At 38.0% G+C, this 71,754-nt stretch overlaps 4 protein-coding genes across 10 annotated transcripts in view; 3 read left to right on the plus strand and 1 right to left on the minus strand.

Moving 5' to 3' along the window:
• Positions 1–11,735: 11,735 nt before the first annotated feature.
• Positions 11,736–18,959, plus strand: si:ch211-262h13.5 (uncharacterized protein LOC571127 homolog). Its single transcript, XM_042483945.1, has 7 exons — positions 11,736–12,040; positions 13,137–13,247; positions 13,795–13,882; positions 15,223–15,389; positions 15,885–15,992; positions 16,883–16,969; positions 18,227–18,959. The coding sequence occupies exons 1-7, from the start codon at positions 11,807–11,809 to the stop codon at positions 18,752–18,754; spliced, it is 1,323 nt and encodes a 440-aa protein (XP_042339879.1). The 5' UTR covers positions 11,736–11,806; the 3' UTR covers positions 18,755–18,959.
• A 2,668-nt stretch (positions 18,960–21,627) lies between these two features.
• On the plus strand, positions 21,628–43,858 carry LOC121964193 (G-protein-signaling modulator 2-like). Of its 4 annotated transcripts, none has more exons than XM_042514407.1 (15): positions 21,628–21,708; positions 29,822–30,043; positions 30,435–30,570; positions 30,953–31,092; positions 33,026–33,149; positions 33,441–33,556; positions 34,481–34,636; positions 36,178–36,286; positions 36,567–36,732; positions 37,461–37,558; positions 38,611–38,826; positions 40,237–40,399; positions 41,885–42,070; positions 42,153–42,268; positions 42,794–43,858. In XM_042514407.1, the coding sequence occupies exons 1-15, from the start codon at positions 21,701–21,703 to the stop codon at positions 42,959–42,961; spliced, it is 2,124 nt and encodes a 707-aa protein (XP_042370341.1). In that variant the 5' UTR covers positions 21,628–21,700; the 3' UTR covers positions 42,962–43,858. The 4 variants fall into 4 exon arrangements, with proteins under 4 accessions (XP_042370341.1, XP_042370355.1, XP_042370363.1 ...); XM_042514421.1 differs by having other exon boundaries at positions 38,629–38,826; XM_042514429.1 differs by having other exon boundaries at positions 38,641–38,826.
• Positions 43,859–43,952: 94 nt separating this feature from the next.
• mcoln3b (mucolipin TRP cation channel 3b) lies at positions 43,953–58,530 on the minus strand. Of its 4 annotated transcripts, XM_042514446.1 has the most exons (14): positions 58,137–58,263; positions 56,589–56,812; positions 56,336–56,503; positions 55,807–55,960; positions 55,643–55,718; positions 55,441–55,537; positions 53,653–53,752; positions 53,362–53,474; positions 46,788–46,937; positions 46,524–46,625; positions 46,311–46,433; positions 45,370–45,576; positions 45,075–45,205; positions 43,953–44,263 (listed from the first exon to the last, which is right to left on the minus strand). In XM_042514446.1, the coding sequence occupies exons 1-14, from the start codon at positions 58,246–58,248 to the stop codon at positions 44,224–44,226; spliced, it is 1,797 nt and encodes a 598-aa protein (XP_042370380.1). In that variant the 5' UTR covers positions 58,249–58,263; the 3' UTR covers positions 43,953–44,223. The 4 variants fall into 4 exon arrangements, with proteins under 4 accessions (XP_042370380.1, XP_042370385.1, XP_042370373.1 ...); XM_042514451.1 differs by lacking the exon at positions 58,137–58,263 and adding an exon at positions 58,322–58,530 and having other exon boundaries at positions 46,311–46,625; XM_042514439.1 differs by having other exon boundaries at positions 46,311–46,625.
• A 1,443-nt stretch (positions 58,531–59,973) lies between these two features.
• The window catches only part of dnai3 (dynein axonemal intermediate chain 3), a 20,866-nt gene continuing 9,085 nt past the window's right edge, over positions 59,974–71,754 (plus strand). Inside the window, exons 1-12 of the mRNA XM_042512250.1 lie at positions 59,974–60,034; positions 60,150–60,188; positions 64,101–64,285; positions 64,783–64,887; positions 65,697–65,825; positions 65,926–66,125; positions 66,412–66,528; positions 66,848–67,044; positions 68,309–68,424; positions 69,147–69,236; positions 70,182–70,268; positions 71,704–71,754. The exon at positions 71,704–71,754 is cut by the window's right edge and continues 69 nt beyond it. Of these exons, the coding sequence (XP_042368184.1) occupies positions 59,974–60,034; positions 60,150–60,188; positions 64,101–64,285; positions 64,783–64,887; positions 65,697–65,825; positions 65,926–66,125; positions 66,412–66,528; positions 66,848–67,044; positions 68,309–68,424; positions 69,147–69,236; positions 70,182–70,268; positions 71,704–71,754 (1,377 nt within the window). The remainder of the gene's footprint in view (positions 60,035–60,149; positions 60,189–64,100; positions 64,286–64,782; positions 64,888–65,696; positions 65,826–65,925; positions 66,126–66,411; positions 66,529–66,847; positions 67,045–68,308; positions 68,425–69,146; positions 69,237–70,181; positions 70,269–71,703) is intronic.

The following is a 71,754-nucleotide window of genomic DNA, read 5'->3' on the forward strand; positions in this document are numbered from 1 at the left end:
CCGGACTAGAATCATGTTACATGGTCGAGCTGATTAGGATTACAGGACCCTGTTTGCCCGCAGGACCGTCCTTTCCTCTCTTTTCCTCCTGACCAACACCCTACTCGCCTCTGCTTGCTTTCCACAGTCACGTATTCCTTTTTAATACCACAAACCGCTTTCCATTTCAGGGTTGATAAAGCTGCAGAACTCACTGGAGCCACTGAAGTGTGTATGTGACTGAATGTGTGTGTGTGTGTGTGTGTGTGTGTGTGTGTGTGTGTGTGTGTGTGTGGGTGTGTACGTGTGCGTGTGTGTGTGTGTGTGTGTGTGGAGTGTTTTTCTTATCCATAAATGCTTAATATCATTGGCAGAGGGCACAACTCTTCATTTCCTCTCCTACAACAGTTCAGTTTTGAAACATCTATGATTAAAGTGTTGAAATGACTATATCATTGTGTCTCTTGGATGCTGCTCATGTGCATCCTGACTTGGGACAATCACTTTAGTAATATCATGGCAGGTGTGCACATGCATCATAAAATGGATTTCATGTTTGGCTCTGAAATGCTACGTGCAACTCTTACACCTAAATGTAAATGTGTTCTATATTTGGACTGTGTGTGTGTGTGTGTGTGTGTGTGTGTGTGTGTGCGCGAGCTTGAGCATTTTGATGGAAGTCGTCGCATATTTATATCAGCCCCATTTTGACAAGGTTTTAATATTCCACAGTTCATGCCATGCATTTATAACACTGTCAGGCTGGGGGTCTTATCCATTCAAGTGAAGGAAATCAGACAGGTAGAAAACTGGAGAGAGAGGGGAATGACATGTAACACACACATGCACACGCGTAATTTCACTCAAACAATCGCATGCATGCACAAACACAATCAGTCACGCACACATGCGCTGACACACTTTCGTCGTTCCAGTCATTCTCTTGCTGGCATTTCCTGGGGTTGCTCTCTCTGCATGAGCTTTTCACACTTCCTCTCTCTCTGGTTGTATGCAACACTGATCTGATGGGCAGAGAGAGAGAGAGAGAGGAAGAGAGAGAGAGCAATCAGGCAGATAGTTGGTCAGAGGCAGCCAAGCAAAGAGTGGTAGTCAGAAAGAGACAGACTGTGTGGGAGCAGTGCTGGGACCTGAATTTTTATTTTACCCTAACCAGCTGTTTTCATTCAGACATCAAGCCAGGATCAGTCCAGCTAACATGAAGGAAAGGTGGAGTTCTTGAACCCTGGTGACATGTTACAGTAGATGTTTTTTTTAACCCTCAAAACTGGGTGTCTGGAATAAAATTTATGATTTTAGAAGCTACTTACAACACCAGCTGAAAATAAATTTTTTGCTGACCTCAAATGGTTAAACTTCCCACCTTGTTGCAGTGATGTAGAGGTGCACTCTAGTGTGTGTCATTACCCTGTGACATCACCATAGGGTGTAGACCCAAAGGAAATCACGTCCAAATGAAAACGCAGTTTATCCAAACAAAGAGAAAGAACACCCAGCCAGTTCTCATTCTGAACTCATAAAAGAGCGTCACTTTGTCAGTGCTTTTGGTGTAAGAGCGTGATGCCAAAAGTCACCTCTCAAATGCGCGTTAAATGCTGTTGGATGGCCTGTCGGCCTGAGAACGCAGCTGACAGAACCACTGATGGTGTTATTATGCGCCGGCAGATGGAACCTGTTGCATGAGCATGAAATGCGAATTGCAACAATATGTAAAGAGCACAAGGGCGCTTTTGGGGTTGGTGGGAGGGGAGGAGGATGGGTCACACAAACCGGGACTTTGATGCAGGAGTCCGGTGTTTGCCTCCCTTGTGACAAAAGTTTTTTTTCTCCACGTACCCATGTGCCCCCTTTCAATAATCCTAACCATTCATGCCAGAAAGTGGGTTTATTGACATCCCAGCATTGACTGCCATGTGCTGTTGTTGCCTAAACATCAACACCTGCAGCGTCATCCCACCATGTGCTTGTGTTGACATCACAGTAGCTGTAACATGGTAGCGGCATCCCGGAACGTAAAGAGAAGATATAGAACGATACCTTAAATGTAATATTTAGAAGTGGCAGTCCACTGATGAAGCTGCAATATGTGATGACTTGGGATGAAAAACTTGTTAAAACACCAGCACTGGCAGCAGCCTGTTGCTGCACCTCTTAACTAACAGCAGCTTCTGGAAAAAAAACAAAACACCAAATGTCACAACATGCCATTTTTAAATGACACGTGATTTGATCAGAGCGGATATTGAGTCAGCTCTTATTATCTCGGGTATTGCACATATTGACACACAGACCAGAAGCCTGCAGTGCAACAGAATCCCATCTGGCCTCATTAGACCATTATTGTAGTATAGTTTTTTGTAGCGGTTATACTGTGATAACACCCACCCCTTAACTCCCATCACCACAACCTCAAATACACACCTGTCCTAGAGCCACATACCCCCATAAGAACCCCCACACTCACTAACAGAGTCTATACACACACATGTACATGCATTCACACATATTTGAGGGCAAAAGACTGGGTTTGTGTGCAAGTGACACCTTGTATGGCACTTTGTATGGTAACCTTGCTGGCCATCAGTGTATGCATGTGTGTGTGAATGTGCTATGAGTGGTTGGAAGACTAGCAAGGCGCCATACAAATGCAAGTCTATTTTCCATTTAAACGCTCTCTGTCCAGAGTCATTTACCAGGTCACAGTGTTATTTTATGTTTGCATTGTTATGCATCTGGATATCTTATAATATGTATCTATGTATGTTGCTTTTTTATTTTCTATTTTAGGTGAATCTGCTTTATAGGATTATGAGCTAATACTTTATTGAGTGATGACGGAGTTGTTTTTAAAATATTGCTCATGGCATTTATATAAAGAAAATGATCACGTGTTTCGTATGCTGGACACATTTCTTCTAATCAATCAGTAATCTGTCAATCAATCAGTCAATTGAGCAATCATTTACTTGACTCATGAAATCATTCAAGATATATGACTCCACTGAAATGTAATCCTAATGACAGTCAGCAGAGTCTTGAGACAGTTTGAAATTGTAAATCATATCCGGTACACATTAAGTTTAGTTGTTTAAGGTCAGATCTTCATTTTGAACATGCCAAATAAATTGGGAGAATAAAAATAAAATATAAGCTAGAAAAAACAGCAACAGAATGGCCATCTTTCATGTATTTCATTTCTGAAAAGAAGAGGAAGTGAATACTTACCCTTCCCCCTTTTGAAACTTTATTTTTTTAAAATGATAACAATTAAAGGTACATGTAAAGGTACTGATTCACATTAGTACATATGTGAATTGGTCACTGTATATATGTGCTTCCTTGTCATTTTTTTCATTCTATTTTCCATGGATCTATTATAAATTTTATTTTCTCTCATGTATTTTTTTTTAAGTGGGTGCTATCAACATGTCATGTGACCTTTGTCACATGATCTCTTGATTAGTTCAAACTGACACACCTGTTTCAAAGCATTTTAAACCCTGATGAAGACTGTCTAAACGTGTTGGTTTATCCATGTGAGTACAATGGGTTTTTAATAATAAACGGAGTAACTGATGCCTTTTTGGACTGGCAGCCCATACCATGGGCCTCTACACTGAGTAAGCTTTGACTGTCATTGCTTTTAATCCTTATATTCCTGATTATTTACTGAAGGTGGTTGACTGTCGACTCGTGTTAACTTTGTATCACTGTTTGTTGCTGACTTTTAAGCCCCTCCTCTGATTTTTCCACAAAAAATGGAAATGTAAAATGTATCACTTCTAGTTAGTTGTTCAATCACTGTTGTGTCATATTAATCAGACATAAGGAACAGCAAAATTGGCATTTTAAAAAAGAAAATATCACAGAATATTACAACAACAGGCTGCTGCACAGCAGTAGGCTGCTGCGAGACGCGCAAACAGAATGACAACAGAAGAAAAGATTCAATATTTGATGGGCATTAAAGGGAGGGAAAAAATGCTAAGTGATTTTCAAAGACTGGGCTGAGACTAAGGTGGATAGCAGTAAGATTAAAAGATTACTCCAGAGAAAGTGAAAGCGAAAGATAATTGAAATGGCGTGCTGCCAAGGACATTCCGAGTCTGTGGAATATGAGACAGTCTGAGAAATACAACCAAGGCTATCAGATCAGCCGCTTGTTGACCAAAAAGACACAGGTACAGTATATCTACTCAACAATCTCAAACATTGCACTTCAGGTTCAGATTTAAACTGACAGGAAGTATTTTTTTAAAAAGAGATACTAAAATGTCCTGAGAGAATTTAAACGTGTGAAAGCTTGTTAAAACGAAACAAAGACTGCAGACGTTCAGACGTTGGAGCAGATGGACTAAAAAAGGGAAGAGAGGTGTAAAGTCTAGAAATATGAAAGTTAAAAATGGTTAGTCATCATGAAGCTAAACACGGGTGGCGAGCACGCACATACACACACATAGCACACACACATGCACACATTCTCACACATACCCAGACATACACACACTCAGACTGAGACATCCAGAGCATCCTCTGTGTGCCAGGCTCTTCCTCCAGGGTGAGTTAGTGGTGCTTTTAAGTGCCGACATCAAAGAGGCCTGTATGGGTGTATAAATAGGCTTTAGGGCTGAAAAAGTTTTAGTTGTCATGAGTTTGATACCCAGTCGGTTAGACAAGGTCATGCATTGACTCAGTGACTTCTCCCTAACCCCTCTCTCTCTTACACACTTTTAAAAATACACCAGGACACACATACAGACAAGGAAAGCAGACAAGCACCTGCACACAGGATTTCAGACCGGAATCAACACATGCAGCCAACACATTTGAGCACATCGCACAGTATGCACAACTGAAGTCTTGCAATTAGAGGTGAAGATGTTTTCCAAATAACCACAATATTACAGCCAAATACTAATTATTTTTTGTCAGCATTAGTGGCAGTGACATCCAGCAGGGCAGTAGGTAGCAGGTGACCAGTCGTGATTCATCTTAGAGTTGGCCGAGGAGGTAAAGTGAGGAGTGGGCAATGCATCACGAGGGCCAGACTTTGGAGTACCACACATGGTACTTCAATCACATTCAGTGATTGAGCCAGTCTCTCACACTGTGCGTCATCATCCCAGCTCTGGGTTTCTATAATATACCCTGACTTGACTATGTCCCCCTGTATTTTCTGTCAAACTGATGCAGCTGTGCTTTCACCGTCATTTACTGTAAAGGCTGCACAACACATTTGTGTCTAGTGATGTGTTTAAATCTCTTTGGTTAAGTCACTTGTTTCAATCACTCTTATTTGCATTACAGAAAAGTCTGTAAATGGCAAGCAAAAACATCAAAGCTGCATCAATTAATATGTTTTATTTCAGCAGGGAATCAAAGGGATACATGTGTGAAAAATGACAGAGGATAATCACCCAGTTTTATAGCCTCTTTTAGCTCGTTGTTTGGGTTTTACAGCAAAATAATTTAATGGTTGAGCTCACTGCTCCCAGAGACTCAATTTTCTTGTTCTCTGCAAACAAGTTCTGATAACACCACCTAAAAGTCAGACAACTAAAGACAGTCGAGCATCTATAATGATTACATCCATATCAAATGATTCTGCAGCTCACAATTTACAATGCCAGTGTTTAGTGCCAGTGCAGGAAGTATTTTACCCTCTACGTAGTGAGGTGGATTGCACGGGTAGGTTGGAGTGGTGGGTGGTTGAGTAACAAGTCTGATTTTCAATCAGGAGGCTGAAGTTTGTCTCATGTTACATAACTGCAGTTGAAATAACCATGATGGCACAGAAGCAAAAATAGAGAAGTTTGGGGAGAATAATGGTATTCAGTCTTTGACGGATTAGCTGAAAAGGGGTAGAAAATAATAACTTTATACTTCCTCCTACTCCCTTTTGAACATGTAAAATGCAACTTTTTTTGTTGCTTATTTTAATTAATTTATTTAGGTTTTTTTGAGGTTATCATCCATTTTAGTTATTGTCATTTTGTAAAAATAAATATCCATCTTATGTTCAATGAAATGTTTTCCAGAATCGTCCAGTGTTAATGCTTTTTCTGAGGAGTTGATGGAGACCAAAACAGTGAATTAGTATTATTAGAGTATTATTTGACTTGACATTGATGATTTGGCCAGTAAAATGACCCCACCGTGCTACCTGCTACCGTGATGTCAACACAAGCACATGGAGGGATTATAACAACACGGTTATGTTTACAACAGCACATGATGTCAACAAACACACACAGTGCCATGGATAGTAAGGTGTGGAAAAAACATTCTGACGGGAAGTGAACAGTGGACTTCTGCATGAAAGTCCAGGGTGTGTTGGATGCATCAGCTGCCCCTCCTGCCAGTCCTATGGGTGCCCTCACACTCCTTATATTATTTTGTTACCAGCATGTAATGCTTCTCCTGCAGCATTACATGCCGGCTTTTGTTCTGTTTGACCACGTTCCCAAGTGATGCAGCCTGTGCGTGCTTTATGTGGATGCAAAAGGTTGTTGCGATCCTACACCAAAAGCGCTGTAAAAGCATCTGTATTTTACAAGTTCAGAATGAGAACAGCCTGGTAATACACAAGACTGATAGTCTGTGAAAAAAAAGAATCATGTTCCTCTTCCTCCTCTATTGGCATTTGCTAGAATGTACTGCTCACAGAAAAACAGCCAATCAATCAGTGCCAATCTATTATCTGATTCAAAGCCAAGATTCTGTGACTGCATTGCCTGTTTCTCGCCTCAAATGTTTTAGTTGTACTGTTTAGCCTAAACATAAAGAGTTTGTGGCCTAGCCACTATGTTGGATACAGTTAAATAGAGTACCAAGCCCCTGTAAACATTTGAGGTGAGAAATAGGTAACGTAGTCACAGAATTTCATATTTGATCAACCCTACCTAGTTTGCTAGTTTGGACACAGTTTGCAAGCAGATTGACAACTGTGTAAGACTTCTCGGGGCTGATTTGTTGTTTTGTGCTCTAAGGCCTTTAGAAGCAACTCAAGGAGGGAGAGGAATATGATTTTTTCATCTGTCTCATGTACTGCTGTAAGAGTATAGTGACAGTTTGAGCAAATATGACAAAAATCTATTTTTATAAAAGTTACAAACTACAGCTTTAATAAGAATACAGGCATCTCCCACTAACTTCAGACATAAAAACATGAAACTTCTCATATAACAACTAATGTTTCGGTGTGAGTGTCCTGCTCTCATTTACTTCCTGTGGCTGCAGTACAAGCAGCTGAATACATGACGAGGAAATTAAGAGTCTAAAGCTGACTGCTTTATCCAAGTAAAATGACAGGGATTTGTGACCGCTGCTGCCGAGAATGCCAATCAACTGTGAAAGCTTTGTTAACGTGAGCTCATGGCTTGACCAATTACAGTGAAATTTAATGGGTTTAGCATCAGTGTCCATGTTTTGGCCACAACAGTGTAAGAAGCAGCTCCTCCAGGGGAGAAAAAGTTTGAAACCAATTAAATGAGGGAATTATCCCTCTTCCTGCTCCCTCTCCATCCTAATGTCTTCCCTTCTCTGTGCAGACTGTGACCAATAAGATAAGACAGAAATCCCAGCAGCATCTCATGAAAGAGGAAAAAAGAAAAACAGAAACAGTGAACAGCGAGTGAGAGATAAATAGCAAAAGGGAAGACAAAGATAGTGTTTGTGTGTGTGAATAAAAGCATGTGAGATGGTGATAAGGAGGATGATTTGCAAAAGATAAAGGCTGGCTGCCATCCTGTAATTTTATTCTATTCATTCACACTGTAAGAGATGGACAAAGTAGTGATAAAAGACAACATATAAATACTGTGACTGAGAAACCCAGGTAGAATGTGATCAGAAAGCGTAAGAGGAAAAACAGCATTGGGCTTATTTTTTTCTTCTTAAATGTGCAGTGCAGTAAAGAAACCAATTCTTTTCCTTTCCTACTGGCAGGCGATGTGACACAGGAGGAGGTTTCTGCCAGTATTTCCCCCAGAAATGTGTTCTTGGCAAGGTGGAAATGTGTGTGAAGCAGCATTTAGACCGTGCTAAACAGAATTTCTCCATTGAAAACAATACTAATGAACTTCCCTGAAACAGCATTTATACCATGTCGGAGTGAAACTTTCCACTACAAGTAACTCCAATGAAAGCTTTCAAAACAGTATTTAGACCACATCAAACTGAATTTTTCTCTCCTCTTCTCACCCCAGGCCCATCACTCACAGTACGATGTCGAACAGCAGGAGCCTTAGTGGCAGCAGCCCTGTCGTATCAAGGCCCGGGCATCACTACAGCGTAGCATCTCTCGGCAGCGAGCAGAAGGGGAGATTACTCTGTGCTCACATCAAAGGAGGTTTGTCTAACTTGGGTCTGGCGTTGTGCTGGTAGAGCGAGTCCTTGGAGCAGCCTCGCCGTTCTTATCTCTCCCCCACAGACTCTTTCTGCTTTCTGCTGCAACACAACTAGCTGCCGCCGGTAACACTGACGCATGCAATCGTAGCTCTGCACGGTCAAATGTGCACACAGACAAACACTGGTGCACATTTTCTTGCAGGAAAACACACACACACACACATACACAAAGACACACACAGCATTGAGGCAGCTCTTTTTTTCTTCTGATATTAGCAGAATTTGTTCTGCTGAGTGAGTCTCTCTCCCTCCCTCTCTCCTGCAGCCTCTGTTGAGAGCTGAACCTGGTTCAGTGAATATTTGAAATGGGTTAAATGATTATCCCTGGACAGATGCTTTCAAAGGGAACCCACTGCACTTGAATGTTAAGTTAAATATTTTAACCACTCAAGTGTAGATATTTTCAACCGAAAAACACCACAGGAGTGAACGCACCTGGAGTCAATGAAACACATAAACAAACTGCGTTTTCCCTGATAATCATGCCCTTTTTACTAACTGAGTGCCATTGCAGTAGACTGCCGTGCCATCTACTGCCATGTGAGCAGTGCTAATTGCTAATCAGTATTGGGGAGTAACTAGTTGGCTACATGTAACAGAATTTCATTATTAAATTTTAAAATAAATATGATCGTAGTCTTTTACAGTTACTGGGAAAACGTGTGTAATTAAGTTAAAGTTACAAATCAAAATGTTGGTCATTACAAAAGGGTTACATATGGTTTTATTCCTTTCAGATCAGCAAAATCAGTGGGACAAATCTGAGTGCAACACTCATGCTGTGTTCACACTACAAACAACACAGCAAAAGCGTGACCAGCTATGTTAACGTTCAACTGAACATCAACTAAAGTTTGCATTTGGAAACCAAATAATTTATGCATTTGGGCTTATGTCTGAGCCCCATTATAACAACACAATTTGCCACTCCATTGCACCCCTAAGCAGTAGGCTACACAGAAAGCTAATAAAGCATCAGCAAACAAAGCTAAATAAAACAATACCGCAGCTACAAACAAAACAATATGATTGGTTCACATGCATCAACTGCATCACTGCATCATTGGTGCATTGAAAAAGTTGAGGTCAGCTCAACTTTAAATTGGTAGCGCATCACACTCATCAGCAGTGACAGGTTTCAGGTGTAATTTTGCAGCTTCATGTCAGTGACTTCCATTAAAAACGACTTGGTCTTTTCAGCTTTATTGCTCTGTTTAAAATATTTCTGAGTTTTATGCTGGCATTTCCAACACTGTTGCTAATATGAGCTTGCTAATATTCTTTCAATGATAATGCTAACATCCTGATGATTATCAGGTCTACTTTTTACTATGTTAATTGTCTTCGTTTAGCCTGTTATTATGCTAACATATGCTATTTAGCACTAAACACAAAGTAGCCTATATCTGAGTTTGATTGGGATATCATTTAATTTGTAAGTATTTGGTCATAAACCACTGCATTTGGTAAGCTAAATGTTTACTAATTTATTCAATTGTTAGGGATAGAGGATGTTAATAAACATCATCATACAAATGCAAGAAGAAGTAAAAATGGATTTTGTAAGAATACAAATTCACTTGTGGAGTGTCTTGGCAGGTAAAAAAAAAAAAAAAACCCAACAACCCAGAAACATTACATGTAGCAATATGCTAAAAACATCACACAAGTAGAAAAAGACAAAATGCAATGCAGGACATTTTCAGTTACAATTGATCTCAACTCTGGTTTGCATTTGGTAATTGTGTGGGTGGGATAATGCAATATTTGCTCCTCTTCACTGGCAGCAGTTTGTCTTAGTGGTGCACTTATGTGGCACCTCAAAGTCCCCTCAACCTTTTACATAAAACAAGATTTTTTTTTAATTTTTTATTTTTTTGAATGTTGCAATGAAATGAAATCACAGTGTTTAAAAAAATTATGGCTTTTTTTAATAAAGGGATTCTATTGATTTAAGTGTTATTACACATGTAAACCAATAGGTAAAACAATACTTGTGAAAGTTTTTACTAATCATCCTTTTGAGGACACATATCAACCTGCTGGTTGTGCTAGAAGCCAGGGGAAAATCTACAAGGGAATATTTTCTGGGAACCATGACTGTGAGTGCAAAGTTTTGTGCCAGTCTATTTGATAGATGTTAAAATATTTCACTGAATAGGGATCATAAATATCTGTAGCAACAATCCATCTGGTAGATGATGAGATATTTTAGTCTGGATCAAAGTGGACTGACCGACCAACCAACACAGCCATCTCTTGAGGCACACTGCTAACAAGGCTGATAAAAGTTACATTTTGATATCCATCAAGTGTCCACAGACAAGATTTTTGCGATTCATTTAGATTTCTTTTTCACAAAAAAATCTGTACAAAAACTCTGATATCAGATATGTTTTCGACAGATGGCGATATAGAGATGGCGTGTGTTTGTGTATTTGTGTGCTTGTGTTCCACTATGTACTCGACTGCAGTCACAGACATTAATCGATCTTGTTGTGAACAACGGAACCAATCTGACTGCTCTAAAAGTGTGAACCCCACCCATAACACACAGCCAAGCTCGGTAAACGGTTTACAGCTGTGACATAAAAAAACAATGCTGTACATCCAATTTATGGGAAATTCGTCTGAATTACATTTTGTAGATAACACACTGATCTGGAACAGCCAAAATAATTACCATGGCTTATTTACGATATTGAAGTAAATTCAGTCAGATTAGGGATCAATCTGAATCTTTTTCTTTTTGTCTGTAAAATTAAGACAGAAAACAAATATCAGAGTTCTGAGTTTCTAATACATCAGCAAGTCTAATGCTGAAAGTAATTAACTGGATATCAGTGAATTATTACCCCAGTTCTGTGTGGTGGACCAACTGTTTTACCAGATTTCCCTCCAGAACAGCACACCAGACTCACAGTGACCCCTCATGGTGAGATGCTCATATTACAGCCCCAAAATATGACTCAATGTCAAATCATTGATACAACTTGTATCTATATAGAAGTCGTATCAATGATTTTACTACTGCATTAAATTAGGTGTTTTAAATACATTTCTTGCATTCCATCAGATTAAACAGAGCATCCAATGCAAGATCAACCTTAACTTTTATTTTTGTATGTTTATAAACCTCTGTATGTAATGAATGAAAGTTTTGTCATTCCATCTATTTTTCTTTCAGGAGTGAGTGTTCCCCAGGTTATATTACTGGAACATTCATTCACAAGTATCAGCCCTCTGACATGAGATAAACTTTGTCCTTGGCATCATTTCAACATCTCCGTCCTGTTTTGATTCCAAAAGTCACTGCAGAGACCAAACGCAAACACAACAGAACAAACTTCACTTTAAACTCAGCTCTGTCTTTTGGCTCCTGTCTGGACTCTGGGCCACCATGGAGAAATCCATCCGCACATTATTACTGATATTATCTCTGCTGTCCATTCACACTCTGTGTGTGTACGGGGAGGGTTCTGCACTTTCGCCCATCCAACTTGCTCCCGTCCCCTGTAATGACAAAGCAGTGGAGAAGCTGTCTCGTCTGGCCATCACTTACATCAATGAGGATCGCACCGAAGGCTACAAATTTGCACTCAACCGTATTGCAAATGTCCACCTGCATGCTCAGGTCAGTACTGAAACAATTACCCTCTGGGAGAAGAAGCCTGGGGTTGTTGTAATATTTTCTCAGTGGGTGATTTGTTCATGTTTAATAAAGGGTTGGAGAGGTTATTTCTGCTGTTGCTGAAATAGCAAGACATTGCTGTGAAAAGGAGGAAGGCACACACTGAGATATTTAACCAGCCGTAACCAATCTTCACATCTATGGGATCCCATTTTAAAAGATTTGTGTTTTGTTGTTACAAATGACTGTGCACTGACAAACTTTTAATCAGAAATCACTCTCTTACATTGTCACAATGTGCTGACTCTCACTCCAGGGAAATGATAATGAAATTAAACTCTGCTTCTCAAGGACTTATTGTTGTCCCCAGACCCTAGTTTGGGAACCACTGGACTACATCAAAGACGTGAAAAATAGCAGCAATTACATTAGTGTGCAACCACTAAGGAATGAAAACAGCAATAAATATTTGTTGTTTGCACTTTGTTGTGAATGACTGCCATCAGTGCATGTCGTTTATAATAAATGTTACATAAAAATTGATGTACAGGATTTTATGTCATGAGATGAGAAGCCGCCCCCTTTTCACGCCTCATGAAAAAAGGCCTTTAGGACTGAAGTGACTGTTAATAAAAGTCCAGGTCATTTCAGTCCAGGACTGCTGGGACAAACCTTACACAACAGACTTTATGAACTTCATGCTGTCAGCCGCTGAAGGCTATTGTATCCTGGCTTTGGGACAGATCCGGTTTTAAGAGCCTCAGTTCAACTTCATGACCTGAGAAGGCTGGCATTACACCTGCTCAAATTGCTGAGATTTGTTCTCAGTGCTATCACTAAAATCGATATTGTCCAAAGCGTTATAGGGAATTACACAGAGCACCACCTAAATGATCCTTAAAGATGTAACTGAACAAATGAAGGTACTTGAAAGAGGACTTATCATAAATTTGAGCCTCATATGCTCTAAAATGTATGTGATGCTCCATTAAACAAGAATACTGATGCATATAACAGTACTATTAGAAAACCTGAATACACAGCATTACTTGTATATCCACTCTGTTATTCTTACCTGTGTTTATACTGTGCATGTCAGGGCCCAGCAGGCAATGTGTATTACCTGGACCTGGATGTCCTGGAGACCAAGTGTCACATTGGCAGCTCAAAACCATGGAAACGCTGTGACGTCAGACCATTCATGGAAACAGTAGGGGCAAACACACACATGCACGTGACACATTTGAACTTGTTCTATGCTTGTGAGGACTCCCCTACTCTGCAAAAAGGGGCAATTACAGAAACTGACAATATATATTTGAAAACACTCAAGCACCTTTATCTTGAATTTGTGATGTAGATTAGGATACAAGCAAAGGTTTATATATTCTACGTAATATTTTGTTTGTGTGCACAGGGAGATTTTCTGAAGCGTAGCCCCAAATCTTAGCCCTTTCACTGATCTTAACCTAATTCTTAAAGTCATATCTTAAAACCAAAAGTCGTACCCCAGAAACAGTTCACTGAAGCAGGAAGAAGACCAAAGACTTTCCAGAATGTCTTCATTCTGAAGGTCTAAAACTCTGGTCATCACATAGATAGAAATACAAGAACACACACTCGCATGCACATATACACACGCACACGCACACGCACACGCACACACATTTAAAGTCAGCTTGTCTTTTTTACTTATGTCACATGTTGCCAACTTTGATTGTTACAGCTTGGGTTTATTTCTATTTTAATTTTTTCAGCAAATCTCCGGCAACTGTAACACCACCATCCTCCACACACCAGATGGATACTCCTACCTGTACAGCTACGAATGTTATCTTGTCCCAGGTAACATTAACGTTAGGGTTGATGTGGGTGGTCAGATGAAACAAGTATCTGGTACAGATAATATATTTTTTTATTCGTATCAGTATCATCTGAGTTAAATGTGCCAATGTCCATACTCGTGATGAAGGAAAATTCTCATTTGGGTAGCTGTGTTCAATCTCTTATTCTTGTGATCAAAAATGATCTGAAGCTCAATTCTGAAGCTTTTCTGTAAAAAGCTGTCTAACTGACAATACATTTAGCAACTTCTGACTTAAAATCACAACCTCTGCTTAGCCCCATCCATTTGGAGCTGAAGTCATACCCATTTCTGTTTTCTGTTCCAAACTCCACATGTTGCAAGCAGGGCCGCCTTAATGCACCGGCTTACCTGGACTGAAGCCCCAGGGCCTACAGAGGCCTATCATTCCAAGTACAGATACGGATACCGATAATGATACACTTGCTCATCCCTAATTAACATATTGTTAGATTTAATATAAGGCTCCTAAACTTATCAAGATCAATTTTACAATATGGTATCAAAGGGATATTTGATACCAGAAAGAATGGGTTTTGCCATACTGTGTTGCATGACATACTATATGGGTTTGTATCTTATGAAATGAATGTAACATCTCTCTGATTTTGCAGTCACTTGTGCTGGTCTGAATTTCTCCACAATTAAATTTTGTTCGTAGTAACACTAATCTGTATACAAGGCTCATCAGAGGAAGATAAGAAAATCTGAAAACAAATTCATCTGTGTACACATTTTGTCACGAACGGGTATAAATTAAGACATTAATAACAGTTTCCTGGCACACCTTAATAGAAATTAGCCTTATAAATTGTTACACATTTGCATTTCGCACAATGACAAATAAAATTGTGGGGTATGAAATATGAGTGTTACTTTCACCCTAATCTCAAACTCAGATTCAAATTTTATTTTTTAGATCCTGTAAATGTCCTGAACAACTACGCAGTTATTTTGGCTGTTTTGGCCTCTAATTAAACTGCAAATATTTATTCTATTCTGTTCTATTCCAGTAATTCTATTTTGTAGAAATTCAAATCTGTATGTTGGTTTTTTCTCACAACCAATGATGTTTGGCCACTATAAGTTTAAAGACCTTTTTAGGTGTACTAGTGGTGCAAAGGGGCTTTATCCAATCATTAACAAGAGATGTAATGTTTTATTGCAAATTCAGCTTCTACATAATACTTAAAATTACTGCTTTTATTAATGCTCATTTGTCTCTGCCCAACTTTTTCTGCATATAATAAGTTTTTACTTGTTATTTCAGTACAAATGTAACCATTAAATCATTTATATTATCTCTGTCTGGTTCCTGTAGATCCCCCAGAGAAGCTCCAGCAGACCTGTCCAACCTGCCCTGTCCTGCTTCCCATAGACAGCCCACAGGCAGCGACTGCTGCTCAGGTCACTCTGGCGTCCTACAAGAGACAGTCCGCACTGGGTGCACGGCTCGGGGTGAAGAGGATCACCAGAGCTGCAGAGCAGGTACGGCTGGATATACAGTTATTAACTTTGATTGGACAAACAAAGCTCCGCCTGGGGCTGATATCATAACAAAACAATCTGTTGAATGTTACGTTAATTAGGAAATGACACTTGAGAAAATTCTCTGGCTGCGCATGAGCAGACGGCCCAGTGCACCTTTGAGCCTCCGTGTGCCAGATGAGTACCTTTACAGCTCCACAAATACCATAATGATACGAGTGTCTGGCAATGTTGCAAAGGATTACTGAAGGCACTTTTGCTGTCTGGCCAGGCTTTTGTTTGGAGAGCAAATGAGGAACTGAATAGTTTGCTTTGGGACAAAAGCTCTGAATATTGCAAATTAGTTAACCTTTGGGTAGAAAAATATGCTATTAAACCAAGATGATAGCCATGCCATTAAAGCAACCATACCACCTCTCTGTATTTTCCTTTATCTGTTTCTTTGTGTTATTTGCCCTTTTCTCAATTTTTTACCCTATTATTTTTATATTCCAGGTTGTGCCAGTGAAAGCCAGCTTTGTGGAGTACACAGTCCAAGACTGTCCTGAGGGACTGACGGAGAGAGGCAGCTGCCAGCGACTGACAATCGAGTCTGACACAGAGGTACTCAACACAGAGAGACCAGAGTCAACAGATTTAAAATAAGACAATTTCTTATCACAATGAACATACCGTATCTGACAAGGAAAATCAAATTATTTTGACACTTGAAGGTGTTCTGTAGTATTAGTGGCATCTTGTGATGAAGTTGCATAACTGAAACTTCTCCCTTGTGCCAAGTGTGTAGAAAAACTGTGAGAACGTGTAAACACAGATGGTCCTATCTAGAGCCAGTGTTTGATTTGTCCATTCACAGCTACTGTAGAACAACAGGGTAAACTTTGTAGAAGAGGACCTGCTCTGTACGTGGATATAAATGACTCACTCTAAGTTAACAAAAACATAACAAAAATTATTTTCAGGTGATTATAAACTGATGAAAACATAGTTATTATAAATATTATATACAATTATGCCAACAGATGTTTCTAGGTCCTACACACTGCACCCTTAAACAATTGAAAATTCACACAAAAACTTAAGTGACATTATTCCAATCTTGATTTGGATACATGTCTGAAAAAGCTCCATTAATTTAATAAAATTGATTCCAAGCCGAGAATCTGACAATGTTATGACACTAATTAATGATAACGTTCACAAAACTTAAATACACATCAATCAGCCAGAAAGTTTATTATCATCGAAAGCGTTACTTGATGACATGATGGATTAATTTGTACTTTTAAAACTGACACTATAAAAGGCTGCAGTAATTGATTTTTTTTTTATTAAAAAAGAGTGACAGATCCTTTCCTCCTTTTTAAATGTATTTTATTATCCATATGTTTTTTTCTCCCTGCTTTATCCTGCTACTTTTTCTTTTTTTTTTTTTTTTTCGTGATGACCCAATACCTTAGAAATTAATAAAATGTCTTATCTCCTTGTCTCAGACTGCAGGTTTCTGTGTGGGATCTGTGCATGGAGACTTGAATGTTCATCCCGATGTTCAGGTGTCCTGTGAGATGTTCAAAGCACAGGTACAGGAAGCAGTGAAGGACTATTTATCACCAGAATACGAATCAGGTTTATTGCCAAGTTGTTTGACAAAGAATTTGCTTTGGTGTGTTGGTGCATAACAGTCAGAAAAAATGTATATATGTTATCCATAAGTGAATCAGGTCAAACTGTAAATTTTTTTACTGCCAACAAATAAAAAGTTACACCTAATACTATCCAATCAAATGAGGTTCATTAAATTTTGAGCCTGTGAAATTATATTCAGAAATAATTTTCTCACAAATTTAAGTTTGTCAATTTGTATTTGTAAAATGTTTTTTTGTATGTCTGAAAAAAATGTGCACTAAGATAGAAAAAGGTCAGAATTTGTACTTGTTTGCTTGTAGCTAATAACTTCAGTGCAACATACACAGATAGGAAAATGTATATGTCTTTCTTTGAGACTTTGTGAGGCCTCACTGTTGAAAATATTTGTGTAGATATATTAATTACATATACAAAAAATATTTCTACAGCTAAAAAACCTTTTTACACATCCATAAACCTAAATTTCTGAGAAAATCATTTGTGAATATGTTATTACAAGCTCAAAATATTGATGACATTAATTTTATTCCATAAAATATCCATAATAAATATGTCCATAATAAAGATGAAAGGAAGAGAAGGTAAAACATTCAAAATATACCTCCATCTGCTTGCTGCTAAAACATTTCTACAGTTTTCAGAGCTTTCATGTTCTTTCTTAACAAAAAGGAAATAAATCCAGTTTATGGAGATAACAGGATAAAAGAGGTTTAACACTCATAACAGGAAAAAATGTCTACACCCCCAAAAGGACAGAACATTCTTGTACATTAACAGTTGTGAGTCAGTAAAAAAGTAAAGTGCAAAAACTTTAACAAAATATAATGTGAAGTGCCAGTCACTTCACACTGCAGTCGGGAATGTAATAACCCACTGCCCGACCGAGATATGATAAATGTTTCATGCTCTGTTTTGTTTCAGATTTCACCAAAGCAACCTTTAAAATGATAACTTTCTGAGTGAATGCCACTGGCTGTATAATTATTCCGTCATATCTTCTTGTTGTGTTTGTGTGTGTTTAAACTTACTTGTGAGATTCAAAATTGCACGTTTCTGTGCTATAATTATGTTGTCTACTCACTCCTTGTTAGGGCTGAGGTGTGTAATGTAATATTACATGATTTGGAGTCTTTTTGCACTCAGTGAGAGTTTGTAAAATATCAGTTTTGATCTTGTCTCTTCCTTCACAGAACGTGGACATCCTCAGACCAGTGCAGCCCCAAGGTCACGACCTCCCCATAGACCCCGTGATCCCAACCTTTCCTCCTCTCATCGATGACCCCGGAAATGATCCGCTGCCTGTTCCTTCTGACCCCACAGCACCCCCTGCTGTTCAACCAGTGCCATTTGACCCCACGCCCATTCTCCCTGCACCGTTTGACCCTACACCCTTTGACCCTTTGCCTTTTGACCCCCCTGTTGTTGTTAACCCCTCGATTCCTCTCTCCTCATCTTCCAGTGAGTCGGCTGAAGATCTAATAAACCAGCAGCAGTCACCACCAGGTGCCGGACCTTTTGCTTCATCTTCTGAAGAGATAGGAGGCCCCATAGCGCTGAGACCACCCTTTGACTTCCACTACAAGAGGCCTGACCGCAAGAAACGGCAGGCCCTGATGGAGACCTCACCCTCTCACAACCCCATCTTCCTGTCTGATTTCCCCAACGGGTCCTCTCCTTTCCGCTCCTGTCCTGGTCCTTCTCGATACACCACAGTTTAACTGGTGCAGCCAGTGGGGACGTGGGCTGATAAACAGCTCAGCTCACTGTCACTGGAGGCTTGTAATAATTTGTGCTAATTAGAGGACTGCTGTCTCCTCTCATTAGCCCCGAAATCACCTCTCTGCTGCTTCTGTAATACTGCTCCCAGAGTAACCAAAACTTGTAAATGGTTTAAAATACTTGAATAAATCTTGGTTTAAAGAACTTGTATACTTGAGATAACCATTTGACAACACCTATTTTATCATTTTGGTGATTAAAAAAAAAGCTATAATAGTTTGCAGGTGAATGTTTAACATGGATTGACATCGGTTTTCTTGTGCCGTGTTTAGATGTCTTTCACAAACTACTCAACCTTTGAAACCATGAGCAGATTGATTTCTCTCAAAACACAAGGAAAAGGGCAATGAGCAACTTAGCAATAAATGTCCTGCAAATCGCAAGAAATTAGTAAAAGGTGACAAGAAAATGACCTGAAATTTAGTTTAAAAGAAAAGAGGAAACCTCTGCGGGTTTCAAGGGAAAAATGTCCAGAAGACTACATGTACAATTATTTAACCATTCAAAATACGTTGCATGTATACATATATTTTTTTCAAATTTTTAAGGATTTTTCGGGGTCAAACGTAGATTGAGTGAACACAAAGTGTTGTTTGTGAGATTTGGAGAAAACAGTATTACTATGAGAACTGTGAGGGGGTGCAAAGTTGTTGTGAGGGAGCACTAACATATTTCAAAGACATAAAAAAATGTATTTGGGGTTAAAAAGATTATAGTACTGTTACTTTGATTTCTGATCAGCTGACCATTTTAAAAAAATATGTCTGAAAGGGTTGTTTTACTAATGTAAAGATTAGACATTCTTATATGCAGCACTATTTTCAATTTTAATGCTGTATGACAGTTCAGTTATAGGAAATTAATCAGCCAAGAAATCCCAATCTTTAGAAGGTGAGAAAACATTGTGATTATTTTTGTGTAATTATTTAGATCTAACAGCTTTTTTTTTTTTTATAAAAGTCTTTTTCTTATTGTCATAGTTTTGGCCAAAGTTGGTGAGCTATAACACTGTGTTCGAACCACTCGACAGAGACAATAAAGGAAAAGTCAGGGTTCATTAGGATTCTCCAGCACAGAGCTGACACTGTGGCAAATAACATTGACACGAAAGACAAATGCAAACATCTCAGGAAATCTTTAAAAGCTATCAGAAAGAGCACACCAACACAGAGGAGAGAGGCGGTGGAGACGCAATAAGTCATTCTTCATGTGGCTGGAGTGTCACTCAGTCTGATCTTTAATAAACACAGCGTCCATGTGTTTTTCAAAAACTTGGCCTCTATTAAAAAAAAAAAAAACACTCACCAGATATAAGCAGAGCAATGTGCAGCCCAAAGCGATGACAAATGCAGAGAGCTATATATCAAGAGATGAAGGACAAGGAGCAAAGCCCAGAGGTCAAGAAGCAGCAGTCTGTCTTCATTTAGATGTCAGTGGAAACTCCTTTGGGGACAGCAGAGTACACTTTTTTTTTTTTTTTTTTTTTTTTACAAAGGACAGGTGGTTTGAATGATGAATGCAAAAGGCTAAAATAACCAACCTAAAACAAGGTGAGAGGCTGACACACTGCTGATGCTGCCCTGACATCTATTTGGGACCATGCTAACTTTTATACAACCATTGACTGACAAAATTAAGTAGTGGGTTAACTTTCGTTTCATGCAAAGGGACTGACAGTGACTCCCTCCTTTCTCTCTTTTTCCTTTTTTTGTCTCAGCTTTCTGCACTAGAAATCCCCAGTGCTATAGAAGCAGGGAGGTTCAAGGTTCAGGTGTGTGTGACTCTCTAATCCAAACTATCCTGTCGAACTGAGAACAAATCCGTCTTTCTTTCTTTTTTTTTTTTTAATAACTCATTGCAGAATTTCAAACAGCCCCTGCATTTGTGCTTGTTATTGTTTTACTCTTGTCGAACTGACAGGTACAACAAAAAACAAAATAAAAAACAGTAGGCTCTTTTTAGGATAGAATCATTTTTGGTAAAGGTAAGCACGTTATGTGGCTGGCAGATGATAGTAATTTTAATTTTGGGGTCTAACAGTTATGAGATGTGGCATCTTGAAATATGCTTTGTTGCTGGGGGGAATTTATGTGTAGAAAAGCATATCATGGAAAACAAGAAGAACAACAAGACTTTGGAAACATCAGTTGACAAAACAATGTCCCATTCAGACATGGCCCATTCAGTTGCTTTTATTGGGCTTTTGATTGTGTCACAATATCTTCCTTGACAGATTTAGACGTATTTTGACAAAGCCCAGGCTTCAACAGATCCCTAGTAAAATATATTTATAAATTTACTCTGTTGTATGCTATTGAAGATGAGACTTTTTGCTAAAAGTTATAGTTTACATTGGGAATAAAGGCTTTTATTTAGAAATTTTAGAGTACTTGATAAGCCTGTTGTTGCTTTCAGGAGCTTGTCGGAATTACCCGTTTCCACGTTCAACATTACATGTAAATATAGCCTACTTAAATCATTTGTTTAATTTAGGAGGTGTTGTTATGGGTATTTTAGAAGTCGAGTAGCACAGAACCACTTTATGCGACAGGGGGCGGGAGAGACCTTCATTTATAGCTATCACGTCTGGCACTTAATTGTTGCTGAATTAATTTGAGCCACTCGTTGCAGTATAAAACAGGACTTTAATCCATCAGTACAGGCCTTCAAATTTCCTCCGCCCTCTAAACGTCAGACATAACGTTTTTTGTATCCCTAACGGATCTGATTGGTCAATCATTTGGCTTTCAATATGTGTGTCAACATTTCCGATGGCACTTGAATGCAGCAGCCGTGGGATCCTAATTGGAGGCAGATTTTCAGCGCGAGGAGTGGCTTCTTCACAACTTCTGCTTCCCGAGACAGCGGAGTCATCTTCCTCCCAGATGGACGAGTGAGTAGTATAGTAAACAACTGGGCGAAAAGATTAGTTAGGAAGAATTGAAGTTTGTGGAAGTATTCTCTGAAGCTGAAGTCATGTTTGTGGTGTATTTGCGTACTTCAGTTTGAGGTAGGTGAACCGAATACCTGAAAAGTTTGTCTGTCAGTTATGTTGTCGGGCTCCATGCCTAGTAACGGTTATAGTTAGCTAAACGCGTCAAATGTTAGCTTATTTAGCTATTTTCGGACTCCGTTTGGATACAACTTGAGTTTTTATTTAATAGTTAACAGACGACAGTGTCTCTCCACTTCATTTAAGTTACGTTATTTACCGTTCAGACAGCGAGCATGTGATGGCATGTTCATACTAAACTGACTCATTTCTACTATGTAATTTCCCAAGCAGTCATCCCCATGAAGTGAAGATGTGTCATCGTTTGACACAATGGGAAATAACTGACCTGAATTAAACTAACAGTTTCCCATTTTGTCCTTAAGAGCAACACATGACAGGATTTGATAATTTTTAGTACACAAAAATGGTCATTATTTGCAAGTTTAAAATCTGCTTTCAGTGCAGTAACCGAGTAGCTTTATACACTTCATAGATTTAATGTGTATTCTCATCGGCATTGCCTATTTTGAAGCACAGTTAGCTAATTTTAAAGGTAATGAATACAGAGAAGCCTACAGTAAATGTGTTGCGTCTCAGTTCTCATTTAACTCTTCTTGACCTCTTTCCCCCCACACGGTTAGGGTGAGTCTCTAATGAAGCTTTCTTCAAAAGAAAAGATGGTTTTCATTTTAGAGAGCATCACTTAATTAGACAGGGATTGGTTTGGCGTACTCATATTGAAATAGTTATGGTTTATCTCTAGCATATGTGACTAAATCACTGTTACTCAGAGCAAAGAGCCTCAAAAGAGCTGTTACGTACTTGCAATACTTTTCCTTTGTAGTTGTCCACACAAGTAATCATTTGTCTGCTAAAGAAAGTAAAAATTGAAGTGTTTTGTTGTGGGGGGAAAACAAACTTTTATGGTGTGTTGGTCATGGTTCTGTTGATGCAGGGCTGTTTTAGGCCTCTAGAAAATGTGAATTTAGGCATTTAGAAATTGTCTAAATTAATTTGCAAACTGCCTACACCTAATTTCCCAAAGCATTTCAGAGGTATTTGTAATTTAAGTAAACAGGTGATATTAATATTACATTGACATTTATTTAGATTTATATAGATAATATTGAAAGTGAAAATGCAAGTATTTGGTACCTTTTCTTGCAGTTTTACTCTTACATGGCATACATCTCAGTTCCTGAATTTGTCCTTTGGTTATTCTTTATATCAATAAGCTATTGTACACTGGGACAGTAAATTTGTCCAAGTGGTTTACATAACACTTGTTTATCAACATATTTTCAGTGTATTCTGCAGCTTTTTGCTGTGCATTTAACAGGGAATTGCTAAAGGAATGTATCGGTAATTTTCAACAGCATGTGCTGCTGTCCTTTTCTTTACTTTCATAGCTATAACCCACTTTTCAAACTCCACCAGCAAAAATAATGTAAAACATGAAGACAGATCAAAAAGTGAAGTTTTCATTTGTCAAAGAGTTAAAGTAACTGTGAGCATGGTGTGATTGTTGCCTGACCTTGTGCTCACTGCATCAGAAACGGCTGCTCCATGCATGTATTACAGTGGAGTCGGGGCTGCTCCCTTTGGGATTTTTGCACACTACACTGTCTAGTTTACAGAAGATGATGAAATCAACACAAAATCATGCAGTCAGCTGGAGTTCTGTGGGTGAAAACACTTCAGTCAGTGAATGAGGTCATTGGATAATAGGCTCATTCAAACCAACAGGGAGGCAGACAATTCCAGCACAGCTCAGTGCAACGGTATTTGCAGAAAGATCAAAACAAAAAGCTCATAGTGAGCACATGATCACTAAGATGGGAGGTGTGAAGAGTGAATCAAATGTTGCCCGGTCTGTTGAATCTCACAAGTTTTGACATGCTCGTAAGTTTGACACAAATAGGATGAACCCTCCGCATTGGTTCAAAGCTTAGACTGTATACAGGCTATGGTTCAAATGTGTGTGTCTTTGTATTCAGTCCGCTGCACTGTATAGCGTGCTGCTGATGTGCATTTTTGAAATGGATACTTACAGCAAAAAAGATACATGACAAGTTAATATCTCACCCAGTAATAGCTGGATTTATTTGATAAAGCGGCCGCAAAATGATTTATGCATTTTTTTTTACATATTAATCATTAAAGTTGCATTGCATCTTAAAGAAACATGAAAACATGCAAGTTGCTAGTATTGCAATGAACAAAGCTGGAAACTGTGCTGCAACTAATCATTCTTTGCATTATTTAGTACACTATTAGTTATTTTCCAGATTAATTGTTTAATCATTTGGTCAGTTATAGTAACTGTGAGCAAATGATTGATTGTTTAATCATTGGGTCTACAAAATGTCAGATGTTGGTCTACAAAACAGTGCGTTTACCAGAGCATAAGTTTACATTTAAAAGTCTTCAATTCATTATCCTGGGGAAGTAAGAAAAACACTGAATATTAATATTTTAGACACCAAAACTTATTAATTTTAGATTATTTTTGCTCTAAAAGTTAAAAAATTGATTAACAATGATCAGAATTGCTGACAATTAATTTTTACCAATTGCTTAACTGACTGACATTTATTTCTGCTCTAGAATTGAACTGACAGCTTCTACAAAATTGATATCAGCTTTACCATCAGTGACTACTATGTTTTAACTGTAGAGCATTGTTGATTTAAAGTGCTTTCCCATTTGCATCTTTTCAAAATGACTTAGTATGTGTTTTTGTTGAATGAATGACTAAATTAATTAAAAATAAGCTGTTGCGGCTGCAAACACATGACAGTGTGTGTCAGTCAGTGTTTACTCTTGCTTACCAGCTCCAGTTTCAAGATAAGAGGAGGACAGAGATAGTATGACGGCTGAATTCTTGTGTTGTCCAGTGGAAACCATGCATGGCAGCGTTCAGCCTTTCCTAATGACAAGTCCTTTTCAGTTATTGTCCAGATTTTGTGGATACCCGTTTAGCTTGGCAGTTGACAGCAGTTCATCATGTGGTTTTCTCTCAGGCTCTTGTGAGGACTACCAGGCTGATTGTCATGTATGGCATTGTTTTTCTGCACTGTGTACTGGACAGGGAGCATTTACTTCATGTCCGCCACAGGTAGGCTCCATAGTCAGAGTCACATTAACTGTAATGTATCTCTCTTTATGTTGTGAATTTGAGTTGACTGCAAAATGATCTGTCTTCATCGTGTAGGATCTGAAGAAAGTTTGCAAATGCTTGCACTTTTGCCTAGATATTGTGGTAAAAGCCTGAAAGCTTTAACTTTGATAATAGATTTCCCTCATAATATTTGATATGGATTAGAGGTGAAACAATATTCAATGAACGGATTAATCAACAATTGAAAACAATTTTGATCATTTCAATAGTATTTTACAGTATAACTATAAGCAAAAATGCACAAATTCTGTTATTACAGCTACGTAAATGTAGAAGTATGCTCATTTTTTTCTGTGATGCCTAGCTGAATATCTCTGGCTTTTGGTACGCTATTTCCCCCCATTTATACATTTTTTGTCCATCAGTCAATTAATTGAAAAGAATAGTGGCAGATAAGTCAACAACGAAATTATTTTTTTAGCTGTAGCCCTTATATCTTTTTTAAATAACTAATTTTATATATTGCTGGAGAAATGTGTGTGTTGTAATTTTGTCTTTCTCTGAAGGGAGAACAGAGATCAGACATAAGCGGTTTAATGGTCATTTGGTCATTGTTTTCACCTGCCTGTACTTAATTTTATTGGCATATTCACAGATTTGTGTGTCCACATAGATGTGAGGAATAGTATCAGCTGTTTTTCTTGTGGCAGTAACACGATACCTTATTGGCTAACTGATGAAGGATGCTGAGCAGACTCTGGGAGGTCCTTACTAACCACATTGTAAATATTTCATGCCATGACTAAAACAATTGTGAGAATATGCTGATTGCAGGCTCTGTTAGCTTTTGTAGGGTAGAGTTGACATATACTGCGTCACCCCATTGTAATGTGAGGTATTAAAACACACAAGCCTTGTCAGGTCGCTGTGCCACCAGCACGTTTTTCTCTGAACGAATTCCACCCTCTGTGTCAATAACCTGCAGGCTAGTCCGTTACCTCTTACTGAAGACAGTCTGATAACCAGACACTCGCAGGCCTAGCCTCAAGCGCTAACGGCAATATCCTGCAGTTACAATGCAGCAGGAACATGTTGGGTGTGTTGTCAAATTTTGGTGCCCAACCAAAAGCCAAGGACAAACAGCACTAGTTACACAATAAAGGTGTCTATGTGCTCTGAATTGCTCTTATGAAAAGGCATTTAGAAAGCATCATAATCTGATTTTTTGATTTCCACATGCATCAGGGTTTGTTCCAAAAATAACCCTGATTATGTAATGATTTAGCTGGTGTTTGTCAACTGAGCAGCTTTAACAATGAAACTTGAGCAAATTGGTTTAATTAAAAAAAAAACAAAGGGAGAATGCAAGAAAAAACTTAAAAAGACATGGCCCTAAAATTAACAAAAAAAAAATGTTACAAGAAAATGACCTGAAAAGAAGAAACAAACAAACAGAAAGAAAACCATGATAATGACCTAGAAAAGGGACTGAAAAATGTATTTATTTTTATACATTTTATTGTATTTTTCTTTAATATAACTTTATGGACATTTCTCCATTTTGTTCATTATTATTTTCTAATAACCCTTCCCTCTTTTTTTAAAACAGATTTTTAGGAAGAAGTTCTTGCAGCCTGTGGGAAATTTCTTGCCAAGTTGATCATAGCCTTTTTTCCCTATTTTTCAAAAGAAACCAAACCAATTTGCTCACTTGTCAAAGGGTCAAATAGCTTGTGAAAGGCATCTAAATACAGCGCAAGAAAACTGATGTTGAATGAGTTTTCAAAGGGTTAATGTCACATGGCTTTTTCCAGTCCTTGTGCTCGACTTAATGGGAAGGCAACATATTGTGTCTTCCCCTAGAGGGTACATCGATCAGACTTCTTAGTTAATTCAAACAAGTGGATTTTCTTTCCTGGATCGGCTACTGCTAAATTACTTGGAGCTTTAAAGGGATTGGTGGATTTACCCCAAGAAATCATTGAGTATTATAGAAATTAAATAATAAATAACCCATCTCATTAAAGTGTACATTAATCATGCAGCTAAAAAATATTTTTTTGAGAATATCTTCTCATGGAGGCTGCCTGCCGCTAAATGATTATTTCTTTAGAGTGTTGAGCAAATAGCCTTAGAGCTCACTGGAGCCACTTAAAGTGGCTATAATTACCACTGAGGTCTGGCCTAATTGGAAGTGACACACACCATCAGGTGGCTTAGAGATGCAAGTTACAAATGGCTAAGTCATAGAGGAATACGACAATCAGCTCAACTTGGCAACCTGGCTTACCATTCTTTCTTCATTCATTTTTCCTTGGAGACAACCTGGTGTTAATCTGTACTTGCTTAAACAAAAGGTCTCTTACCCCAGCTTCTGACAGTTCAGGTTGATGTGAACGCTGAGCGGATTAAGTCCTTTGTTTTGCTGTTACCACGGGTTAGCAGGGCACTCTGAGGGACAGCAGCAGATCCAAGGGAGCCGTGTCTTCTTTTATTTTTTATGGAACTGGGAAACTGTGGCTGCATGCGTTATGTGTATACAGGTGAAGGAAGAGAAGGTAAAGGGTGTTGTGCTGAAAGTGCTGCATTTGCTCCAGAGAGTGATCAAGAAACGTGAAATGTCTGTCGTGTCAGACTGTCTTCAGTGCATCAGAATGGGGCGAGGCAACAGGTATGTGAGCCCTGGCATGGGTATGTCACATTGCATTGACTCGGGGCAATGAACTGTTCTGATTGATGTTAGTAAACATGTTAATATAGACAAGGAAGCAAATATTTCATAGAAAACCTGTCCAAGGGATATCTTTAAGCACTAAGATCAAACGCTATGTTTTAAGTAGAGCTATAAACCATTTTCCAATTTAAGTTTCTGAAATCTATCAACGCTCACTTTTGAAAGAAGGTCCCCGCTGTCAAACCGAGGTTAAATACTTCTCTCCTTGACCCCAAGGCATGTTTAAGTGGTACTGATGAATGGAGATGAGGAAGCTTCTATGTTTAGTGTGTAAGTTAAGGCTGTACACTGTGATGTGTGAATATGTAGCTGCATTTGGTCAGTCATTTCTCTACCATTAATTATTTGAGAGGATAACAAATAAATGAGTCCTACTGTGGCAAATACAACATATTTTGCCTTATTTTCTGGGAGGGGCAGACTTTAACCTTAAACTTAACCTTTAATTTCCTGAAGTATTTTATAGCAGTTTTTTGGGGGGTCTGGAGACAGACTGGAGGGGGTTGTGCTGACTGTCTGGGAACCCTAATACTGAGTCTCTCAGGGGACCTCAACATTGAAGGGGAGTACTAATGCAACCCTTTAAGAGCTAGAGGCCTAACTCTTACTCGTTCTGAGAGATATCCGTGGTCATGGGCCTGTGATCACTCAAATGAAAGTTCATGCTGTCATTTGTTTTCACAAGATCTGCACTAAAACCAAATTATATCTCAAAAGCCAGGTTAACATTTTAAATCTCTGTATGCTTAAAAGAAAATAAATTGAATTCCATCTGTAAACATAACTGCTTTCGAGGTCTGAATACAGAGAAACAGATTGTTGTCTGGTCCAAATTTAGGATCAGTCAAGAGGAATAAATAACATTCCACTTTTGAAACTCTATCCTAAAACTGTATCCTAGAAACAAAGTAAATGCTCACGGTTCTCTGCACGCGTGCATGTCTGGATTTGTTTGACTATCGTATGATGTCATCCTATGGTTTCACTCTTTTTACTTTTTTTCATTACTAGCAGTTTGATGTTGACGAAAAGGGATGACCTTGTTTCCTAGTAAGGGTGTGGAGGTTGTAAAATGGTTGTCCTCACCGCAGACACATCTGAGTTTACTTTGTGTTCATGGTTAAATGTTAGGCACATATTTTCATTCCTGGGTAATTTTGGAGCTTTTAGGCTCATGGCAGACAGGAAATGCTCTGTCTTATTTTGGATTTATAGTTCTTGTCTTTGGCCTCACAAGGTCTGGATTTCTCCCAGTTTAACATTTGCTGTTTCTCTATTTGTTGTATCTGAATGCTTCCAGAATATAGGCCGGCGTGCTTGTACAGTCACTGTAGTCCCTTTTTATGATTAACACCACTGTACATTTCAGCACACAAAATTCCTGGGTAAAGGGTATGGTTGTTAAAAATTGTTTGTAATTACCTTGATTGTAATTACAAGTCAGTACATTAGTAAGTTGATCGACACATTATTAATTGATAAATGCTCTGATAATTGTATTTTCTTTTAAAGTAATTCATCTGGCAGGAATGACCATTTGCAGCCAAAGTTGTTAGTCAATTATTCAATAAGTAGATCAGAAGAAAAAAAAATCTACAACGGTTTTTATTTTTTGATTAATTGATTTAGTTATTTTTAAAAGAAAAATAATGACAAAAAGCCAAATATTCACCAGTTCAAGCCTCTCAAATGGAAATATTTTCTGCGTTTCTCTGTATTATATCTTTGTAAATTGAACACTTTTGTTTTTTGGACAGTTGGTCAAGAAAAAACAAGACGAAGACGAAACCAAGAAGAAGTCCCCTTTAAGTGGACTAAACGATCAGTCAATTAATCAAGAAAATCTGCAGATAACCAATACTGAATATCATTGTTTTTTATTGCCATTATGAATTCTAGTAAATTTTGAGATTGCAGTCCATTATTGTATTCAAGCTGTTTGACTCAAATATTTAGTAACAAATACAATAAGCCCCTCCTTTGGGTGTTATACTGTAAAGTAGGGGAATGATATAGCTCCCGCAATTCCTTAATTTGCCTCATTTCATGTTTTGATTTTAATGTTTCTTCCTCCCGAACAAATTTTTCTTAAACATTTCAACAATATCATGACTTTTGGAAGAGTCAACTTCTCACAGAGATCCAATTTGCTGCAGGATGGAGTCATCTTGTCTGGACCTGGCTCTGGAAGGTGAGCGGCTCTGTAAGGCTGGTGAATATCGCGCCGGTGTGTCCTTCTTTGAGTCTGCCATCCAGGTTGGAACAGAGGACCTTCAAATCCTCAGCGCCATCTACAGTCAGCTGGGCAATGCCTACTTTCACCTGCAGGAGTATAACAAAGCCCTGGAGTACCATCGGCATGACCTCACTCTTACGAGGTAGAGTTTCACAACTTTAATATGAGTTTGTTTTGAAGCCATATCTCCCTTTTGAACCCTTGTCATATAGATTGGAAAACCTGAAAAATACATGAATCCTGCGGATTTTTAACTTGGCTTAGTGACTGTGCATTCAAGTTTAATGCAGGTCCAACACCAAAAGTTTAAGATTAATATCTAACAATCTTCTGAACAAATACTAAAACTTTTTTTAATCAACAATTTCCTCCTCCATGATTAAATTTCTAGACTCAACTCCACTGTAGTGCTGCTTGCAGCTGTAAATTACTTTCTTTCCTCTTGTGTTTTTGTACTCATACACTCCAGTAATCCACTAATATTCCAGTCTAATTATTTCCTAATGTGTTTTTTGCCTCTTTTGTAATCCCAGAACAATTGGAGATGAACTTGGTGAGGCAAAAGCCAGCGGCAACCTTGGGAACACATTAAAACTTTTAGGACGGTATGATGAAGCAGTGGTTTGTTGCCAAAGACATTTGGATATCACCAGAGCCATGTATGATAAGGTGGGTTGTATTTTAGTGAGATTTTAGAACTACAACAAAAGAGTTGTTTAGGTATTGGTTTTTTCAGTCCTTTTAAACTGACAGTGGATGATTTTTGGTGTTCTGTAATTAAAAAGTTCACTCAATGACTAAAAGGCATGTTTGCTTTGATTAGAATGAATAGATCCAAATTTGTGTTCAATCACACCACATGACTTGCTATGCAGCCACAGAACAGTTTTGGTATGCACGATGACTGCGAAGCGTCGGCGTACCAACATCTAGAATAGTTTGCCAGCCCGCATACGAACGCGCCGGTCTGGTGTCAGTGTATTTTAAGTATATAATTACAGCACTGGTCACTCTGGTTTCCGTCTGTGAAAATCTGGTGTGCATGTTGTAGGTTGGGCAGGCTCGAGCACTGTATAATTTCGGGAACGTTTACCACGCCAAGGGCAAGAGCATCTGCTGGACTGGAGCCGAGCCAGGAGACTTCCCAGACGAGGCCAGGGTAGCCCTAAGTAAAGCTGCACAGTACTATGAGTGAGTTGGTATCGCTAAACATTGAATATTAGTTGTTTTGCATTTATTCTGGAAGCCCTGAGTACTGCCAATAAATCAACAGCAGAGTTACAGGTATGCTCCCCACAATAACCTTGTAAGTTTTTTTTATTTATATATTTTTGCTGTCTCATGCCAATATCTGGCCCAACCCACATGGGATTACAAGATAATAGCTGTTTAACAAAACATGCATCTTCAAGTAAATCATATGCAGAAGCAAAAGAACAGAAAAACTTACATAAGTTTATAAGTACTTTTATTTTGAATACCATAGCTATGTGGAAAAATTCCAAAATAACTGAGCGCTGAGAAGAACTACCCACAGTTTATCCCAATAAAGGCTACTCTCCTCATCTTCCAGGCTTTCCTCAGACCAGTTTAAATGATTTATATGCGAAAAGCCAAGTCCATCTTTCTGAAGTCACATTAAAACATAGATACTTATTTTATAAATATGGATGATGCATAAAGTGTTGTGCTGTTCTGAGTAGAAACAAATCTACTTGTCGTCTTACAGACTGAAATACCATCCACTTTTAACATTAAGTGGAAACATACAAAATCTGAGCTGGGAAAATGAAGACCTTTGCTTTTTAGCATTCTCAGCACCATATTCATATTTTATCAACAGCCCACTGCTCTACCTTGTATCAATGTTACTTTTTGTAAATTTGCCACCCAAATTCCTCGGATATAAACTACTCAAAGGTAGTTGGATGCTGGTGGCTCAGTTGGTAGAGCAGGCAACCCTTGTGCAGAGGTTGTGTCCTCACGGCCGTGGGTTCAAGTCCAGCTTTGGCCCTTTGCTGTCATCCCCTCTCTCTCTCCCCCTCTCACACTATGTCTGTCCTATCAAATAAAGGCAATAAAAAGCCCTAAAAGCTATCTTTTAAAAATAAAAAGCTAGTTGTATGATTTACATGACATTGTATATTTGATATGACATTTGTAACAAAAGAGGTTGCGACACCAGCATCTTTTGCAGTATTGCATTTTGGCTGGAGGCCTTTATCAGAGTCATCCTCACGGTCTTGCAAGAAAGCTGTTCTAAATCCTATAAGTAAAGCTAGAGTTTCAACCTCTTTGATTTATCACCATTATGTGTGGCCTAATAGTTGTAACAAAAATGTTTTTTTCCAAGTCTCGAAAGCACACCGTGGCTGTGTTAAATTTGGCTTTTTGCAGTGTTTACAAGTTGTTGATGAAGTGGTCCTCCCTCTTGTCCATTCAATCAACTGTAGGTAAAATCTCTGTAAGAGAAAACACTGTTAACTGCTACTGACATGTAGCGGTGGTGGTATTATACAAATAATGTCGAGTGTGAAAGTCCAGTCTTAAACTTGGAAATAGCGTTTTGACAATATAATCTTAATTTTCAGCTTTTGAATCCAAGTCTGAAACCTTTTCACATGGCAACACGTGGTGGTATTTTAAAGGTCTACTGTGCAGGATTGTTGGTTACTCTTTGTAAACACGTTTGGCAGCAGGTGAAAGTAAAAGCCTCACCTGAGTTCTGTGGGGGTACACGCCCATAAACATCCTGAACACAGAAAATCCAGGGAGAGGGCAGTCCCTGCAGACAAAAACACCGCCACACACTTGTAGTGGGGCATAAGTGATGATTTAGAGGGATTACTTTTGTAGTAGTCTATGCATTATGTGTAGGAAAATATTGCAAGATTATTTTGTCAAAGTGTACATATAATATTAAGCCCAGTTGATTCATCACAAGGAAACAAAAGGGAAGGATTATTTCTTTTGTTTTGGCTTGCTCGGTGTTGTGGGCTCTTACAAGGTCTAAAAATTATCCTGAAAACACAAACGTTTGTTTAAAATGTGTTTTTCCTTTTTATAAAAACACATTCAAAAAGTGTTTATGTGTACATGTTATGTGTGTTGTTGTTTTTTAAAGAGCAAACTTGTGCGTGGTGAAGGAGTTAGGAGACCGTGCAGCTCAGGGTCGCACCCATGGTAACCTTGGCAACACTTACTACCTGCTGGGTGACTTTGAAAAGGCAGCAGCTGCTCATGAAAAGGTAGGTGAAAAACATGTAGCCCCCTCCGTATCTGCTACACATCACCTGCTTCAAACTGGCCTGGCTCCCTGATTTTTTAAGGCCTTTGATACACAAGTTAGACAACATTAGTTGGTGAAAGCTAATTCATTAAGAAGATGTAGAAGTTCTTATCCACAATTTGGTTTTGTCTGACCCCATGAGTGTGAAGGCTGTATTCGTCTCGATTACTTGTCACATACTCAACAACCTCTAAAATGTTTCCTGTTAATCCTAACCTGAATGCACCCAACTGTTTGTCCCGTTTGGCAGCGGCTGCTCATCGCTAAAGAGTTTGGGGATAAGTCTGCTGAGCGGAGGGCCCACTGTAACCTTGGCAATGCTCACATATTCCTCAGCCAGTTTGAAGTGGCGGCTGGTCATTACAAGTGAGTAAACAAGTGACGCTCAAGGCCTTTCTCACCTTGTGATGGTCCCCGGCAGATAATGCTGTATGTCATCTTTATACCCAGACACGAAAAAAACAAGTGTGCTGGTGTGATTTTTCGTTTTAGAACAGTCATGATCCTCAGATACTTTTTCTTCTCTGTAAGACCTTAAGTGACCGAATCAAGAAGTTGTAATTCCTCTTATAAATACACAACTGTAAATCAATAAGATAAGAAGATGAAACTTAAAAGATGTCCACTGGGAAACTGGTTCATCATGCCCACTGAGAATGAGCTTTTCTTGGCAACACTTTACTTCATGTCCCTCTGTTCAACATCTACAAGTAGTGTATATACAGTTAATAGTTTACAATGCACTTTAATATAGTTGTAACCAGATTTGTATTTATTAATGTATTTATGAGCATGTATAACTCCCCCTGTGGGCATTCATATGTGGAGGCTGCTGTATAAACAGAAAATGAATGGAAATATAGTAAAACACAGTTATAATGATAAAAACAGTGTTATACTATTAGAAGTTATTATTGCTGACAAATACTGTACATTAATAAACACCCAAATGTCATCAAATCACCTTTAGCTACATGATAATGTGTTATAAATCATTTATTTTTACCATGTTTATCTACTTCTATAAATACTAACTGGGTACTTGAAGTGAAATGTTACCATTTTGGTTTCACAAACACAGATGTGTGTACTGATATAGATACATAGTTATTCGTGAGGTGTAGTTGATTACATTCAAAAGTTTTTAATCCCTTACTCCAGCATTTTCTTGACACAGAAGTCCTTGGAAAAGTGCAACAAAGAGAAAGGAAAGTGCAGATAACTATCATTCTCCTGCTCCCACCCTACACATTCCTTGACTGTCTTCTTCCTCCTCTGTTTTACCCTAAGGAGGACTCTGCAGCTGGCCAGGTTTTTGAAGGACAAGGCAGTGGAGGCTCAGGCCTGTTACAGTCTGGGCAACACCTACACACTACTACAAGACTATGAGAGAGCCATTGATTACCACCTCAAACATCTGGTCATTGCTCAGGACCTCAATGACAGGTATCGACCACAAAAGCCATTTGTTATCAGCATTCTGCCAAACTGTCTTTGAAGTGTAATGAGCATGTAAGGTTTCAATGCTGGTGGTCCCTGAACTAATTACCTGCCAAATTTTGATGGTGTTACTGCTAACACCCATGAAGCATCACCGCAAAAACACTGAAAGGCAGACAAATTAACAAGGAAACAGCATTTGGGGTTTTGCAAGTAAGATGCAGCAAAGACGTGCAAATCCACAAGCACGTCAGTATTGCGTAGGCACAAAATAGACTTTCTATTTATGGGTTATACATTTTGGATACAATTTGAAATCTGTTTATAAAACATGGTACTCTTATTGAATTTGAAAAATTAGCTCCTCTATCAACTATGACACTGAAAGGCAGACCAAAACCTGTCAGCCTAAAAACTTGGTAAAAACTTTTTATTCCTCTGTGTCAACAGCCGTGGCCAGTGGATTTTTTTTTTCGTGTTGCCCATCCATCCATCCCGGTCTCGTGTATACAGTATCGTAAGAACACCCTCATGGAATTTCTTCAAATTTGGCACAAACATCCAATTAGATTAAACATTAAACTGATCGGTCACAACGGTCACGTGATACGGTCACTGTGACCACACAAGACATGTTATTGTACTCAGGAATTTGCAGTAGCTAAGACAAAATTTCACACACATTTCTAATAGAATAAAATTATTGAGAGATGACATTTTATATCCAAAAGGTCAGAAGATCTTACTTTCACATCATAAAGTTTTCTGGCCATTATTCAAGGTTATAACTCAGGAGAGGCATTTGGTGATATACTGAACCGGTGACACTACTCTGTGGTGCCTGTCTTGAAACTGTGCTGATTGTATAGATCATCTACCTGTTTTAGAATATTTAGCTTATTTTCAGCAAAATCTATATTTAAAACATGCCAACAGTCACGCACTACATATGAGTTTGAACAGACATGGATGTAAACTGTAACTGAAACCTGAGTGGCTGGCAGAGGCATACAACTGTAAGGCGGTAATTCTAGTTTGCTTCATTTTGCAGATAAAATCAGTGTGTATGGGCTTTTCCTTGACTGTATGTCTGCTAACAAAGTAATACTGTAATTCCTAGTGTGGGAGTATCTCTTTTTTTTTTTTAATAGTCTTAGGGAAAGGAAGGTTTTTCTTGGAGTATAAACTTGCGCAGCCATATTGCCTTTTAAGTTTCTGAAAAGGTAGAAAATGGGATGTAACTGGAAGACAGAGAGAGAGAAGAGAGAGGAGAGAGAGAGAGAGGGAGAGAGTGACTCACACAAACACTCTGCCTATAAGTGTAAGCTTGGGTCCTCTTGTTTGAAATAATAGGAATTTATTACACTCTGTGAAATGTATGTTCTTATAAATAAAGAATTGTTTTGCTGTAACAAAATGTGCTCAAGCTCATGTTAACATCAGGTTTATTTGACTGAACTACACAACAGTTTGATGAATGCCCTTCCCAGTCTTGCGTAATCTCAGCTGAAGTTGCTCAGCCTGTTTCCCTCTGTGTCTCGCTGCAGGGTTGGTGAAGGACGAGCATACTGGAGTCTAGGAAATGCCCACACTGCCCTGGGGAATCATCAGCAAGCCATGTACTTTGCAGAGAAACATCTGGAAATTGCCAAAGAGGTGACTGTTTACTGTCTACCCCCTCCCTCAGAGAGCAGTCAGTGGCTGCCATCAGGCCACACCCCCCTCTACTGTCTGTATGGGGAACAGCAGGGAATAGGAGATCCTTTTGTTTGCAGCATTTTTATGCATGCATCATTTAATATTTTTATGAACATGCAAACTGAAAAGCTCGTATAAAAACTAATCCTGTTTTTTTTTTTTTGTTTTTGTTTTTGGAGTCATGTTATGCTCACATTAAGCCTTGTTTCCATAAACTTTGATGTTGTCAATGTTGCAGACTGGAGACAAAAGCGGTGAGGTGACGGCCAGGATGAACTTGTCGGACCTACGGCTGGTCGTAGGCCTGAAGTCCAACTCCAATATCCACGCCAATATCTTCTGCAACACCAACATGAACAGCTCTGCTCTGTCAGCAAGTTACCCTGGTTACCCCAACCTCCAAGGTAAGATAACATAATCAGTCCCATTTATTAGTCCCACAGTGGGGAAATATGCAATACATTTATGTACCTCTCTACTCCTTAGAAAAGCCTGTCATTTTAAGGACATTTTGACAAATCCATTATGGAACATGTAGAAATATGCCATTATACTTGTGAATCTGAGGAACTGCATTTTAGCAGCATGATTGCTGGCTACATTATCTATATGTTCTTTGTTGACAAACTGTAATTTTAAATGTGAAATTCTCTGCAGTGGGAAATCTGTTTTTAGAATCTCTGGAAAAGGCTGCCTTTTGTTGTGATGTTTCATTTAAGGTACCCTATGTGGTTACTGACTCTAGTAGCGCTATGGAGTAGTTTGTTATCAGTAGGCATGTGCACACAGATGACATGATACACAAACCTACCAATGTTATTCCACTATTCCACTGATGTACAGGTGGCAGTAACATGCCACGAATCACAGCAGTACACCAACAAAGGCAGAGAAGAAGAAGACTGCATGCTATTAAACATAAATGACAACAACAACAATACAGGATTTAAAATGACAACATGTTTGTTAGACCTCAGGGATACACACAATGAGTTTTGGTGACTGAATTTAAACCAGATTTTTGTGTGTTCACAATAAACTCCACGGGGCACTTTTAAATCACTGTTTCCCAGCTGCATAAATATTAAAATACAGCCACACTGTTGAATGTTGTATTTTTTTCTTGTCTCAGGGAGCAAGTCTTCATCAAGGACAAGAAGCAGTGCAGAGAACCTGAGATTGAGTCCAGGTCCTGACAAAAATGAAACTGGGGATTCATCGCTGCAGCAAGTATGTATGAAAACACCTCACAAGGGACTAACACTTACGATGTTAAATATGCAGTTTTGTTTTTTTGCCTTAAATTCAATAGTTGGCCTCATTTCAAAAGATAATGAACAATTGAAATGATTCCACTTTTTAGTTACTTATACTGAGCAATCCCATTTGTATTTGACATAAAAATCTAGCTTGCAACATACAGAAATAAAATCTCTACTCTCCTTTTCAGTTAAAAGCTTTTTTATTTTCTCTCATTTATTAATCTGTTTTTTTTTTATAAATGAGGTAAATGATAGGGTAATATAGTTATATCATTATCATATATCATTTTGTAGGGCCTGAGCACCGCCCAGTGCAAAGTGTCAGGAGGATTGGCTCAGTGGGTAAATCAGGTGGTTAGTGTGTCTAAGGTTGCTGGTTCAAGTCTTATCTGGGACAGGTGACGTTTGACTTTTATGGCATAAATAAAATAAAACATGGGCTGATATATCTGTCTGCTCTGCTGTTATAAGTAGCTTGCAATGAACACTTAAAGCACTTAAACACACAGTTGTCTCCTTGCCTCCTGAATTTTCATATACTGACTACTGAATTTTATCTGCCAAGAACTTAGTTGATTATTGGCCTGACTCATACATCAGTCGAGTTTTCGGCAGACGTCACTGCTGATACTGAGCTAAAGGGAAGTGTCTGGACCTTTAGCTCACTGGGTAAATTAGGTGGTTAGTGTACCTGAGGTTCCTTCAGGATATAAAAGCACACTCAAGTGCCAGATGATGATGATGCCCATTTAAAGTAATGCATATTAAATTTTGGGTGCAGTTGTTTCCTAGCAACTATCTTAATAAATTTAACACTGTTAAAAAACACTGCTGTGGCTCCAGGAACATGTAGGCAATGGTAAACACAAACCTTCATAGACATTTTAAACTTTTAAGCGCTATTGTTGTGTAAAATAATGATACATTCCCCTTTAACCTGTTTACCCAACCTTTAATGTTTAACATGGATAAAATATTAGCTCTCTAACCTGAACCTTTACTTAATTTTTCAATTAAAAGGATCAATCTATATGCAAGTATAATGTACAGGACTGGGAAGAGGATGTGTTCCCCGGATCTTCAAAAAACAACACAATCAAGGCTTCTACAAAACTCTTCCTCTTCCACCGGCTGAAAAGCAGGAAGCAGAAGAACAACAAATCCTCTCCGAAAGACCAGCATGAAAACCGCACCGAGCTCTTGGCCCCTGAGCAGGACGCACCAGTGTCTCCTAAGGTATGTCTAAATACACCAGATTGTCCTACTCACTCTTAACATCTTTACATCTCTGGAACCCACAAGATGGGCAAAGATAAGTCACTCTCAAGAAAAGTGAAACATGTATCCCATGACACAGCCTTGCTCCTAATTTTTTTTCCCCACATACAGTATTAAGACTGTAGGAGAAAATAATTTGGTGTGGGATCATGTTTCTGACAAAACAATATCAGACTCCAGTTCATGTGAAAGAAAAGTTTCAGGAAATTTTACACAAAGGAATGCATTGTATGTTATTGTATGTCCCCAATTAAAGAATAAAGCAGTACGCTAAAATTGACTAATTGTCCTTGGATCACAAAGGGATTAAAAAATGCATGAAAAAAGAAAACTACACTTTAGAGAGATTTCATAAGACAGACAACGAAAAAGGCAGAAAATAAATATTAAGAAAAATGAAAACAAGTTAACTCAAGGACTAGTAAGAAAGAATAGTATGAGAAAATATTATTGACAACAAAAACAATATTAAAGGAAAATGGAGTAGACTAAAAAGTATTAGAAGAAAAAAAACAACTTATTAAAGTATTTTATTGATGTGGATAATGAAAATTCTATTTTATTATCAGTTCTTTGTGAATGGTGGACCTGGCCTAGCAGGAAAAATCCCTGATCCTGGGACCTCTAAAGAAAATCTGGATAAGTTGTTAGAGAGACATCCCATGTGTTTATTTAAATGTTTATTAAAGCAGTTGATGATGAATTGGATATTTTTGGATATTCTTTTGCTTTGTTTTTCATCGTCTGTAAATATTACTTTTTATGTCTGTCTGCTTTTGTATTATAATTTCTCTTATTTCAATTTTTGCATGTTTTGAAATAAATCAAATCAAACATAAAACTTTTGCAAACTCTATAGCTAAGTTCAGCTTTCACTTTGTAAATGTTTGTTTTTATTTTTTGTCCTGATTTAATTTAAAGACTTCACAGAGGGATAAAAGCATTGACGTAGCTAGCAGAGAGTGCAGAAGATATTTGCAGATAAAGCCATGCTTCTGTTTAACCCAACAGTTATTTTAATTCTTGAAATGAACTCTTAAATATTCATGAGATCATTTTATTGTTGGATCTCAAAGATGTGCCCATCACAGTCCCCACAGTACTAAAAAACATTTTCTTTTGGAGAAAATTAATGTTTACCTGTCAGTTCCCAAATCAAATAATCGTTTTAGCCCTAAACTAAAAAATAATTTCTGTAACAGGAGAGTTCTGAAGTAGGAAGTGTGTACGTTGATGCTGTTTACTATTTCTTTCTGCTTTTTGATTGTTTTCATTAAAAGCCCTTCAGCTGTTCTGCTAACCTTAATTATCTGAGGCTCTTTTCTGATGTTGTTAAGTCTATGTGTTTGCTGCTTTTGAACACTGTAGCCAGGATCACGGGACACTATAGGAGAGGATGGCTTTTTCGACCTCCTCTCTCGTTTCCAGGGCAACAGAATGGACGACCAAAGGTGCAGTCTACTGGATGGCCAGAGCCATGTCACCGCTTATTCCTCTCCCTCCTCCACCCCACCTGTAGCTGAAAGGAAATGTGAGTCAGTCCCTTGTGTTCACACCATATATAATAATTCAATTTTCCAAACTAAATGCATAATATGTGAACATTTTTACTTGATAAAGTTTTTTCTTTATTATCTATTTGTTTGTTCTTCATTAATGACAAGTTAATTTGTCATCATGTTCAGTCTGCTGTGGCGACCAGTGAGTTTTACCTATATGGTGTGAACGCAGCTTGTACACAAAAGTGTTCTTGACTTAGTAACTGTTGTGTAATCCTTTGTGGTGTTTGTGTTAAAGCTGTCTGAAAGTAATACACCTTTAATCTGCTTTGAATATCAAATATTGCTGCTCCAAGCCTTGAAAGTTTAGCTGTTTTAGAAGTGGGGTTGTATGAGGTACATAATAGTATTAGCATCAGTCGCATGCCCCAGTTTGAAGAAGCGGGCAGGAGTAACATGGAGAGATTAGCGGCACAATTATAGTATTATAACCACCTACAAAACATCAATAACAGTTTAAGTGTACGCTGTATGTAGAATATTTTTAACGCTTTACTTCGACATCAGACAAATGTCTCCAACAAGGTGCTGAACTTCTTATCTATGATCTCTTTACAATCACCAGATTTCACTGACAAAATTAGCAATTTAACCGTGCAGAGTATGGAACTTGCTGCTCAACCGCTTCCTCAATTGGTTAGTTTGCATTATTTTGTGACTTTGGTGATTTAAGGGTTGGGGGGGTTTGGATCTGATTCACCAAAGTTGCACAATAATACAGTTTAACTGATGGAAGTAGTGGTAGACCAGCAACTCCTGTGTTCTGTGAGGTAAAAATATGTTTTTTTTTTGTCAATGGAGAAAGAAAATTGCTGTCTTGGTAGGTAAAGTTGTGAAAATACTAATATTGATAGACTATTTTAGGTGGCCAAACTGTGATTTGCTGTTGCCCCAATCCACAATAGGTTTTGCTTTGCTTTTGTGGTGGTATTTCTGCCCGCTTCTCCAAACTGGAAGTGTAGGGACCACCATCAACTGTAGTTGATATACTGACTATAAATAAGTACCTCATTCCACCCCATTTCAAAAAATCCAAACCATCCATTCAATGTAAAAGGTTTGTGGTTTCATCCGTCACTGAGCAGAGCAGCTTCTATGTAACTTTTTGCCCATTTTGAAAACTTGTCACTATTGTACTCCTCTAAAATGGTCTCGAATCCAAGCTCATTACAGCCTTCATGCTCCATGACAGATTTAACTAGAATTTTTACAACCTGCTTTCAAGTCAGTGGGGAGTGATTTTGGTAGTTTGGAGTTTTGCTTTAGATTTTCTAAAATAACTGTAATCGAGGAACACCTCATCCTTCTCAAGCTGTTTTGTTCTCCTTTTCTTGTGTTAACCTTTCACAAAATCAGAATGAAGTGCTGAATAGAGAAGTAAAAAGGCACAGCTCACGGTTACCGGCACAGGCTGATGATACGAATCACTCACAGATAATGAGTATCTCTGTTTTTAGCTATTTTGGAGTGCGAAACACCATTGCAGGATCCTGGTCATTTCCTGGAGCTGCTGGCCAGCTCCCAGGCCCGTCGTCTGGACGACCAACGAGTCAGCCTCAGCCATTTTCCTGGCTTACGTCTCAGCACCTCCAACCCGCCTCATACACCCTCCACCTCCAGCACAGACCAAGCCCCCCCACAAGGTAACCAAATACGAGGTACTGCCCATGTACGTCATCTCCCTCAGTATCGTTACTCACATCATGTTCAATACTCTCTTCTCAGCTCCCATATCCAACACAGATACCCCTCACACACCCTCCCTGTACGGTCAGCTCGAGGCAAGTGCTGAGCAGCCTGAGGGGGATGACGTGTTCTTCGACATGCTGGTCAAGTGCCAGGTGAGAGATACACTGTGCTGATTGTATTCTGTCCAAGCGAGAAATAGCAAATAGTGTTTTCCACATTACAGATATAGATTCTACTAACATTTCATTTTACCCCCCTGTGATTCCTTAATACTACCCTATTACATTTCAAAAGAAATCCATAGTTTCATACCACTTTTAGAGAGGAAAATGAACTTTCTTATAGAAGAGTTGATTAATTAAAAAGTGTTATTTATTGGTAAAAACTCCAGATTTTATCTACATTGAATGGTATGCTTCTTGCAACAGATTTTACATTTTTGCATGTTTATGACCTGCTGTGCACCAACTAAATTACTCTCCAGGCTACACTAGCAATTTTAATTTTTTTTTTAATTTATCTTACACACACCAAGTTCACAACAAGATCCTGTTTTCCATATAATTAGTACCACATTACATGGTTCTTTTTTAGGAAACTTAATGAAAAGTACTGGGAAATTGCTTGAAATTTGCTTCAGCTAAAAAAAACAAACAAACTGTCTCTTATTGTTTCAGGGTTCCCGTTTGGAGGACCAGAGGTGTGCTGCTCCAACTTCTAAAACAAAAGGACCAACTGTTCCAGATGAAGATTTCTTCAGTCTCATTCTGCGTTCCCAATCCAACAGAATGGAGGAGCAGCGAGTCCTGCCCCCACCAGGTGTCACTCAATCCAAACCAGACTGACTCCATGAGTGACTAATATTTCACTCAGTAAAAACGATGAAGTAACTAAGCTTCCTTTTTTTTTTTTTTTTTAAAGGTTTTTTTTTTTTTTTTTTTTCTTTGGTAATAAAATACTCTTGATTCCTGCCTTTTTGGATTATCCTGATAATGCTCCTGTCACTCCACCAAGGATACAAGAGACACTTTAAGGAATCAAGATGACAATTCAAAACTGGTCATTGAGACAGTAAAATTGAGCTTTTCAAGACTTATGGACTTGTTTTTAGGAAGCTGAGTTGTTTTTTTGTGCCCCTTGCTGGTTGTTTGATTCAGAGACCTATAACAGTGACCTCTGCTGACTCTGGACTACAAGTACTAACTACCCCACAGTTTGTGTGAGTGGCTTGATGCAAGCCTCCAAACTACACCGTTTAGAAGTACTTAAACCAAACCGTAGGGATTTCTGCTTGAATATGGACAAAAGAGACATTATGTGAATTTATCCCAAGCATTTAAGCAAATTGGAACATTGCAGGGACTGTTCTGCCCACTGGCGATTCTATTAAGTCTTTAAGAGTGGTGCATCTTGGTCTAAACTGATCTCAGACCTCTCCAAGTGAACAAGTGACAAATCCTCTCTTGGGAAATAAAGGTCCACATCCACCACGACTGCTGCAGTGGTGACCAGTGGAGCCATTTATCCTATCTGCTTCCCAACATATTGCTTTTAAAGACTTAAGATTGTCAGTTTTACATTGTTTAAGGTTGTATGGGTGGAGTTATATTTGCCATGAACAGGATGTTTCTTCATTGTAACAAGATTTTACAGGGGATTAACTAGTGTGAAAAAAAATGCTATTTTAGCTTTTGTATTGAAACCTCCTCCTGACAATGGAAAAATAAATCAAACGATTTACATTACAGCTTATTTATTTAACCTTGATTCATCAGTGTACAACATGGGGATCCCTCCAAACAAAATTTTACATTAACAGTACAATTTCAGATTTCATTGTCACAATCTTTTTCATTAACACATCAATATTAAAAAGTGCATGACAAAGTGCTGTTGGCGTAAGCGCATCTCAGAGACCAGAATTCATCATTGTCAAAGACTGCTTCATCTCTAACCCTCTATTCGGTCTTATGCACTGAGCCACATGAAAACAAAAAATAACAAAAGGATTTTGAAGACTCTTCGATGAATATAAGAGTACACGAGTACTATTGTTAGGTTATAGTTGTTACAGTAAAATGTTTGAATATTCCACATTAAAGGCCTGTTATGCCTCTGAGGTCAGCCTCTCCTGAACCTTCCTGAACCTGAAAAGGAAAAAAAATCTCAGTTTAGATTTTATTAGAGATATTATTTCTAGCAAACAGATGAGCAAACAGGATTGCAATGCCTTTGCCTGCAAAAGTAAGACAAAAAGTTAAAATGCAGCCCTAACTGCATCTCCATGTGCCTGTACTATTTGCACATCTTTAAAATAGGTTATATGCATCAAGTGGTGCAAAATCAGCCTCTTTCAATGCAAATGAGCCTCGGTGCAAAAGCAGTCGAATTGACAAAGATCAGCGCGAATAACCACGCACAGTTACAGTGAAATTATTGGTAGCTAAAACAGATTTACAAAGACAGACTGGGATATTAAATCCCACATATGATTTTTCTCTGTCACATTTCAGTTCCTTGCCCTTACGTTTTCAGGAATGCCTCTGCACCTTTGTCTGAAAATTCTGTTTTCTTTCTCTTCTTTTTCTCTCTATGTTCTACGTGGTCTTGGCACTAAGGCAACATTAACGCATTGCAACATGGATAGTTCCAATCAGATGCATATAAAAACAAAACAAATTGCACTCAGTTGCGAAACTTTATGGATGTGTTTTTGCTTTAGTGATTTTGTAGTATTTTTGTAAATCAGACTTTGAGACATTGAAAAGTGTTTTGGCACAATGTGCTCACATCCCCATTTCAATTCATGCTAATAAGGAGCAGCCCCAAATTGTTGATGTTACCACATAAAAAGAAATGGATGCCAGGATGGACAGAAATTATATTATACTCCTATTATACTCCTTCAAGATAAAATGACAAGCTTGCATTGGCCAGCGTGAGCTGCATTTGACCTACCTGTTGATGCAGCAGTTCAAGAAACAGCTGTTGTTCTCGTCAAGTCTGTACACCCCAGAGTTCGGCAGATCTCTGCACACCATCAGGAATTTCTGCAGCTCTGATGTTGGGGTTCCACTCTGCTGTTGCTGCTAAAAGAGCCCAAAAAAAGTGACAGTTAACAGGGCGTAGCATAGTTTGCTATAATAACTGCAAATAAAACATTGCTCTTCTCTGAAAAAACAAACCAAAACCATAAAAATCCTTCAAAATCATACAATATATTACAAATATCTAAAACAGGAGTAACCATCACCTTGATGGTGTCGTAGGTGTCAGTGATGAGTGTGATGAAGAGGCTGAGGATCATGTAGATGAAGAGCGACACAAAGGTGTAGAGGTAGACCCTGCTGAAAATCCACACCAGGCTGCTCTTCTGCTTCATGTTCTTGAATGTGGGAAACATGTCGTCTCCGTTGATCAGGGAGAACAGACACTCTGATACCGTGTTCAAGGTCCGGAACTAAAACAGAAGGTTAAAGAGAGGAAAAGTTATAACTTTTATCTGGCCTTCATGATGAAGTGTTTTTGGAAGTACTCAGAACTTCTACTTAGGTAGAAGTAAAAAAAAAAAAAAAAAGAAAATACCACAATGTAGATGTACTCTGTTAAAACTAAAAATTATTTTTTTTTCCAAAATTTTAGTAAAGTAAAAGTGTTAAAGTACTAGCATGGAAATATACCAAACGTAAAAGTACTCATTGTGCAGAATGGCCTATTCCAGAATGATGTCTATTATATTATTGGATTATAAATATGATGCTTTTTTTTCACCACTTTTGAAAGTTGCAGCTGGTGAAGGGAGCTCATTTTACCTTTATATACTGCCAGGTAGCTTGTTATTCTTCCTACTTCAATTAAGTCTTATCTTAACCTATAAAAATGTGTCAATTTATTTGTCAATTTTATTTTTTATTAAATCTAAATTTGCAAAGCAAGGAGTAACTTCACAAAATAGAGAAGTAGAGTAAAACTTACAATATCGCTGAATAGTATTGGAGTAGAAGTACAAAGTAGCAGAACATATTAACACTCAAAGCACAAGTGCCTCAAAGTTATACTTAAGAACTTGAGGAACTGTAGGCTACTTAGTTAAATCCCACCACTGTTATTAACTACTGGAACTAGCAGAACCTGATAAGAACTGAAACTATTTTCTGGTTTGACTTTTCTTTGTATAATGTAAACACTCCTTACCTTCTCATGATATGGGCCAAGGACGATCCAGCCACAAAAACAGTAACTCAAGTAGATAATTCCAGCACAGCAGATAAAACGGATAACATTTGGGAAAGCTGCCCTCAGTGTCAGGATGAGAATCTGAAAAAAAAAGCCAAAGATATCAACAAAAGATAGTAAAAGATCTGAAATTGTTGACCTAATTGCACTGAATGTGTGATCTGGCCTTACATTATACTTCCTAAAGTAGCCCATGTAGCGGATGACCCCGATCCACACAAACATTGTCCCCGTCCCAAGGAAGATGCTGCAGACATCATAACTTGTGAGGACCTAAAAGAAACAGGATGTTTAAAATGTGACGAATGGATTGACAGAATTATTCCAAGTACATGCATATTGTAAACATATCAACAATTGAAGCTAACATCATTTTTAAAGACATTGCATTAACATGGATGGACCTGTCATACTGTAACAGAAAATCCGTATTACCTTGGTCTGGATCTCGATCTTGAGAATGGAGCCGATGATAGTTAGTGTGTCACTAACAATGATCAGGATGTACCAGCCGCTCACAAACTCCAGCCTGTCTGACCATGGCACTTCTTTACCGCACTGGTTCTTGCAGTAGAGTGTGTACGCCTGTTTAAACAGAAGAAAAATGTGATGAAAATGATAGTTGTACTGACAATCTTAGGTAAATGCCAGTACTTTTTTGTGACCAACCTCTTTTTACTAGGTTTAACATATCAAATAGCAGGGGTGGAAAGTAATTGAGTACATTTATTTAGGTACTCACTACCTGCAATTTAAGGAACTTTTACTTAACTTGAGAATTTTCATTTCATGACACGTTATACTCACAACTTAACCACAATTCAGAGAGAAATGTGGCACTTTTGACTCCAATACATTTATTTGACAGCTGTATTTACTTCAAAGATTTTTTAAAATAGAAATCATATGATGGTACACAGAACTGTGAGCCTAGTAGATACATTTAGAGGTAACATTTGATTTTAGGGAAATTATAATATTATATTTTTAGGGATATACTAAGGATGTTCTGAGTCTTATTCATTTGTGTTTATAAACACTCATTGATGTACAGCAAAAATTCCATGAAGAAATGACCATTTATTTTCTCACCTCACTAGAGCCAGTGCCTTCAGGTCCAAATTCTTGACTTTCTAAAAATAAAATTCCGACCCATCACACGATGGCTTTTTTCGAGGTCAAATAATATGTTTGTTTTTTTTGTTTTTTTTTTTTCAAAATACCATATTGACTTGTTTTTAAATTACAATACTTTAACTTTTTTAAAAGTTTTATTTCTGAAACAGTACATTGACTTTTGGACGACATACCATTTTAGGACCTTATTTGTCATTTTTTGGACGACAACCTATAGTATGACTTTTTTATCATATTTTGGATGATATATTGTACTATGACATTTTGTGCATATTTTGGACGACATACAGTACAATGACACTTTAGGCGCATTTTAGACGATGTACTATACTATCTGTCATATTTTGGAGGAGATACTATGACATTTTAAGCATATTTTGGACAACATACTATACTATAACATTTTCTAGGAGGTTTCTACTCGAACACCCCAGCCCAAGCAGGAGGATGAAGTTTCTACTCGAACACACACCCCAAGGCCAGCCAATGAGGAGAGACGGAGAGTGGAGCGAGTGATGACGCGGCGGACCTCCAGATAAAAGAGGAACAGATCACTGCGTGCTTTTTGCCTTATCTTGCCAGAACTCTGTGTTAGACAGTATATGTAGCCCCTGAAAAAGGGCGTGAGGTAACTGTTGCTTTTGATTTACGCTTTTGACATTTTTATCTTTGAATAAAGCCTGCCTTGAGCAGTTTTAACCTTTTTCCACCATCCTGGTGTGTTCGCTTTTCATCCCTCTGAGAATCTGGTGAGTGGCTAAAAGACAAAACAAGACAAAAAAGAAAGGCCGGACAAAAGCGAACTTTCTGTTTAGCCTCCTCCCTCTTTGACTCCACGACTCATCCGAGTGCATTTGAGCAGTTGGGATGTTGGTTTCTGTGTCCAGTGATCGGGGACAGAGGATGGAGGAGTCGAGCAGGGATATTGGGACAAACCCACAGACTCTTAAAGAGGAGAGCTGCATCTCCTTGACAATGTTTTTGGCTGTTTGTTCAACATTCTATACAACGATTGGTCTTAACATGCTATTTTATGTGGTTTTCAGCTGTTTTTTGGCCATTTGACATTTTTTGATATACTATAGTATTTGGCATTTTTGGTTGTTTTCTCTACATGCTATATTATGGTGTTTTTGGCTGTTTTTGCAAAATCCTATGCTATGGCGTGCCGCGGCACGCTGCCTTGTGTGGTTTGATGTAGTTTTCAGCTGTTTTTTGGATGTGTCATTTTTTGACATTTTTGCCATACTATAAAACGACATTATCTGTTGATTTTTGGACATGCTTTTTATGGGGTTTTTGGCCGTTGTTGCAACATCCTGTGCTATGGCATGTGTCGGCACTCTATTTAATGTTTTCATCTATTTTCATCTGTTTTTTGGCCATGTCATATATGGATATTTTTTGCCAAACTAAATAATGCCATTTTTGGTTGTTTTTTTGACATGCTATATTAAGGTGCTATTGGCCATTTTCACAACATTCTGGCATTTTTGACATTTTTTGCCATACAATAGTATGGCATTTTCCTTGGATTTTTGGACATGCTACTTCGTAGTGATTTTGGGCGTTTTTGCAACATCCTATACTATGGCATGTCTGGGTATGATATTTCATTTGGTCTTAACATTTTTTGGGGCGTCATTTTTTGACATTTTTGTAATGGCCTTGCCTTTTCGGTCATTTCCTCATCATGCCATATCATGGTGTTTATCGCAGTTGTTGCAACAAACTTTGCTATGGCGTGTCTCGGCATGGTATTTTGTTGTGTTCTGAGTTGTTTTCAACTATTTTTGAGACATGTCATTTTTTTGACATTTTTGCCTTACTATAGCCTTGCCTTTTTGGTCATTTTTTCAACATGCTATATCGTGGTGTTTTGGGCCGTTTTTGCAATAAAATATGCTATGGACTGTCTCGGTACACCATTTTTTGCTGTTTTGAAGTGTTTTTAGGTGTTTTTGGGACATGTCATATTTTGACATTTTTGCCTTACTATAGACTTGCCTTTTTGGTCATTTTTTTGACATGCATTATTTTGGTGTTTTTGGCCATTTTTGCAACAAACTATGCTGTGGCGTGTCTCGGCACGCTATTTTATGCTGTTTTGAGGTGTTTTTAGGTGTTTTTGGGACATGTCATATTTTGACATTTTTGCTTTGCTTTTTGATCATTTTTTTTGAGATACATTATTTTTGGTGATTTTTGGTCGTTTTTTGCAACAAACTATGCTGTGGCATGTCTCGGCACGCTATTGCATGCTGTTTTCAAGTGTTTTCAGCTGTTTTGGGGACATGTCATATTTTGACATTTTTGCCTTACTATAGCCTTACCTTTTTGGTCATTTTTTTGACATGCATTATTTTGGTGTTTTTGGCCGTTTTTGCAACAAACTATGCTGTGGCGTGTCTCGGCACGCTATTGTATGCTGTTTTCAAGTGTTTTCAGCTGTTCTGGGCACATGTCATATTTTGACATTTTTGCCTTACAATAGCCTTGCCTTTTTGGTCATTTTTTTGACATGCATTATTTTGGTGTTTTGGGCCGTTTTTGGATCACTCCATGCTATGGCGTGTCTCGGTACGCTATTTTATGCTGTTTTAAGGTGTTTTTAGGTGTTTTGGGGACATGTCATATTTTGACATTTTTGCCTTACTATAGCCTTGCCTTTTTGGTCATTTTTTTTACATGAATTTATCTTGGTGTTTTTCGCCGTTTATGGATCACTCCATGCTATGGCGTGTCTCGGCACGCTATTTTTTGCTGTTTTGAGGTGTTTTTAGGTGTTTTTGGGACATGTCATATTTTGACATTTTTGCCGTACTATAGCCTTGGTTTTTCGGTCATTTATTCAACATGGTATATAATGGTGTTTTTGGCCATTTTTGCAAGAAATTATGCCATGGCGTGTTTTTGCAAGGTATTTTATGCTGTTTTGAATAGTTTTCAGCTGTTTTTGTGACATGTCATTTTTTTGACATTTTTGCCTTACTATAGCCTTGCCTTTTCTGTCATTTTTTCAACATGCTGTATTATGGTGTTTTTTTGCAGTTTTGGAAAAAAAATTATGCTTTGGCGTGTCTTGGCACGCTATTTTGTTGTGTTTTGAAGTGCGTTCAGCTGTTTTTGGGACATGTCATTTTTTGACATTTTTGCCTTACTATAGCCTTGCCTTCTTGGTCATTTTTTCAACATGCATTATTATAGAGTTTTTGGCTGTTTTTGCAACAAACTATGCTATGGTGTGTCTTTGCAAGGTATTTTTTGCTGTTTAGAGTTATTTTAAGGTGTTTTTGGGACATGTCATTTTTTGACATTTTTGCCTGACTATAGCCTTGCTTTTTCGGTCATTTATTCAACATAGTATATAATGGTATTTTTGGCCGTTTTTGCAAGAAATTATGCCATGGCGTGTTTTTGCAAGGTATTTTATGCTGTTTTGAATAGTTTTCAGCTGTTTTTGTGACATGTCATTTTTTGACATTTTTGCCTTATTATAGCCTTGCCTTTTCGGTCATTTTTTCAATATGCTATATTATGGTGTTTTTCGTAGTTTTTGGACAAAAAACTCTGCTATAGCATGTCTTGGCACGCTATTTCGTTGTGTTTTGAAATGTTTTAAGCTGTTTTTGGGACATGTCATTTTTTGACATTTTTGCCTTACGATTGCTTTGCCTTTTGGGTCATTTTTTCAACATGCTATATCGTGGTCTTTTTGACCATTTTTTGAAACATTCTATACTATGGCGTTGTTTCAGCATGCTAATTCATGTGGTTTAATGTGGTTTTGAGCAGTTTTTGGCCATGTAAGTTTTTGACATTTTTGTCATCCTATACTATGGCATTTTCATTGGATTTTTCAACATGTTATTTCAAGGTCTCTTTGGCATTTTTCACAACATTCTATGCTATGTCGCATTTTGACATGCTTATTCATGTAGTTGAATGTGGTTTTCAGCAGTTTTTGGGACATGTCATGACATTTTTGCCATACTATACTACTGGCAGTTTCGATGGATTTTTTAACATGCTATTTCATGCTTTTTTTGACTGTTTTTTGGAACATTTTTTGCTATGGCGTGTTTCAGCAAACTATTTTATGTGGTTTAATGTGGTTTTTTTTTTTTACATTTTTGTCATACTATAGTATGGTATTATTGGTGGATTTTTCAACATGCTATTTGAAGGTGTTTTTGTTTTTTGTTTTTTTTGTTTTTGCCATACTATAGTATAGCTTTTTCGGTGGATCTTTGGAAATGCTGTTTTGTGGTATTTTTGGCCATTATTGCAACATTCTATGCCATGGCATGTCTCAGCATTCTATTTTATGTGGTTTAATGTGGTTTTGTCACATGTCATATTTCAACATTTTTGCAATACTATAGCATGGCATTTTCGATCTTTATTAACATGCTATTATATGTTGTTTTTGATTGTTTTTGCAACAATCTATGCTATGTCCTGTTTCAGCAAGCTTTTTCATGCCATTTTCAGCTGTTTTTTTTTCCTGTCATTTTTTGACATTTTTCGGCATACAGATATGGCAGTTTTGGTTGTCTTTTTGACATGCTACATTATGGTGTTTCTGGTAGTTTTTTCAGCACTCTGCACTGGAGCATGTATTGATATGCTATTTTATGTGGTTTTCAGCTGTTTTTTTGAAATGTCATATTTTGTCATTTTTTCACTATACTATAGCATGGCATTTTCGTCCGTTTTTTTTCGACATGCTATATTATGATATTTATGGAGGACTTTTCAACATTCTATATTATGACATGTCTCGACATGCTATTTTATGTCGTTTTTCAGCAGTTTTTTCGACATGTCATATTTTGACATTTTTCGACTTACTATACTATGACCTTTTAGGGCAAATTTGGGACAACATACTATGGTATGACTTTTTAGGTATATTCTGGACGACATTCTATAGTATGGAGTTGTTGTTATATTTTCGACAACATACTTTACTATGACGTTTAAGGCATATTTTTGAGGAGAAAGTATAGTAGTATAGTAGTAGTAGTATAGAGTTTTTAGGCATATTTTGGTTAACATAATGTACTTTTTAGTATGGCATTTTAGGTATATTTTGGAGGACATACTTAAATGTGACATTAAAGGCACATTTTTACAATATACATTTCTACGTCTTTTTAGGCATATTTTGGACAACATACTTTTGTATGACTTTTTGTCATATAATATACTATAGATGTCAATTTTTTGATCTACCACACCATGACTTTTTTTTAACATACATACATACATACTTTTTTACGTTCTTTGGATGCATTATACTGACTTTTTAAATACTCTACTATGACGTTTTTCCCACATAATATACCATGACTTTTTGACAAAATTTTCTGTGATTTCTTTGGACATTATATTATGAGTTTCTTAAACCTTTTTTTTTTTTCTTTTGTAACACTATACAGCAACTTCTTTGACATACTTAACAATGACTTTTTTGACACACTACAACAGGACATTTTTTTAAACATACTATATTTTGACTTTTTTTGACATACTATGCTGTGCCTTTTTTCGACATAGTATACTATGACTTTTTAATTTTTTTTGTCATACTATGCTAAGACATATTATACTTTGACTTTTTCTGTCATTTTATACTATGACTTTTAATGGACAGGTGACTTGAAGACATACAGCTGATAGCGAAACGTGTAAAAAGTTTCAACTTCCATTATTCAATATTGATTTTGAAAGGGGTACGAAACATTTTTGGCATTGACTTACCTCAAGTTTATGATTACAGTACCATAATGAACAGATCTGCCTTAAGCATACTTTTACAAAAAAAAACTGTTGAAAGGGATAACAAATAAACATGCATTTAACTTACAAGCTGCAGCTGAATCCCATTGATCACTGAGCGTGTGCAGAGGGTGAAGGAGGTGATGCACGTTATAATGATGAGGCAGTCAAACAGCACAGTCAAGTATATGTTTCTGGCAGCTGAGGGAACAGTGAATGGAAATTACTCTTACCTGAAAACAACTTTAAACAGATTTTATGAGCAGCAAAGTCCAAAGCTAAGACAGCAACTTTAATAAATTCCAGGAATCCTGGACATGAGCTTAAAGCATTGCAGATGATTCATTTGAACATACTAAATTCAGCTCAGGAAACTTACATGCTCCAGTTACTTTCCAGTCCCTGCACTCATTGATGTCTACATCGTTTTCCATGTCAACCTTTATCCTGCCGCTGTGAGCTTGGTTGTTAAAGGTGATCTGTTAACCAGAGAGTTGTGTTTAAGAGAGAATAGACAATTCTTGAAAACACCCTTACAGTCAACCATCAAAGATAAATATTCATTTGCCAAGCCCTAAAGACAACATTTAACTTTGTAAATAGGAGGCACGGTGTGCAAACAGCCTTAAGACTGCTCAGATATGTGTCCTTGTTGGTACTATAAACCTTCATTAGTATTAAATAAGATCCACACTAATTCACATTACACATTCACATTAACTACTCACTAATTATTTACACAAATTTGTGCTCAGCCTCCTTAGGAAGGTTAACACCAAAGTGCTAGAAAGGAGGCTCCAACTAATTAGTCTACATGTGCTTTGTGGACTTAAAGAAGGCTTATGAGTGTGTCCCTCGGGGAGTCCTGTAGGGGTTACTGAGGGATGAACAAAGTGAGAGCTGTGTCCACACACTTGGCATAAAGCCGGGGTTGTCCCTTATCACTGATCCTGTTTGTGATATTCATGGACAGGATCTCATGGAAAGGATCTCAAGTTTAGGGATCATAGAAGGGACCACAGAATTGCATCCTTGCCTTTTGCAGGTGAGACTTAAATGGAGTGTGAGATTGACAGGCAGTTTTGTACAGCATCCGCAGTGATGCCGGAGTTGCGTCTGAGTGTCATGGTGAAAAGGGAGCTGAGTTGGAAGGCAAAGCTTTTGATTTACCAGTCCATCTATATTCCATCCCTCACCTATGGTCATGAGCTTTGGATAGTGACCAAAAGAATGAGATCACTGATACAAGCAGTCAAAGTCCTCCAGAGGGCGGCTGGGCTCAGCCTTAGAGATAGGGTGAGGAACTCAAACATCCAGAGGGAACTCAGAGTAGAGCCGCTGCTCCTTTGCATTGCAAGGAGCCGGCTGAGCTGGTTGGGCATCTGATAGGGATGCTTCCAGGGCACCTCCCACTAAAAGTGTTCTGGGCACATCCAACTGGTAGGAGGCCCCATGGCAGACCTAGAACATGCAAGAAGGATTACATATCTCATCTGGCCTGAGAACACCTAGGGGTCCCCTAGGAGGAGCTGGAAAGCATTGCTGGGGAGCAGGAGATCTGGAGTGCGGAATTACTAGAGTGCTTTGCCCTGCCTGCTGCCCCCAGTGACCCAGCCCCAAATAAGCGAACAACAATGGGTGGCTGAATGAATGGATGGATGGAATCTATGCTGAGTGAGTCAGATTTGAGGTATTACTGCAATACCAAATAGTGCCATAAGGTAGCACCTCCTTTTTTGTTATGATCTACTAGTGTTGAGGGTTGAGCAGACAGTGTCACCAGACTCCAAACAGGAACGACTTAGGTGCAGATTATGCTTCGAATTTTCTACTGCTCGTGTATGAGTGAGGAATATAGCGCTGTGGAGACCTGTCATGTATGGTTGATATTAAGTACTGCAGAATAAAGTTACTATGGAAATCCCCATTTCATTGTCTGTTGACTCTCTATGCTAATCTGCTATCCTGGAGCTCCTGCTAAGTAGCCCACGCTGGTGATTCTCTGCATCTTCGCCTCCCATGTTACAAGTGAACATGTGCAGTGTCACAAGGAATCATTGTCACCATAATGTCAGCAATAAAATCTCATATCACTGCGTTTAAAATCCAGAGTCTGGTGTTATCCACTAGTGTTTACTGAGCCATGAAGACAAGTCAAGTGACTTACAATAACAGTAAAGTCGTAGCAGTCTGGCAGCTCTCGATGTCTCACTGTCTGTAAATTTATGGCCTTCAGAACAAATGTGATCTTGACAGAGATCATCCTGCAAGTTAAAGTAGATATATTGAGGGGTTTTCACATGATACATAAAACCAAGAGAGTAAACCACGTTGCCAAAAAGCCTTTATTTAAAATGTTTTGCGCAAACCTTTTGAAATGCAGTTCAAAATATGGAAATGCTTCATGCAATGACGGATGATACATCGGATATACTTTGACGCAATCTGTTGTGAAAAACAAGCAACACATAAACTCAGTGCACCTAAATATTCTGATTTTCCATGCATAACTAAAATAATAACGCATACATACCAGTTTCCACTTCAGCATTGATTTCAAAGGTTTCATTTCCAGGGTAGATGGTACCGTTTCTGTAGAACTCCTGGCACACTGACAGAGGGGTGTAGAAATCACCATTTTTCTCATATTCGTGATTTCCTACTGTGGTGTTGTGCAGGTGTCCATACTAGAAACGAAAAATAAAAATCTCAGGTATAATAACGTCAGGTTTGTAAACAATTTGACAGTGATTGCATGAAAAGGTAACTCTCTGAAAGGAATAGCTGCAGCAGTGTAGGGTTACATTTATGAACTTAAAATCTAAAAAGCACAATGAGATTCAAACGACAGGAACAAAGTCCAATCCCATGATGAGCTACATCTTGTCATGGGCGCTTGTTAAGCTCTTTGGTCATATAAACATGCACAGTCATAAAATTTGAACAATAATTTACAGTAATGCAAAAGCAAAAATATACAGATCAAAATAAACTGAGACACAGCTCATGCCTTGTTGGTGTTCTTTGCAAGGAGGAAATAAAATGTTTTCACATACACTTACCTGTTCAATGATATAATCGATGTGATCATAAACATCAGCCTGTCTGTAAACAGCATATGTATCCATGCCTCCATCAACATAATCTTTCAAGAAGAGGTGCTTGAATGTCATCAGATTTTCCTCCTTGAATGTGACAACCATCTGGTTGCTGAGCCCAAAAGATACTAACTGTGATGGGGGATAAAAGGCATTTATTGTCAGGATCTTAAAACAACACAATAAGATCAGTTCAAGGCATGTCTGAAATAACAACCTGGACAGTAATGATGGCAATTTTGATAATCTGCAGTATAAGTTTCCATGGTTTTCGACCGCGAGCATGGTACTTCTCACAGGGGTTCATGAAGTAATATTTGATCTTCCTTCTGAGACACTCCACATTGTCCAGCTCCTCCAGACACTGATGTTGGTGGTCGGCCCAGGGAGGGGAGCTATTTGTCTCGTACACGTCATACAAGTCACTGGACTCCTCCATATCTAAAGTCAATTAAATAGAGGTTACTTGAAGTGAGACACTACCTAAATTAAAAATTCCAAAGTTATTTCAATCTAGGGAAGTTCAATCAATATTTGTGACACGATCTACTCTCTCTCAAAGCCAGAAACTAGAGAAGCAAGTCTCAAACTTATGATGTCATCAAGTATAAAGTCTAGAGCTGCTCCATAGACAATGAATAGGGGCCAATTTTGTGGACACAGAGAATATTTTTCTTTTTTATACTAATAATATACTAATTAGCTGTATTCTATTATAGTGTTTGCAGTCCTGAAATGGAAAATGTACCCATATACTCAGAAAATTTGTCTGGTTGCTCTCATTCATTCATCGTCTATGGAGCAGCTCCAGACTTTACATCCTATGTTATCACAAATTTCAATTTTAGCAATCTAGTTTTTGGATTTGTGAGAAAGTTCATATTCATTCACATTGATATTTTTGGACTGTTTTGGACCATAGGATTAACATGTATGAATTTGGAAAAAAGGCATAGTTCACCTTTAAGTGCAAAAACTATTGACATTAAAATATTGCTGAAATCTGAGGGGAAAAATGCAAAGTTAATACCCATATAGCTATATTTATTTTACAGAGATATGTTTGGACTTAAAAATACAAAGTTTAGCTTTGGTGTCACCAATAAATCAAAGAAACAGCTGCAACCAACTGGCTTTTGCACGGAAATATGTGCAGCTGTAAATGTGATGCAACCAAATACAATGAGCATACAATACTTTGTTTTTGAAGCTTGCAATTCTCTTTTTTTTTTTTGTTTACACTGTGTCAGAGATATCATGATTCAATTCAGAATGATGGATACCTTAGTGCAGTCTAGTATTGTATGTATAGCATTAGATGTCATTATATTGTTAGGGTCAGACCATTTCCACAAATGAGGGAAAAAAACAAAAAATGTATAGAATAGTAACACTTCTTATTATGAAATCAAACACACTAACTTGCCCTCCAACCTGTAACCTCAAAAAGCTTGAATAAACACTTGACAGAACCAATAAAAACTCAACATTATTCGTGTCAGAGGTTGCTGGTTGTTGCAGGTGTGTCTGATAAAAACCTTTATCTGCCTGTCAATGCAGCCTATAGGTTATACTTCTCGTTTCATTTCATTTTATGTAAACCCAAACGACAAAACGCTTCTACGTTTGTCACGGGAAGAAAAATGAAGCTATAATAAGCTTTAATTTTACTTCCATTGTTTTCTTGTGTTTTTCAACTAGCATTGCAAAATGATGACTAATCAGAAACTCTCTGCGAGGAGGAAGTAAATGAAGTCAGGTGTACCTGAGCATTGTTGAATAACACACAGCAGCTCACGACCTGAAACCTTGTCAGCGTCCACCATTGCGACAAATGATGAAATATTCATTATTTGTCTTATAAGAACTACATTCATATCCCGTCGAACCCCACCAACAGTGTAAACCACGAGACTAAACAGAGCATTAGCCAATGGGCTGCTTACTTACCCGCACCGGTTAATCAACTCGTTGAATACACCTGTGGTATGCGGCACACGCGTTGTTGTCCAAAATGTATTGGTCTAATTAAAGTTAATAAAATTACTAAAAATGTTTTTTACTGTGAGTCATGACTTAAATATCAAAACTTGCTTCAATCTCCGAGGTTTGTGTGTGTTGTCTTGTGGTCAAACTCCTCTCGCTGGGAGAGAAATGGCTCAGGTATTTTTTTTTTTTTTTTTCCAAGGACAACGATACGTCATTTTCCTGCTGAAATCTGATTGGCTTTTGGGACTGTCAGATGTCACGTTTTTTTCACTCCTGTAACCCATGGCAACCAAACAGTCCCGCAGATGAGCGAGGAAGTAACAAGTGTAAAGAGGATTTCAAGCTAACTGCTATGATTTAACTACCGGTAAAAAGCATTTACTCGTCTATAAACTGTCACTGTAACGTTTGGTAACCGAATTTTTAGTGAGATTTGTGATCGTTAACTTTGTAACCGAATAGTTACAAACTAACTTTATCCTCAGAGATCTTTAACCACAGTGTCGTTTTCATCACTGTTACTACTGCTAAAATAGTAAGCTAGCAAATACATTCCGCTAAACTAACATTAGCTTACGGTGGCGTTACTCTAACGTCTTCCTCTTGTGAGGTTTGCAAACCTGATAGCAAACAAACACCTAAATAAAATTGTGTATTTTGTGTTTTATTTCAACCATTAGTCTCGCTATGTTATGATACTATTAAATGGAATATATGGATACCTAATGATATATAAAGGGGTAAAAAAAGACCCATCTTGTAACATAAAACGGTGTAATTCATCTAGAGTGATCAGTAATATAACAAAATACTCTGAGAAAAAAGAACATGCTCATTTGTAAAGTAACTTTCGCCAAAAAGTTGCAAAGTGCTTAATATAAGATATACCTGTATAAAGGCACTGGGAAACCATATATGATAAAATAGCCTATAGAAAAGCAACACACGTGAGTTATAAAAAGAGACACATCTTTATATCAGCTTTAAAACAGTAAAATAAAATAGAACTAAAACGAATAACTGGGGGGAAAACAATACGACAAAATGATTAAAAGACATTGGCATAGATTTTGCTGATGATAATAATTTATGTACTCTGCACAACTGCAAAATTGTTTTTGCTGGATTTTATTGTGAAATTGCTCCTTTTTACCTGAAACCTGAGTTCCTCCTTCTCCACTCTATTTTATTAGTTAGTATAAATTGAATTACACTATAAAAATGGATGTCACCCGAGGACTTGGCATAGTTCTGTATTCACAGCTTAATTAAATTTAGATTGACGTGTATTCTGCGGTACTTTATCCTTGACATGATTACTTGTCTGCACAAGGCGAAGAAAAATATGACGTGACGATTCACATATCTTCCAGGAGATGTCGCCCTGTGCATTGATGATGATTTTTCAGGCACTATTGCAAGACACTGCTTTGCCACTGTGTGTTGCTGCAGTGTGTGTGAACTGCAAATTTTACTCTCTGATAGTTTGTCAGTGAAATAGCAGTGTGTATAGATAAATATATGTAGTTTGGTGTTTTGCAAGGAGAAATGCAACACAAAATGTAAAAAATACTCTCCTCCCTCCCATTAGGAAAAATAACCTGATAGCAAGGATGCCACCCAAGAGACGAAAAAGTGCAACAAGCAGTGCAGGTGGCAAGGGGGGAGGTAAAGGTGAGTATCTGAATATTGGAATAGTATTCATGTAAATAAATGCATGCATGCTTGTCTTAGGAAGTAAAGACACAGTAAATAAAAAAAGGTAAACTGACTGTTACCTCCCCTTTAGGCAAGACGATTCAGTCACCTGCACAAGTGGAAAAGCCTGGTAAGAGAAACTGAATCACTTTTTCACTTATTTATTTCACCATCCTGAACTGTAATGTAAACCAGACAATAAAAGAGATGTTTCATTACGTTAGTGTTTACTTCACATTCAATTCAAGTTGTAAAAATAGGTAAACAATGTCAATAAAACTGGCATGTAAACTGAGCATAGATATGTCTATACTTGGCATAGATGCAACTATCCAAACAGCAACCGGTTTATATCAGGTAGTCTGCAGATCCAGAGGAAAATTTTAATAATTTTTCCTGATATTAACAACAGCTCTCATACATCTTAAATGGCATCTGAATAAAGTTAACTAAAACACTTAAAGCCCTAAATTTAATTTAATAAATTAATAGTATAAAAAACAGAGTTTGATTTCATTAATAGTTTAATGATTGTAGCATTAGAAGGTTGCGTGTGCTTTTGATGTCTGCTTGTCAGGTTGTCTGTCTTTATACTGTATCTGTACATTCACTCATATGTTCACCTACCTGCTTGTGTTTGTCAGTGTTCTGCATTTTCTTAAAATCTTATCCAGTGTATTGGCAAATGTGTCTATTGATTATACAATAAAGGGAATGGGAGAATCTCACAGCCTGATGGTAATAGTACATTTCAATTGACTCCACAGTTTGAGTTCCACTTTTTAGTAAAAGGACAATAGTATTGTTATGTTTTCTGTCTTCCATCGTTTTCACTTCCTGCCATTGCTATGACAACATTGAATGAATCTGGAAGTAAATTATTTTAATGATTTTACCACAAATGGAAGCAGTAGTTTCATTTTTAAAGTAGCTGCATCACAAAGAGGACACATTTTAACTTAGTACTGAAGTCAATTTTTATTTGATTATCTTAATTTATTTGATGGAGCAGGGTCCTTTTAATGAACACAAGTATCTACAATGCATTCATAGCTGTCTCTAAATCTCTCTGACCTTGAGGTAAAGATGTAACAAGCATAGCTGAAACTGATCATTAGACACATCTTTAAAGAAGTTGGAGAAACTATATGCATTCTTCTAATGTGATCTTGAGTGTACTGTTACATAGCCTTTGGACACGCTTTCTACTCAGCTGTGGGTGCCATTGTCACGGTCTAGTTTACTTTCAACATACCACCCTTGAAGACATGCTTTTGGTCAAATGCAGGTCACCAGATGTATCATTTTACTATAGGTTACATCATGGGCTCTTGAAGGATTTAAAAGTAGTGGTGGTACAAGTCCTCAGAATTGGATTCTCTCTGTTTTGTACATTTAGTTTTACCCAGTCCAGCTTATAAGAGCAAGTCTGTTAGATCTCCTTAATAAAAACATCCTAAATAATTTAACTCTAACCGTAACCTAAGCCTAAAACCAAGTCTTAAAGGTCTAGTGCTTGGATTTAATGACATCTAGTGGTGAGGTTGACAATTGCAACCAAATTAAACTTCAACTGCGTGCAAAGTGTCAATTACAGTGACCAATGCGAAAATGAGAATCAGCCTATCTAGATGTATTGGTTTTTCTGTTTTGGGCAACTGTAGAAACAATATGGCTTTGGATGAGGTCCCACTCTGTATGTAGATATAAACAGCTCATTCTATGGTAACAAAAACACAACAATTCATAGTTTAAGTTGATTAACAGATTGTATTCATGTCAACAGGCATGAAAACCAACAAATATGAAAACATCTTGTAGTATGCAGTCAAAAAAAAAGCTAGCCTTGAGTGGATTATGCAAGAGGAAATAGGCCCGCCAAGTTTACAATATCTCTCCAGCGCCCCTACAAGCGCACTTTAATTACATTCTTTGGGGGTTATGGAACATTGCACATCACGCTCTCTTTGTCTCTCCAGCAAATATTTCCCATGAATACAAATGGCATAGTTGACACATAACTGTGTGAAATGAGGGGTGTGAGTTTCCACTACAATGATTTGGCGTGAGGCCTAAATGGTGTGAGTGGAAAAGGTTGACACACCCAGCTGGGAAGTGGTTACTTAAGCTGTACTTTAGCATTCCCAGCGTCCCCTCAGCAACCTTGTGGAAAGACTTTGAAGAGAGAGACCGCAAGCAGGATGAAAACTATCATTATGCAGAGCCCTGTTTACTGTAGTGTGCCCTGGACTGAGCCTGGCCTTAGATATGGAGGAGTCTGCATAGATTGTTTATTAAGAAAAACTTTGTTGTGGCGATGGTGCAGTACTGCAGTTTCATATGGTAACAATCCTGGTTAGATGTCTTTAACTGAGCAGTTCATGTCTTGAATTCATGCATTACTGATCTGCCTCTCAAATATCAGTATAGTAGAACCAATGCAAACCAATGTAAATGCAGAACCATTCCTTCTGCAAGTGGTTGGACATTGTGTGTAAGTTGTTCACAAGTATCGCATTACATCCTGTGATAGTGTAGGGTGGTCCACCCTGCAGGGAGGGGCAGGTGAAGGATCAGAGGCGTTGTTGTGCGTTTGATCAGAAAAGTAGGGGCAAGAATCTGGGTCACAGTCCGCAGGCAATGGCGACTTTAGAGCCTGTCCATTGTGTGAATCTCACCTAATAGGTGAGGTCTTGGCTCTTAGTTGTGGCATCTCGTAAATTCGTACTCATTCTTCTGTTTCTACAATCTGTAATATTTATAATTAATTTGATCCATTAGTACTGTGTGTTTTTATTCTATTTCTAAACCTCTTGTTTTCACATAAATCTATCAAAGATAAAAACAGATTTTCTATGCTGTATATAATCAGAAGTAAACCATTTATAAATATATATATTTTAATTTTTAACTGCTTTATTTTGCCACCTTCAGCTGTAAGGACTATTTTCATGTAACATTTGTACATCTCATTTCATGAGGGTGTGTTTTAGATGCACGGATGATGACAGCAATTCGTTTTGTACAGTCTGCGGAAAAAGATAAAACACATAGACATGACAATTACACACTTAGATCATTATCATCATTTTCAACACCAAGCAGCATTGCATCACATCTTCTGGCATCTGATGAAAAACACCTTGAATTTGGATTTCAGATTGTCCTAAAGATTGACTTTTATGACACCTTATACTCTATATACTGTATTTGGGCAGTATCTAACAATTATGTAGTACTACTTATGTAGTACTGCCAATTATCTCAATGATCAATTATTTTATTGTTTCATCTTAAAAATGTCCAACAATTGTGAAAAAATAGTCATCCTAATTTCCCTGAGTCCAAAGGGACATCATCAGTTTGCTTTTTTTGTCCATCCACCAGTCCAAAACACAAAGACTTTTCATTTATTAACATAAATGACAAAGAAAAACAGCAAATTCTCAAATTTAAGAAACTGAAACCATCACATATATGACATTTGTGCTTGAAAAATGACTGAAAAAATCGGTTATCAAAATAGTTGGCAAATAATTTTCTTTTGGTCTACTACTTGATTAATTGACTATTCTTTACAGCTCTTTACTGCATATAGTAGTGGGCAGGACTTCTGGGTAAATTCACCACGGATTGCTTGCTTGTTTGTTTGTTTACATTAATTTAATATAGGGCTCCTTTTTTTCAAATAATAACGTGTGATCTATTTTAGATTAACGCTGCCTTTTCCATATTCAACATGTATAATTGTACTTATGAGAGGAAAAAGTATAAAAACGGCACTAGTGCCAGTGATAAAAAAAACGGTTATTTTGAAAATAGAGTACATTTAACATCTTGAAAAATGAACCAACTCACAAACAAATAGTGCTATGACTGAGTGCTTTGCCCAAACACTAAAATCTAGTTTGTGATTTAGCATCTGTTGTTCTGTCTGTGTGCTTACAATATTGAAAGGTTTAGAGAAGTTCATTTTAACAGATAATTGCTACTTTCTAAAATCTCCCTCTTGTCTCTATTGATTGTGAACTCTCTCACCAAGGTCATCCTGAAGATATCTTCCCCATGGTCCTGACATCAGCCACCCAGGAGCTCTTTGGTTGCCGTGCCGATGAGGACGTCACAGGGGAGAGCCCTTACAAGTTGCTGAAAAAAGACGACATCATACAGGACATTAAGACAAGAGCTGCAGTGTCCGATTTCAGCCTGGTGAAGCAGATTGTGCTGGTGAGGCTGATCCATTGTCACACAGATCACACAGACAATGCCCCCAAGACACTGTGATGATACACAGACCCCAAGTTAAGGGCTGTGGGAACAGACAGAGAAACCTTCTTAACCTCATTTCCCCTCTGATCAAGATTAAATACAACAGCCACTCTAACTTTGAGCATTCATGTCCCTTCTACCACAACACATTAGTCTAATGAGACCAAAGAGCACCCAAAGGGACCCATACACTCATCTGTTCTAAGTCCTGGGTAATGTCAGCTTCCTTATTTGGGACACAGCCGAGGTCTGACCTCAACTTTAGTCATGTGCTCGTTTTTCTCTGTCTTTTTCAGTCTTTATGTCTGAAATCCATATCTCAGTCCGTCTCCAAGAAATTATAGCTGTAAAAAGTTTCCCTGTGGTTTTCAGAATTAATTTGAATACACAACATTCATTTTTTTGAAGAATTTTGTCATGAAAATAGCTGCATTTTAAATGATTTTCTCTGACAGGACTACCCAGAGGATGAGCTCTTGCTCGTCTTTGACAGGGACTTCACCTATGACCAGTGCTTCTACCTGGTTCTGACACCAGAGGCTAAGGACAGAATACTCAGTGTAAGCAAACAGTAGTTTTGTTTTTTTCCTTTTGTTCTTTCTTCTACCCTGTCTACTACCTGGTGTTTAATGGACAGTGCTGAAATAATACTGAAAGTTGTGCAGTAGGTTTCTGCACTAAATATATATGTCACAATGACTTGTTATGATAAATCGCCACCTTAGAATAATGAGATTATTTCTGTGCTCTGAGCAGTTTTGAGATATTATGCTTCAAAGTTTTGGATTTCAAATAGCATAAATTATATGAGCCTTTTTATTTTTCTAATAAAATTTCCAAAATGCATATAACTTAAAACAATAGTCCATGCCATAGATTAAGAATATATGAATAACTCAATTTGACAAAAATGTTAGATGGAACCTCATCATTCTAATGTATTTAATGCCTTAGTCATTAAGCATGGACATGTTATGTATATGTATGTATATCATTATAGTTGTATTCGTACAAAAAAAAAAAAAATTAAAGAAAAAGAAAGAAATCTCTGAGAATAAATGTTCTCTTTTATTTACTTTCTTTTTTTGGAGGTATGTACAGTATTTTATCACTTATCTCAAACAGTAATGGCTGGTATCAGAAGCCTTTTTTTGTTTTGCAAGCTGGCATATATTGAATGGCTGATAAAGAAAACTTTCAAAACTACTTAATTCAATTGCTCTAGCGCAGACATTTCCAGACAAATGTGACTGCATGAGAAGATTTCACATTTAACGCTTAAATTTTTTTTTTACCAAGTCATCATCTACGTTTGGTGTGTTTCCTCTTCTGCGTAATACATATTCTTTTGATTCTTTGTGTTCTGCAGCCCCCAGAGCTTGAGACACCAGAGGTGTTTGAGAGTGAAGTCAATAAAACCCCAGAACCAAAGCAATGGATATCTCTTGGCAGTGAGCAGGAAATAGACGAAGAATCATTTAAAGAGACCAGAGAAAAGGTTAAAAAAATGAGAATAAAAATGCATTAAATATTCACATTGAATCTTATTTTTTAAATTTCCATAACGCTTCTCTGTTCTGTCTTCTTGTTATCATCAGCTATGGTACAAGTTCTCCAGAGTGAGGAGGAAGTTCGGGGCACCAGTCTGTTTTTCTGACCGCAACATTGCAGATGCTAAGGATGGCTACCTAGAGTGTGCTTCCTACCAAGACAGCAGATTCAGCATCAAACAGATGCAGAGGGGCTGCGGGATGCAGGCTGTTCCCAGACTGCAGAGCAGCAGTGCTCAGACACAGTGGTATGCCAGCAAATCAGTACACATGAAATTGATTTGTTCTACACAGGGGAGAGCACTTACAGAGTTTGCCAACACCTCAGTGCATTAGGAAAATAAGAATTTAACACTAAATGCAATATTAAATCTCTTTGTGACACGAGTATTTTTCTGCAATTCATGCCTACATGAGTCATACTTAGGTGGGGCATATTAGATGGCTAACCTATAGCTCACATTTTTTTCTTTCTTTATCACTTGAATAGTAACTCCATCTCCCCAAATGAACTATTTTCTGTCCACTTTACAGGAAGTTTCAGAGGAATATGTGTACCCAGTACATGCCAAGAGAGTTAAATGATGAAGAAAAAGAGAACACTCTGCAGTTTGAGAGTCTGAAGAATTTTTGCGACTTGGTGACCCCTGGGTGAGATTAAATATTCTTGAAATTCATGATGTCTTCTTTCTGCTTTCTAAGGAAGTATATATTCTGAAGGAGGACTGATAGTCAGCCCAGACTCATACATTACTGTCTGAGCTTTAGGGTACTCAAACTTATCCATTTTTACCGCTGGAGAAGGATTAGAATATTCAAAAGGAGTACTTTAGGGACACCTTCACCTTCCCAGGGTGCTTTATTTTGTTTTGTTATAGTTTCTCAGTTCAAAACTTTGTACGGTAGCTATGAGGATGGAGGACAATGAAAAATTATGCAGAATTATAAGTTTTGTCCATACTTTTTGCAGTGTTCTACAAGCCCTTCAGCAGGAAGAAAACATGAACGTGTTCTTTGATGACTTCAAGGCTCTGGGGACAACAACTGAAGATGGTGACTGGTCTGGGAAGGTTTCCGAAGGTCTGATGCTTTATCAGGCCTTCACAGACCAGAAGTACACAAAGGACAAGAAAATCAGCAGCATTCATTGGCACCCTACTATCTACGGTAAAGTGCAAAATCTCACTCAGAGTAGAGATTTGTCCCCAAGATTTGACCAGTAAAATGTTCTCACACAAAAATACTGACCGAAAGACTTAATGGCATTAAAGCCCTCAATATTTAAAGGTCATCAACCACACTGATCATTTTCTGTCAGTTCTTAGTAGAAAAAATACTATTTGGACCTAGTTGAGAGCAGAATGTGGTTTGAATGTTTACAGAACATTTGGTTGGAAAAATCTGAAGAGGATAGAGTTGATGGATGACACTGGCAAAAATATAGCAAAATAAATGGCAGTTGTTTTCCCTGTAATCTCACGATCACTGACAAGTATCAGAATTTAAAGGTCAAGAGTGTATGATTTAGGGGGATCTAGGGGGCTATACTGGCAGTAATGGAATATAATAATGAGTACATTTTCTTAAGTGCATAATGACCTGAAAATAAGAATCATAGTGTTTTTGTTATCTTAGAAAGAGCTATTTATTTCTACATAGGTAGATTTCTTGGAGATTGCCATGTTGTACTGTCATGTTTCTACAGTAGCCCTGATTGGACAAAACACATGCTGGCTCAAGATACGGCCATTCACATTTTCATGTTTTTTTGTGCCAGCGTTCATAATTAGAAGGCGCTCCATGAAAAGCAGTGTCAAAAAACACAGATTTTTTTAAAGGTGAAACTCCTTTCTTCAGTGTTCTTTTATAAGTTAAAATCACCAGGTCTGTTTGTTTCGGTGAGAAAAAGACTCCCCGAACATCTGGATCTTAAAAGGTGAGCACACATAACAGGCGGTCCATAACATGGATCTGCTTTATTTTGTTTTGGAGAGGAAGAGACCTCTGTGGATAATCCAGCTCCCAATAAAAGCCTCCTGAAGAATTAACACTGAAAAAATTCTAATGGGGAGAAGTTTCAGATGGTTGCAATTTGCAATTGTCACTGTAAGACACGGCTAAATCTCAGATGATCTTACACACTGTTCTTTTAAAATCCTTTTCCACTGTAAAAGCATCAGTGCTCTTTACTTGTACTGCACCACTGTCATCACCTGCAGAAGCAGGTGAGAAAGATCCAGAATAATAATATCAGTGCCAAAACCTGTGATCAGTGCCAATATATGTTATCAAAAGAAGGGGTCAGAGTCGAGCCACCAATTTCTCAATCTGAAAAATTAGAAAGACTTTGTAAACATATCTTACAGATATTTTTCTGCTATTGAGTACTTTAAACATTGTATGATGTTGTTTTTTTTTTAAAATATGGTAGGTCTGATAGCTGTGGCTTTGACAGAAAAAAAGGAGACCTTGAACGATTCCTCAGGATTTGTCGTCAGATCCTCTCTCATTCTCTTCTACAGCTTCTCCGACCACTCTAACCCCCAGGTATGGGAAGTGTATGAGATTTACCATCTGAGTGGATGTGGAGAGAGTAAAGTTTTGCAAAAGATATTGATGAGAGCATATTTCTCTCTCTCATTTAATCTTATATGCCGATTTTCATCTTATAACTGTTTGAGACAATGGCTGGAAGGATTTGCTTTCTGCTGTCATTCAAGACTATTATTTGCTTAAGCAGAATTCGAGATGCTCTATTGATTTGACCCAGGCACTCAATCAATAAAACTGAGCTGCAAAATCACTCAAAAGTAATATGAGTTCTGCATGACGTATTTCTTCACTGGCGCATGTGTCATACTTTGGTTTCACTGTGTGCATGAGCAGTGATCAAAGTGACCAAAGGTACTGTGTAGAGGAAACCAGAGACATCATATGATTGAAATAAATATATTTGTCTTGTATGGGGAGTAAAATGCGGTAGTTCAGTGTTGCAACTAATTTTAAACTCCAACAGATTTAAACATGATGCTGAAAAATTACTTCTCTGTAATATCATCCTTCCCCTCCTAGGTCTTTTTCCCCCATTCAGTATGACTGATGAAATGGAATCTACTTTATGCATATGGTTTTGCGGATTCAAATCTAAACTTTATATGGAAAAATTAGAATAAATAAATACTCAGGATGGCATGCACCCAATACATTTAAATGTCTACTTTGAAATATAATATTTCTGTCCTGTGTATGTGGGTTTTCTGTGTTTGCAGTTGCTGCTGGAGTGCCCAGATGACATTTTTGCCTTTGAGTTCTGCCCTTCGGATTCAAATATTATTGTTGGCGGCTGCGTGAATGGCCAGGTGCTGACTTTGACTCTGCTCTGCATCTTTGGTTTGCTGCATCTGCTGTTTTTTTGCCTTTTAGTTGCTTTTAAAACTGACCACTTCCCCATGGACCTCTATTTATCATAAGGAAAAAATATTAACTACAACCTGAGTCATTTTAAATTATATCTTGTACAGTTCCAAAGCATTGTTTCTGTTTCCACTCCCTTTTAATTGACATTGGACCACATATAACTGTGTGTTTTTATGCCTCCGCCCTGGCTACTGCCATGGCTGGAGCCATTATGTTTTCGGGTTGTCTGCCCATTCATCCTTCGGTTCTTTCTTGTGAATGCAATATTTCAAAAAGGCCATGAGATAACATCTTCAAATTTGGCACAAACATCTACTTGGACTCAACCATAAGCTGATTACATTTTGGTGGTTAAAGGTCAAGGTAACTGGGACCTCACAAAACATGTTTCTACCTGTAACTTAAGAATTTTGACAAAAATTTGACAAAATTTTTAAGCTAATTTTGACAAAATTTGACAAAAATGTTTAATAGGATAAAATGACAACATTTTATATCCAAATGGTCAAAGGTCAGCTTCTGCTTAATCACTTGTCCAATATGATAACTCAAGAACAGAAGGAATTAGTGACATTTATCTTGGCTGCTCACCTCGAAACTGTGCTGATTGTGTAGATTTCCTGTGTTGCCCTGGGATACATGTTTGCAAAACACCCATGTTTTAGAATATGTAGCTTCTTCCATCCATATTTAAAGCATTGTCAGCTGGCATGGGTACATCTGATTCTAGGGAGACATGGATGAAAACTGTAACAGCAACTTAATGTGGTTTGTGGAGGCATACAACTGCAAGGCAGTATTTCTAATTTGACACAAGGATGTTTACTTTGCACCCAGCTTAGATGTTTATCTCAAGTAACTGATTTTGTGTTGTACTGTCGTCTCAGGTTGTGCTGTGGGACATTTCGACTCACGTCACGCACTTACAGGGAACACAGCCCGGTAAAAAGGTTTCTGTCAACACTGACACGTTCGTAAGTACCCATATCCTTTCTCTAATGTGCACAATGTTGATACAATAATACATGGTGTTCTGTATCTGTGCTGGTGTATTACATGTGGTATCAGTTACCGTAATCCTTTGGCCCCTGATGATGTCAGCTTGGTTTATTCAAGTATGGGTCCTCAGTTTATCAAAGCAAATAGCATATTTGCTGTAAAGACAGGCTGTGCTGTATGACACAGTGAGATGATGATACGTTGACTCCCGAATTCTCCTCTCGTCCTCACTCTTTCATTAGATGGGAATGCAGTGGCCTAATGGTCCTTTTCAAGCCAGCCACAGCTGTCAAAACTAGTTCCACAAATCTACTAACGCTTGGAGTACATCTCTGAGCGAGTTTATATCATTACATGACCCAACTGCTGAACGAAAACAGCCTATTAGTCCTCATGCAAGCAGCCCAGTCAGATTGAAGTGATCTAACTGAATATAAAAATGCTTGACTGAAGATTGAAATTTCAAAGAGGGTTTCTCTTTTGGTTTAACATCATAGTAAACTTAGATTTTCATAGAATATCTGCCCTTTTTAGATGGCATTATGGAGCGTAATAAAGAAAAGGTGGTGGAAGAGAGAGGTAATTATACATGATGTAAAGCAGGGCTCTTATTTAAACCCACAACATGGCAAGTACATTTACTCCACCACAGACACCCAGACACCAAATATTAAACCAGTTCTGTCCCTTCAAGCTTGACCTCCTCTGACATCTTCCACACAGCTGTTGTGTTTCAGTAGACATATATGCCCCCATCATCCTGCCCCCATTTGCTTTGTGTGTTTTTATTGCCTCTACAGTGGAACAGCTGCCTCCATCCCCGTCCTCACTGCCTCCTTCTCTTTTTGCTTTCCCCTCTCCCACCCTTCGTACCTCCCTCTATTCTTTTTGTCCTTGTTTGCTCTTCACTCCCCAGAGTCAACAGCATCAGCTCGCATACTCCAGCTGTTACACAAACCTTCCATCCTCCACCATAGTCTGTCCCCATAGAAGATAACAAGCAAATCAGATCACTGCCCTCCCTTGTGTTTGCAGTGTAAACAATGGCGGTTGTATCTGCTAAAAAGGCTTTATTTCGACGTTGAGTGCTGTAAAAGCTGTGCCACACAAGCACCTGTTGCTAGCTTATCAGATAAACGAAGAATTAAAATCGTCCTGTGTAGACGCTGTGCAGTAAATCCAACTGTGGGTGCAAAGCACAGTGTTACTGAAAAGAATACTTTGTTACATGTTCTGTGCATGTTTCAAAATTGAAGGCTTTTGAGTTTTGTGCTGCAGTATATATAGTTCGTATATCTTGCAGGACCATGTCATGATGGCCGTTCACCACTATGTAAAGTCTTTGTATTAAGATTGAATTGTCAGAGCTCACTGTACATGCTGTGCCTTTTGTGTGTGACCTCCCACCAGGACCTTGATGACAACAAAGAGAATAAGACTCCTGTCGTGCGCTTCTGCGCA

The sequence above is a fragment of the Plectropomus leopardus genome, chromosome 3 (assembly GCF_008729295.1).
Source record: "Plectropomus leopardus isolate mb chromosome 3, YSFRI_Pleo_2.0, whole genome shotgun sequence".
Classification (NCBI taxonomy): Eukaryota; Metazoa; Chordata; class Actinopteri; order Perciformes; family Serranidae; genus Plectropomus; species Plectropomus leopardus.

Coding starts and splice junctions, on each gene's coding strand:
- LOC121964193 (XM_042514407.1), top strand. Junction 36,287..36,566: donor ATCTGGAAATTGCCAAAGAG/GTGACTGTTTAC, acceptor TCAATGTTGCAG/ACTGGAGACAAAAGCGGTGA. Junction 36,733..37,460: donor TGGTTACCCCAACCTCCAAG/GTAAGATAACAT, acceptor TTCTTGTCTCAG/GGAGCAAGTCTTCATCAAGG.
- mcoln3b (XM_042514439.1), bottom strand. CDS start 58,248: ATGAATGTAGTTCTTATAAGACAAATAATGAATATTTCATCATTTGTC. Junction 46,938..53,361: donor ATGGGATTCAGCTGCAGCTT/GTAAGTTAAATG, acceptor CTGTTTAAACAG/GCGTACACACTCTACTGCAA. Junction 44,264..45,074: donor TTGAACTGCTGCATCAACAG/GTAGGTCAAATG, acceptor TTTCCTTTTCAG/GTTCAGGAAGGTTCAGGAGA.
- si:ch211-262h13.5 (XM_042483945.1), top strand. CDS start 11,807: ATGGAGAAATCCATCCGCACATTATTACTGATATTATCTCTGCTGTCC. Junction 12,041..13,136: donor ATGTCCACCTGCATGCTCAG/GTCAGTACTGAA, acceptor TGTGCATGTCAG/GGCCCAGCAGGCAATGTGTA. Junction 15,993..16,882: donor CAATCGAGTCTGACACAGAG/GTACTCAACACA, acceptor TCCTTGTCTCAG/ACTGCAGGTTTCTGTGTGGG.